The sequence below is a fragment of the Mesoplodon bidens genome (genome assembly GCF_964165515.1).
Source record: "Mesoplodon bidens genome assembly, chromosome: 19".
NCBI classification, from domain to species: Eukaryota; Metazoa; Chordata; class Mammalia; order Artiodactyla; family Ziphiidae; genus Mesoplodon; species Mesoplodon bidens.
In genome coordinates this window covers 2,829,852-2,901,940 of record NC_138179.1, presented here as the reverse complement: position 1 = coordinate 2,901,940, position 72,089 = coordinate 2,829,852, and the positions used below count along the sequence as shown (strand labels likewise).

General features: G+C 40.1%; 1 protein-coding gene across 1 annotated transcript; it reads right to left on the bottom strand.

Annotated features, from left to right (window-relative positions):
• Window positions 1-35,856: 35,856 nt before the first annotated feature.
• PCTP (phosphatidylcholine transfer protein) lies at window positions 35,857-63,712 on the bottom strand. The gene is made up of 6 exons (XM_081219840.1): window positions 63,523-63,712; window positions 50,488-50,605; window positions 42,309-42,388; window positions 39,177-39,348; window positions 38,229-38,296; window positions 35,857-37,097 (listed from the first exon to the last, which is right to left on the bottom strand). The coding sequence occupies exons 1-6, from the start codon at window positions 63,661-63,663 to the stop codon at window positions 37,032-37,034; spliced, it is 645 nt and encodes a 214-aa protein (XP_081075966.1). The 5' UTR covers window positions 63,664-63,712; the 3' UTR covers window positions 35,857-37,031.
• Window positions 63,713-72,089: the final 8,377 nt, after the last annotated feature.

The following is a 72,089-nucleotide window of genomic DNA, read 5'->3' as shown; positions in this document are numbered from 1 at the left end:
AGGTGGAAACTGTAAAGTGGCCAATTATTTCTCAGTCATTGGTTGCATATGATTTTACCCCAAGCTTTGGAAATAAAGACAACATTTAGCAAACATTCTGCTCCAAAGCTAATGTTTTGAAAAGAATAACAACATGTTGGGAATAAATTACATGGTCTTTAGTGCATTTTCATGTTATTGCCTGTTAACAGGCAAAGCGGTGTGCCAGCTCATGAGAGAACGCCAGTCTTCTAAGGAATCGATTTCTGAATTGCTGAGCTTATGGCATCTCTGTTATAAAGCTGAACAGGCTGGGAGCACAAGGGGCCATGTCTGTGGGAGCTGACCTAGGGGAAGATGTGAATCTTAGGCTGTCCTTACATTGTAATGATATACAGACCATTAGCCCACTCTGAGTACGGCATTTGAGGCTTTTTAACTAAGACTATCTAGTTTCCCACACCATGGGTTATAGTAATCCTAAAACCAGGTAATCTAATATACCTAATACAAGTAACTAATTTAACCTTAATCAAACACCTACTGGGTTCAATATCTTTTGCCTGATTCTCTGGAAGAAAAGTGGGAGTTTAAATGATCATTGATTCCATTTCTATGAAATGTTCAGAACAGGCAAATCCATAGAGGCAAAAATTAGATTAGTGGTTTCCTAGAGCTGAGAGGATGGGGGAAACTGGGTAGTGCTGGTTTAAAGGATGTGGGGTTTCTCTGGGCGGTAATAGAATGTTTATACCTGATTGTGGCGAGGGTCGCATGGATACACTAGAAGCCCTTGAACTGTACACGTCAAATGGACAAATTGCATGGTATGTGAATTACACCTCAATAAAGCTGTTAAAGAAAACATAAAACCTTGCCCTCACAAAGGGAGAAAACATGTTAACAATTTCAGGTGGAAGCAGGAAGAACTAAAGTCAGGTACCACAGGGGCTGAGGGAGAGCCACACAGCACAGAGTCCTTCCGGCTTGGGCTTTCCTTTCACCTGGAGCTGTCACTCTCTCTCGGCACATGTTTAGGTCTGGGAGGGTGGGAGAGAGGGACTTACAGGAGCAGGAAGACAGCTTCTAATAACCGACTAGAGATGAAATCCATGAGGAGATGGTGAATGACGTCATGGGAACAGAAATACCAGACCTGAGACTCTGGGCGGGGACGGTGGGTTCCCAATGCAGGTCCTAGCCCCTGGACAGCTGGTCGCAAGTACAGTGTCTTCTTTAAAGGAGGGAGGGTAATTCCTTCAGTTGAGAGGTGTCTCCTGTTACCTTAGCCTATCCATACTAAAGACAAGCTCTCCAGAAAAGCACCATTCCCACCCCCACTCAGGTTCCCATGCTCCTGGGGCAAAGGGCTCTGAAATCAGGGCTGCCCACAAAATAAATCAATAAGAACTAGCCCTGAAGCAACTTATATGTCTAAATATTGCCCCCCCATACAAACAACCAAAACCTATATTTCGGGCCATGCAGGCTGTCATAGAAATTCTTTAGGCAGAAGAAGAAATTGTATTACATGCTTAAGGGATTTATTTTTTATTGGGGTGGGCTTATTTTATTTAAAAAGATCCATCACCATCTTCACCTTCTACATACACCCTCTCGCCACCAGTTTTGTTTGTTCTCCGATTTCCAATATTTAGTCAAAAGCAAAATTAACTGCTGTATTTAATATAAGTAATTCCAAGTAATTTCAAATGTGATAATACTTTTTAACTTTTACACTAATTATAAATATTATAAGTGATAAATTGCTTTTGTGGGTAATATTAAACTGTCAAGCAGTGCTGTGTATAAGCATTTTAAAGAAAAGTTCCATCAACAGATTATACTTCATGAGTGTGACACTGAGTTCCAGGTTTGGTGTACTCTGTACCTGTGGACCTCTGCTTCTTCACTCGGACAATGAGGAACCTCTACCGTTTTGTGCTATTCATGTCCCTACATTCTTGTGGTTGGAAGAAAGGCTGAGCTGAGTGCTGAGTTAAGGAGATGGTGGGGCAGGTAACCCAATATTTCCTCTCTTCTTGGAAATGCCTGCAACTGGGTTATAGTTGTGCAGGTTTCATACTGGAGTTCTTTGGAGTTCATGGGTCAAACTAAGCTGAGTGATGTGGTGTCACTCCTGCTCCTCTGATCCCCGTTTCCCTGGAAGAACAAAGGAGAAAGAGCTTCCTTTTCCAGTGCGTGCCTCCATCCACCTTCCATGACAAGGCAAGCATTGCCTCAGGGAAGCTGCCAAGATTCTGGGGTGGGCCTTGAATGCTTGGACTCCCAGACAAAGGTAGTGATGCTACAAGCTGAGTGACACAGACCTACTTCCCGAGTCAGTGACTAAACACAGACAGAGGAATATGAGGCATTTATTTCCCTCCCCCTTGGCCAGCCTTGGCAAGGCTGCTGGTGCAGCCTGAGGTGCCCTCTCCTGGGAGTAGCTGCTGGGCCACTCCAAGGCTGCAGAGTGCAGAGCTGCTCTTCAGCTTGTTGGTGAGTTTCTTCACCTTTGGTTTTCATAACTTGAATGAAAGCTCATCTTAAAAAGCTCTTTTGACTTTTTTTTTTTTACTTCTCCCATCTTCTTTCTAAGAGCTGTCTTATTTTAAATGGGAATCATGACTATATGACAGAGTAGAAAAAAAACCCCACAGTTAGCAGAAGGAAAGAAATCATAAAGATCAGAACAGAAACAAGTGAAATAGAAACAAAGAAAACAATAGCAAAAATCAATGAAACTAAAAGCTGGTTCTTTGAGAAGATACACAAAATTGATAAACCATTAGCCAGACTCATCAAGAAAAAGAGGGAGAGGACTCAAATCAATAAAATTAGAAATGAAAAAGGAGAAGTTACAACAGACACCGCAGAAATACAAAGCATCCTAAGAGACTACCACAAGCAACTCTATGCCAATAAAATGGACAACCTGGAAGAAATGGACAAATTCTTAGAAAGGTATAACCTTCCAAGACTGAACCAGGAAGGTAAAAAATATGAATAGACCAATCACAAGCACGGAAATTGAAATTGTGATTAAAAATTTTCCAGCAAACAAAAGCCCAGGACCAGATGGCTTCACAGGTGAATTCTATCAAACACTTAGAGAAGAGCTAACACCCATCCTTCTCAAACTCTTCCAAAAAATTGCGGAGGAAGGAACACTCCTAAATTCATTCTATGAGGCCACCATCACCCTGATACCAAATCCAGAAAAGGATACTACAAAAAAAAATGAAAATTACAGACCAATATCACTGATGAATATAGATGCAAAAATCCTCAACAAAATACTAGAAAACAGAATCCAACAACATATTAAAAAGATCATGAACCATGATCAAGTGGGATTTATCCCAGGGATGCAAGGATTCTTCAATATACACAAATCAATCAATGTGAAACACCATATTAACAAATTGAAGAAGAAAATCCATATGATCATCTCAATAGATTCAGAAAAAGCTTTTGACAAAATTCAACACCCATTTATTATAAAAGCTCTCCATAAAGTGGACATAGAGGGAAACTACCTCAACATAATAAAGGACATATATGACAAACCCACGGCAAACATTATTCTCAATGGTGAAAAACTGAAAACATTCATGTAAAATAATGAAATTAGAACACTCCCCAGCACCATACACAAAAATAAACTCAAAATGGATTCGAGACCTAAATGTGAGGCTGGACACTAGAAAACTCTTACAGGAAAACATAGGAAGAAAACTCTTTGACATAAATCACAGCAAGATCCTTTTTGATCCAACTCCTAGAGTAATGGAAATAAAAACAAAAATAAACAAATGAGACCTAATGAAATGTCAAAGCTTTTGCACAGCAAAGGAAACCATAAAGAAGACAAAAAGACCACCCTCAGAATGGGAGAAAATATTTGCGAACAGATCTATGGACAAAGGATTAATTTCCAAAATATATAAACGGCTCATGCAGCTCAATATTAAAAAAAAAACCCAATCCAAAAATGGGCAGAAGACCTAAATAGACACTTCTCCAAAGAAGATATACAGATGGCCAAGAAGCACATGAAAAGCTGATCCACATCACTAATTATTAGAGAAATGCAAATCAAAACTACAATGAGGTATCACCTCACACCAGTTAGAATGGGCATCATCAGAAAATCTACAAACAACAAATGCTGGAGAGGGTGTGGAGAAAAGGGAACCCTCTTGCACTGTTGGTGGGAACGTAAATTGATAAAGCCACTATTGAGAATAGTATGGAGGTTCCTTAAAAAACTAAAAATAGAATTACCATATGATCCAGCAATCCCACTACTGGGCATATACCCAGAGAAAACCATAATTCAAAAAGGCACATGCACCCCAATGTTCAGTGCAGCACTATTTACAATAGACAGGTCATGGAAGCAACCTAAATGCCCATCGAAAGATGAATGGATACATAAAATGTGGTACATATATACAGTGGAATATTATTCAGCCATAAAAAGGAAAGAAACTGGATCATTTGTTGAGATGGATCTAGAGACTGTCATACAGAGTGAGGTAAGTCAGAAAGAGAAAAACAAATATCATATATTAACGCATATATGTGGAACCTAGAAAAATGGCACAGATGAACTAGATTGCAGGGCAGAAATAGAGACATAGAGGTAGAGAACAAACGTATGGACACCAAGGGGGTTAAGTGGCAGGGGTTGGGGGTGGGGGTGTGATGAATTGGGTGATTGGGATTGTCATGTATACACTGATGTGTATAAAATTGATGACTAATAAGAACCTGCTGCATAAAAAATAAATAAAAGTAAAAAAATAAAAAAAAAATTAATATATATATAATCCCCGCCCCCCCAAAATAAAAGCTATTTTGACCTTTTTTTTTTTTTTTACTTCTCCCTTCTCCTTTCTGACAGCTGTCTTATTTTTACTGGGAGTCATGACTATATGACAGAGTAGAAAAATTCATATTTCCCTTGATTTTAAGGCTTCTTGCAGCCTCTGGAGTGGATATGAATAAGCTCTCATTCTAGAATGGAGACACAGACATCAAAGATGTCAATGAAGGGCTTCCCTGGTGGCGCAGTGGTTGAGAGTCCGTCTGCCGATGCAGGGGACACGGATTCATGCCCCGGTCCAGGAGGATCCCACATGCCACGGAGCGGCTGGGCCCGTGAGCCATGGCCGCTGAGCCTGTGCATCCGGAGCCTGTGCTCCGCAATGGGAGAGGCCACAATAGTGAGAGGCCCGTGTACCACCAAAAAAAAAAAAAAGAACAAAAGATATCAATGAAGACTAGACAGAAAGAAGTAATAGGTCTGGGTAATCCACACATTGAGTTATTTTCTAATAAATAAATAAATAAATATATATATATATATATATATATATATATATATATATTTTACATCTTTATTGGAGTATAATTGCTTTACAATGGTGTGTTAGTTTCTGCTTTATAACAAAGTGAATCAGTTATACATATACATATGTTCCCTATCTCTTCCCTCTTGCGTCTCCCTCCCTCCCACCCTCCCTATCCCACCCCTCTAGGTGTTCACAAAGCACCGAGCTGATCTCCCTGTGCTATTCGGCTGCTTCCCACTAGCTATCTATTTTACATTTGGTAGTGTATATATGTCCATGCCATTCTCTCACTTTGTCACAGCTTACCCTTCCCCCTCCCTATATCCTCAAGTCCCTTTTCTAGTAGGTCTGTGTCTTTATTTCTGTCTTACTCCTAGGTCCTTCATGAATTTTTTTCCTTAAATTCCATATATATGTGTTAGCATACGGTATTTGTTTTTCTCTTTCTGACTTACTTCACTGTGTATGACAGACTCTAGGTCCATCCACTTCACTACAAATAACTCAATTTTGGTTTTTTTATGGCTAATATTCAATTGTATATACGTGCCACATCTTCTTTATACATTCATCTGTCGATGGACACTTAGGTTACTTCCATGTCTTGGCTATTGTAAATAGAACTGCAATGAACATTGTGGTACATGACTCTATTTGAATTATGGTTTTCTCAGGGTATATGTCAAGTAGTGAGATTTTTGGGTCGTATGGTAGTTCTATTTTTAGTTTTTTAAGGAACCTCCATACTGTCCTCCATAGCTGTATCAATTTACATTCCCACCAACAGTGCAAGAGGGTTCCCTTTTCTCCACACCCTCTCCAGCATTTATTATTTGTAGATTTTTTGATGATGGCCATTTTGACTGGTGTGAGGTGATACGTCATTGTAGTTTTGATTTGCGTTTCTCTAATGATTAGTGATGTTGAGCATCCTTTCATGTGTTTGTTGGCAATCTGTATATCTTCTTTGGAAAAAATGTCTATTTAGGTCTTCTGCCCATTTTTGGATGGGGTTGTTCGTTTTTTTTTTTTTTTTTTTTGATATTGAGCTGCATGAGCTGCTTGTATATTTTGGAGATTAATCCTTTTTCAGTTACTTCATTTGCAAATATTTTCTCCAATTCTGAGGGTGGTCTTTTGGTCTTGTTTATGGTTTCCTTGCCATGCAAAAACTTTTAAGTTTCATTAGGTGCAATTCGTTTATTTTTGTTTTTATTTCCATTTCTCTAGGAGGTGGGTCAAAAAGGATCTTGCTGTGATTTATGTCACAGAGTGTTCTGCGTATGTTTTCCTCTAAGAGTTTAATAGTGTCTGGCCTTACATTTAGGTCTTTAATCCATTTTGAGTTTATTTTTTTTTTGTATGGTGTTAGGGAGTGTTCTAATTTCATTCTTTTACATGTAGCTGTCCAGTTTTCCCAGAACCACTTATTGAAGATGTTGTCTTTTCTCCATTGTATATTCTTGCCTCCTTTATCAAAAATAAGGTGACCATAGGTGTGTGGGTTTATCTCTGGGCTTTCTATCCTGTTCCATTGATCTATATTTCTGTTTTTGTGCCAGTACCATACTGTCTTGATTACTGCAATTTTGTAATATAGTCTGAAGTCCAGGAGACTGATTCCTCCAGCTCTGTTTTTCTTTCTCAATATTTTTTTGGCTATTCAGGGTCTTTTGTGTTTCCATACAAATTGTGAAATTTTTTGTTCTAGTTTTGTGAAAAATGCTATTGGTTGTTTGATAGGGATGGCATTGAATCTTTAGGTTGCTTTGGGTAATATAGTCAGTTGAACAATATTGATTCTTCCAATCCAAGAACATGGTATATATCTACATCTGTTAATTTCTTTCATCAGTGTCTTATAGTTTTCTGCATACAGGTTTTTTGTCTCCTTAGGTAGGTTTATTCCTAGGTATTTTATTCTTTTTGTTGTAATGGTAAATGGGAGTGTTCCCTTAATTTCTCTTTCAGATATTCATCATTAGTGTATAGAAATGCAACAGCTTTCTGTGCATTAATTTTATATCCTGCTACTTTATCAAATTCATTGATTACTTCTAGTAGTTTTCTGGTAGCATCTTTAGGATTCCCTATGCATAGTATCATGTCATCTGAAAAGAGTGAAAGCTTTACTTCTTCTTTTACATGTTGGATTCCTTTTCTTTCCTTTTCTTCTCTGACTGCTGTGGCTAAAACTTCCAAAACTATGTTGAATAACAATTGTGAGAGTGGTCAACCATGTCTTGTTCCTGATCTTAGTGGAAATGGTTTCAGTTTTTCACCATTGTGGATGATGTTGGCTCTGGGTTTGTCATATACAGTCTTTATTATGTTGAGGTAAGTTCCCTCTATGCCTACTTTCTGCAGGGTTTTTATCATAAATGGGTGTTGAATTTTGTCAAAAGGTTTTTCTGCATCTATTGAGATGATCGTATGTTTTTTCTCCTTCAATTTGTTAATATGGTATATCACATTGATTGATTTGCATATGTTGAAGAATCCTTGAATTCCTGGGATAAACCCCACTTGATCATGGTGTATGATCCTTTTAATGTGCTGTTGGATTCTGTTTGCTAGTATTTTGTTGAGGATTTTTGCGTCTATATTCATCAGTGATACTGGTCTGTAGTTTTGTTTCTTTGTGATATCTTTGCCTGGTTTTGGTATCAGGGTGATGGTGGCCTCGTAGTATGAGTTTGGGAGTGTTTCTCCCCGTGATATATTTTGGAAAGATTGAGAAGGATAGGTATTAGCTCTTCACTAATATATGATAGAATTCGCCTGTGAAGCCATCTGGTACTGGGCTTTTGTTTGTTGGAATATTATTAATCAAAGTCTCAATTTCAGTGATCGTGATTGATCTGTTCATATTTTCTATTTCTTCCTGGTTCAGTCTTGGAACGTTGTGCTTTTCTAAGAATTTGTCCATTTCTTCCAGTTTGTCCATTTTATTGACATAGAGCTGCTTGCAGTAATCCCTCATGATCCTTTGTGTTTCTGCAGTGTCAGTTGTTACTTACCCTTTTTCAATCCTAATTCTATTGATTTGAGTCTTCTCCCTTTTTTGTCTTGATTAGTCTGGCTAGTGGTTTATCAATTTTGTTTATCTTCTCAAGGAACTAGCTTTTAGCTTTATTGATCTTTGCTATCGTTTCCTTCATTTCTTTTTCATTTGTTTCTGATCTGATCTTTATGTTTTCTTTCCTTCTGCTACCTTTGGGGATCTTTTGTTCTTTTTTCTCTAATTGCTTTAGGAGTAAGGTTAGAGTGTTTATTTGAAATGGTTCTTGTTTCTTAAGGTAGGATTGTATTGCTATAAACTTCCCTCTTAGAACTGCTTTTGCTGCATCCCATCGGTTTTGGTCATCGTGTTTTCATTGTCATTTGTTTCTAGGTATTTTTTGATTTCCTCTTTGATTTCTTCAGTGATCTCTTGGTTTTAATGGTGTATTGTTTAGCCTCCATGTGTTTGTATTTTTTACAGATTTTTTCCTCTAATTGATATCTAGTCTCATAGTACTGTGCTTGGAAAAAGATACTTCATACGATTTCAATTGTCTTAAATTTACCAAGGCTTGACTTGTGACCTAAGATATGATCTCTCCTTGAGAATGTCCCATGAGCACTTGAGAAGAAAGTGTATTCTGTCGGTTTTGGATGGAATGTCCTATAAAGATCAATAAAGTCCATCTTGTTTAATGTGCCATTTAAAGCTTGTGTTTCCTTATTTATTTTCATTTTGGATGATCTGTCCATTGGTGAAAGTGGGGTGTTAATGTCCCCTACTATTATTGAGTTACTGTTGATTTCCCCTTTTATGGCTGTTAGCATTTGCCTTATATATTGAGGTGCTTCTATATTGGGTGCATAAATATTTACAATTGTTATATCTTCTTCTTGGATTGATTCCTTGATCATTATGTAGGGTCTTTCTTTGTCTCTTCGAATAGTCTTTATTTTAAGGTCTATTTTGTCTGATATGGAATTGCTACTCCAGCTTTCTTCTGATTTCCATTTGCATGGAGGATCTTTTTCCATCCCCTCACTTTCAGTCTGTTTGTGTCCTAGGTCTGAAGTCATCTCTTTTAGACAGCATATATACGGTTCTTGTTTTTGTATCCCTTCAGCCAGTCTATGCCTTTTGTTTGGAGCATTTAATCCCTTTACAGTTAAGGTAGTTATCTATATGTATGTTCCTATTACAATTTTCTTAATTGTTTGGGTTTGTTATTGTAGGTCTTTTTCTTCTCTTGTGTTTCCTGCCTAGAGAAGTTCCTTTAGCATTTGTTGTAAAGCTGGTTTGGTGGTGCTGAATTATCTTAGCTTAGGCTTGTCTGTAAAGTCTTGAATTCTCTGTCAAATCTGAATGAGATCCTTGCTGGGTAATCTTGGTTGTAAGTTTTTCCCTTTCATCACTGTAAATATGTCCTGCCACTCCCCTCTGGCTTGCAGAGTTTCTGCTGAAAGTTCAGCTTTTAACCTTATGGGGTTTCCCTTGTATGTTATTTGTTGTTTTTCCCTTGCTGCTTTTAATATTTTTTTCTTTGTACTTAATTTTTGATAGTTTGATTAATATGTGTCCTGGCATGTTTCTCCTTGGATTGCTCCTGTATGGGAATCTCTGTATTTCCTTAACTTGATATTTTCTTTCTCATATTAGGGAAGTTTTCAACAATAATGTCTTCAAATGTTTTCTCAGTCCCTTTCTTTTTCTCTTCCTCTTCTGGGACCCCTATAATTCGAATGTTGTTGTGTTTAATGTTGTCCCAGAGGTCTCTGAGACTGTCCTCACACCTTTTCACTCTTTTTTCTTTATTCTGCTCTGTGGTAGTTATTTCCACTCTTTTCTCTTCCAGTTCACTTTCCGTTCTTCTGCCTCAGTTATTCTGCTATTGATTCCTTCTAGAGAATTTTTAATTTCATTTATTGTGTTGTTCATCATTGTTTTCTCTTTAGTTCTTCTAGGTCCTTGTTAAACGTTTCTTATATTTTCTCCATTCTCTTTCCAAGATTTTGGATCACATTTACTATCATTACTCTGAATTGTTTTGCAGGTAGACTGCCTATTTCCTCTTCATTTCTTTGGTCTGGTGTTTTTACCTGGCTCCTTCAACTGCTGTTTCTCTGTCTTCTCATTTTGCTTAGCTTACTGTGTTTTGGGTCTCCTTTTCACAGGCTGCAGGTTCGTAGTTCGCGTTGTTTTTGGTGTCTTCCCCCCGTGGCTATGGTTGGTTCAGTCGGTTGTGTAGGCTTCCTGGTAGAGGGGACTAGTGCCTGTATTCTGGAGGATAAGGCTGGATCTTGTCTTTCTGTTGTGCAGGACTGCATCCGGTGCTCTGTTTTGGCATTTCTGTGACCTTATTATGATTTTAGGCAGACTCTGTGCTAATGGATGGGGTTGTCTTCCTTTCTTGCTAGTTGTTTGGCATAGGGCGTCCAGCACTCTAGCTTGGTGGTTGTTGAGTGGAGCTGGGTCTTACCGTTGAAATGGAGATCTCTGTGAGAGCTTTTGCCATTTGATATTACATGGAGCTTGGAGGTCTCTGGTGGACCAATATCCTGAAGTCGGCTCTCTCACCTCAGAGGCACAGGCCTGACACCCAGCCAGAGCACCAAGACCCTTTCAGCCACATGGAGCAAACCCCAAGTCTACAGTTGCTCCCAAAGTCCACTGCCTCAATTTTGGGATGATTCATTGTCTATTCAGTTATTCCACAGATGCAGGGTACATCAAGTTGATTGTGGAGATTTAATCCGCTGCTGCTGAGGCTGTTGGGTGAAATTTCCCTTTCTCTTCTTTGTTCGCACAGCTCCTGGGGTTCAGCTTTGGATTGACCCCACCTCTGCATGTAGGTCACCTGAGGGCGTCTCTTCCGACCCAGGAAGGATGGGGTTAAAGGAGCAGCTGATTAGGGGGCTCTGGTTCACTCAGGCCAGGGGGAGGGAGGGGTGCGGAATGTGGGTGAGCCTGTGGCGGCCGAGGCCAGAGTGACGTTACAACAGTGTGAGGCGTGCCATGTATTCTCCCAGGGAAGTTGTCCCTAGATCACAGGACCCTGGCTCCCGGGAGGGGAGTTGTGGATAGTGACCTGTGCTTGAACACAGGCTTCTTGGTGGGTGCAGCAGCAGCCTTAGTGTTTCATGCCCGTCTCTGGTGTCCGCGCTGATAGCCACGGCTCATACCCATCTCTGGAGCTCGTTTAGGCGGTACTCTGAATCCCTTCTCTTCATGCACACTGAAACTATGGTCTCTTGCCTCTTAGGCAGTTCCAGACTTTTTCTTGGACTCCCTCCCAGCTAGTTGTGGCAAACTAGCCACCTTCAGGCTGTGTTCATGCAGCCAACCCCAGTAGTCTCCCTGGGATCTGACCTCCGAAGCCAGAGCCTCAGCTCCCAGCCCCCACCCGCCCCACCAGGTGAGCAGACAAGCCTCTCAGGCTGGTAAGTGCTGGTTGGCACCAATCCTCTATGTGGGAATCTCTCCACTTTGCCCTCTACACCCCTGTTGCTGCTCTCTCCACCGTGGCTGCAAAACTTCTCCCCCGCCACCCTGTCTCCACCAGTGAAGGGGCTTCCTAGTGTGTGGAAACTTTTCCTTCTCCACAGCTCCCTCCCAGAGGTGCAGGTCCTGTCCCTATTCTTTTGTCTGTTTTTTTCTTTTTTCTTTTGCCCTACCTGGGTACGTGGGGAGTTTACTGCCTTTTGGGAAGTCTGAGGTCTTCTGCCAGCATTCAGTAGGTGTTATGTAGGAGTTGTCCCACATGTAGATGTATTTCTGATGTATTTGTGGGGAGGAAGGTGATTTCCATATCTTACTCCTCCTCCATCTTGAAGGTCTGTCCCAAGTTTACATCTTATAAATCAAGATCTGAATTTCCTATGGGTCTGCCACTTTTGCCTGTTTTTATTACTGTTTTTTAAGCATTGCATTTTATATCCTTACATACCTAGTAAATTTCTTGGAAGGCATCTTGTCAGAAAAAAATATAGTTAAATATGAGTTTCTAGATGATATTCTTTTCCTACAGAGAGGATAACATTTTACCTCTATCAGGCGACTATAGTAGAGGCAGGTCATGGTACAATTTTGGATGATCTCTTTTAGAACTGGCCTTTGTGAAGGACGAACTAACTCCAGATTTTGTTTACTACTTGTAGATAGCACTTCAAGTGTCCTCAAAGAGTAAGGATGGGGTGAGGCATGCAGCGTACAGGATTTAACAAGTGAGTTCGTCCTAAAACTTTGTACCATACACACCTAATTTTCTTCACTCTAGTCCTGGTCCTGGTACCATCTGAAAATCTGTGGTATTTACGAAGCATCTGTTCCTTAGGAGGTTCTGAATTCTATATTTCGCTTCACGGCCTCCAGAAGACTGCCTGAACTCTGCTTAGCTTCTCAGCTTCTTTGCTTTGACTTATAAGTTAGCAAAAACCTCAAGAGAAAATGTAAAGCCTTAATATCAAGCTCATCTATTTGCACGTATCCCTGGATTTTTTAGCCCCTAAATCATCCCTTTCTCTGTAGGTTTCCCATGTTTTCAACAAGATCGTAAAAATTTTAATCTACCTTTTTCCAGTTATTCTCTGCAGGATAGTTGATGTGCAACAAGCTAGTCCTTCAGGGTCAAAAATAAAAATCCCTTTTGTTTCTCCCTGTGGGTAATAATGAATGGTTGAGAGACAATTACATATTTTTCTCAAGTTGTAAATACTATTTGTGGATGTTTTAAATCATCCACATGGATCTTCCTTGTTTTCTGTCCATTATTTAAATGTTGGTGTTCATCAGGATTCCTTATTGAGAGATAATATCCATGTGGTGCATGAAATGCTGCTCATATTCTGAAGAATCCCAAGATTCTAGAAATAGAATTATATCTCTATTCCAGAACATTCATCTGGGCTTCAACCCCAGACTTCAAACACTTTACTGAGCACCTCTCTCTGGATATCCTCTGTGCACCTAGAAATTATTATGCCCAATAATGAAGTCATCACCTTCCTTTTCACCTCCTTACCACTCTCAACTTACTTTCCTGCTTTTATTTCCTTTCTAATTAATGATGGCTGCTTTTCCCAGGATCCTGTCTTATACTACAAACTTTATAAATTTATCCTCTATTCTTTTATCTTAAAACTCACATGATTCATGAAGTCCTCTATATGTAGGAGTACATAAATATATATATATATATATTTTTTTTTTTTACTTATTTATTTATTTATACTATATATACACATATATATGTGTGTATATATATATTATGTTTATTAGTATGTTTAATGTATTTAGTATATATATAGTATAAAATATTTAAATATGCTCCTGTCATCTCCCACTTACACACTGAGATTGCCATAAATTAGGACTTAGGATTTCTCACCTAGACTTTCCCAACATCCTGCTAATTCAGGGATGGCAAATGCTTAGGTTATGCCTGCTGCCACTTTCTCTTCTTTTCCTTCTTACACTAATGACAAGCATTACTTCTTTATTACTGGAGACTTTCCTGCTGAGTCCAGATACAGTTCTGAAGTCCTTCTCAAAGCAGCATTCCATAGAGACACTAGCAGACTTGAGAAGCAAGTGGAAGCCCATTTGTCCTCTCCGCTCTATCCTTCTCCACCAGATGGTATGTAGATAGTATAGACTGTGCCACCAGAGATATATCACTACAGGAAATCTGATTATGTCACTTCCATGTTTAAGAATCTGTGAGTCTTATCTTGCTTACAGAACAAGTAACAGCTCACTGGTTGAGTGTGTAAGGCCTTTTATAATCCAATTCTAATAGAAAAGTTCAGACTTGTCATTACTGACACAAGTACTCTAATCGCTCATGGCAACACAGCCCATTTATGCAATCTGAAGGTCTCTTATGTTTCTTTTGTTCATGCCATTACTTCCTCCTAAAATTCCCTTCCCCATTCACCACAAGCCTGTTTAACTCCTACAGACTCTTAATCTTTCCTAAACTTCTCTGAGCAGAATTAGTTGATCCTTCCTCTGGATCTCCAGAACACATTTTTAACCTTTAGTAGAGAATATAGCATTTTTCATTATTATGTTTTTAATTATTTACACATACGGCTAGAATATCATTCCAAGTAACAACTGTGTCCTATTCAATGCAAAATGCCTAGCAGGTGCTCAGTTAAGGTATATTAAAATAATACATTCAGCAGGCAACCCTCTATCCCCTTTGTGAACAGTGACAACAATGTTTGCTTATTTCTCTTTACTCATTTACTCAACAAATACGTTTTTGAATAGCTACTATGTGTTAGTCATAAGCAACATCCATGACAGAAATCTGCAGTTTTAGCCAAAGCATCACATTGCATCTAAAGCAATAGAAACCAAGTGAGAACAACTTTAAGTAGGTTTTGTGCAAACATTTCAATTTGTCGTGCTCCCTTCTATGGGTAAAGGAACTATAAAGGTAGTATTTAGAACTCAGAGAGTATGGCACAATTCTTGGCTCACTTTGATAAATATTGATCTTGTATAAATTACTCAGGAGAGGCAGTTGATGGTTCTCTGAGCAACACACACACACACACACACACATACACACACACAACCCCCACTCCCTTTTATGCAAAGACATAAATCATTTATGAATAGAGCTCCACATGCTTTATGAATAAGTCCCTTGGATTCAAAGATGACTGATACTCAAGGATTTTTCTCATTTGAGTGCAGACATAAATTTAAGCAAGCAGTTAGACTACATGAAATTACAACGCCCGTTTGTTCACTGTAAGGCCAGAGATGCATAATACGTTTCCAAGGGTAAACATCGCATGCTTCCAAGTAAACACCATTAAATGCAACTGCACGTTTTTACCTTTAATAAAACCGAAGGCAAGGGAGTAGCTCTTTGGAAACATCACATGTCATGATCATTCAATTTTAAGTTTCAGTTGCTGGTGGAAAGCGGAGTGTTAGTGTGTGTATGTTTGTGGAATTGTGCAGAATTCTTTTTCTTTGACTACAGTTCAATCTAGTTTTTGGTTTCATTTGGAAATTGTGAATAGCACAATGAGGGGTCTGTGTGTGGTGAAGAGTCATTAAGAAAATAGTTGGCTGGTGGGAAGCAGCAGCATAGCACAGGGAGATCAGCTCAGTGCTTTGCAATGACCTAGAGGGATGGGATAGGGAGGACGGAAGGGAGGCTCAAGAGGCAGGGGATATGGGGACACGTGTATGCATATGGCTGATTCGCTTTGTTGTGCAACAGAAACTAACATGGTATTGTGAAGCAATTATATTCCAATAAAGATCTATTTAAAAAAAAACCCAAAGGGCAGAAAACTTTGGTTCTCAGGGAGTCTAGTGGTAAGATTACTAATGAGAATGTTTAATCTCTAGGGAGTTCATCACTGAAAGGACAGGAGGAGGATAAAAAGAGACTGACAAATAGCTTGTGGTCACTTGGAAGGAGCTGGAATTTTTCATTCGAGCTCACACAATGGGTCAAAATGCTGAAACTTCTTGGGAGAAATAAAGGATTGTGATTTAGGCTTCTCGGTACATTTGTTTATGTGACATTCCCCACCTTGAATGTTATTTTGCCCTCCCATTTCCAACTTTTTGCATTCTGTGTATTTTTGTCAGTTTTGTTCACAATTTAAAAGGTTTATAACCCATGACACAAGAAATCCTATTTTTAGGAATTGATGGACAGAAAATCTTTAATGAAAGCTAGGAGATATATATATATATATATATATATATATATATATATATATACTAGAGAATTATTGCAGAAATATTTGTAGAAGAGAAAACAAAAAGCCACTTAAATGCCTACAACAGGAGATTGGTTAAACAAATTATAGATCATTCCTACAAAGAAATGAAATGCAGCAGTTAAAAGTACAGCAGGTAAGTATAAATATACCAGATGGAAGTTGTCCAAGTGGCATTGAAGTTAAAAAGAAAGAGGCTGCAGAACAGTATTTATAGTGTGATTCTTTTTAAAACAAATAAAACAAAACCACCATATCATGTCTATATACACAGATATGGTTTATGATGGCTATATCTTAGGAATGTAATTAAAGCAACAGTAAGGTGAACTTTGACTTTTGCAATAATATGTCTGTATTAGTTGAATTTATTATAACACATAAGGGTTGTTTGATTATGTTTTCGTAATTGAAAATAGTTCTTTTTTAAAAAGCTGATTCATCTTTTAGATTCAAGCTAAAATGTCATCTTATCTAGGAGTGAATTCTCCCATTTATGAAATGAAGTAAAACTTTGTAACACTTGCTTCATATTTTTGCAACTTTATGTAGGGAGCACTTAATTGGCTATCAGAGGACTAGAGTTTAAATCCATTTCTGCCACTTTCTACCTGTAAAGTCATCTTGGGAAGTTATAGAACTTCTAAGCCTAAATTTTCCTTTCTGTAAAAAGAGAAAAACAATGCTAACTCCACAGATTCCTTGGGAATTGTAAAGAAGAGGCACAAATATACTGGTTATTTGTGTGCTTATCCTGTGTATCCTATAACATTTCAATCCCCATGAGAGCAGGGACTCCTACATTCATTAATTCATTCAGTAGATACAGGTGCGACTACTATATGTCAGGCACTGTACTAAGCTTTAGGGATACAACAATAAACAAGAAAGATGGCATCTTCTTCCATATGATCTTACAGGTAAGTGAAGAGAACACACAATAATCAGACAATTGCCAAACAGTGTAGTAAGCGTTATAATAGGAGAATCAGGAGACTCCTGTAGGAGGTGATACTTTCAGCTGAGACTCAGAGGATGAATAAGCTTTAGCAGACAAAAAAGGTAGAGAGGATTTGAAGAGTGTGTGAAGTACAGGGCAAGTATTGAATGACAGGGTAGAGCATTGACGTATTAAATACGTTCAGCATGGCTGGAACTTAAAGCATGAGGAGTGAAGGGTGAAATATGAGGTTTTGCACCTCCCTGACATGCTCCCTCATCCTCCCTGAGTGTTGCTGATCCTCCCCAATAATTAGTGGAGGATCACAATATTATAGGGTAGAATTTCAATGTCTTCCAAGCAACTGGACGCAGCAGCCACTGGAGGATTAAAGCGTCTGAAAGTCTGAAAGCCAGCATCATCTTAACACTTATGTAGAGACCCAGCAGCCTCCAGGATACATGAATCCACTCAAATTTCTTCAGAGTCAGGACAGAAGGGGTGTTCTAAGCCAGGTAATCTGGGATATGGAAGTGAAAGAGATGAAGAGAAGAACTTTTGTTTGTTTGGAGTGGGGGATACGTCAGGAATGACAGATATATCAACTCAGCTATATCCTTGGTGCAATTACAGGCAAAGAGTCAGAGAAAGGGGCTGTATAAGCATCCAAACCCCAGTTGCTTAAAAAATCAAGAAGCTTCTGACCATACAGAAAGCTCTGGCATTAAGATTAATACTTGGAATATATTTTTTAAGTCTACTGCATTTGAGTGGCATAATACAACATCTAAGAATCATAGCATTTTAGTACTCAAATATACTTTTTAAGGCACCTGGCTATCTCTCTCATTTCTTAGAGGATGAACCCTGATGCCCAAGGACAATGAACTCTAGTCACTTATCCACACAGGCTTCCATGAATTACCTCTAACAAGTGCCTGCTGACTGTTCCCAGTCCTGTATGCTGGGAATAGAAAGAGAGAAGAGTGCTTTCCTCTGGCTGCATCGTGCTTACCATCTAGTAGTAAATGATGTAAAATATTTTGAGATATGACTACAGAGGAAATATCATGAGTAAAACCTGGAGGAAGGGATTCAGGAAGATGTTACTGGAGGGCATAGCATTGAACTTGTTCTGAAGAAGTGAAAGGCTTCTGCAGTTTTGTAAAGAAAAGATAACACTGTAGACAGAGAAACTAGGACATACAGACAATAGCATAAACATACTAAATCAAGACAGCCATTGGCAATAAAGCAATTTCAGAACCTTGGTCTGGATATGAGTGGCATTTCCTTAACATCAATCCCATACCTGAACAAAAAAAAAATTTGAGTGTGATGGATGAATTCACTTCTTCTGACTCCATTATTTGCTAGACAAAAACATCTAATAATATGTTATGGATGTGAGTTTCTAAGAATTTTATTCTTCAAAAGTTAAAGAAAGAAAAAAAGATGAACAGGTATTAATCACTTAATTCAGATTTTTAAAGAAGGAAATTATGGTTATGTGCAAGGTGGCTAAGTGAAGAAAGTAGTGGAAGAGGGGCAGATGCATCTTAAATATACTAAGTGATTATGTACATAATTTTATTTACTTTTCACAACAACTTAGGGTGTGAATATTATTATCCCATTTAAGGGATGAGAAAAATCGAGGCTCAGAGACATTAAGTGACTTGTCAGGAGGCACAGAGACAGAAGGTGCTGGGCTCCGAGTTTGAGTCCTAGTCCATCTTCACTGTGAGTGTTCTTTCTATTACGTTACTGTTCCTCCCAGGAACCCTGTGCAATCAAGGCTGTGACATCTGGAAGTTCATAAAAGCAAGTAAAGCTATCTATAGCTATATTTCTATAAAAGAAATACAGATTGTGAAGGATAGGCAAAATTTATCCCAAAACTTTATTATGAAATATTTCAAATATACGGAAATGTAGAAAGAAATGTACAGTGAACATCCATCTATCCACCACCTAGATTCTACAGTTAACATTGTGCATTTTTCCTTTGTCAAGATTGGTACTTTAAAAAGAAATAAACTTCTGACTATATAAAAACTAGCAATAATAATATTAAGTCTACAAACAATTATACAACTGTGAATATTTTACCATAAGTTCCATGAAGTCAAGAACCACGTTTGTTTCTCTCTGTGTAGCCAATGCCCAGTGTGACTCTTGGCACAGAGTTGGCCCTTTATAAATCTTTATTGAATGAATGGATGACACAATCCTAGTGAGTAAAAATGGGATTCAGCTAAAGAAGATAATATAGTATGCTCTCTGAAAAGTTAGTGAGAGGAAAAAATGTTCCATAGATGGAAGGAAACAATTCTCCTGGGATCAATGTATCAGAGGATAGTCAATCTAGTAAAGATAAGAATAAACTGAAGCTACTCTTTCTGCATAGCCTGACACACTTCAAGAGGGTGTGGAGGACTTAAAATGAACATGGTAAAACTCAGTAGAGACTAATGTGAAGTCTTTCATATTAGTTAGTGATCAATTACACAAGTAGAGGAGGGGCAGCTGTTGCTTGGCAGAGTTTATGTATTTAAACTGTGGAAGAGGAATGGATTATGAGGAGCCAGTAGTATAAATGTGTGGTTAAAAAGATAAACCAGACTTAGCAGTACAGAAAAAATATATACATTACAAGAAGTAATAAGCCCATTGTACTATTGTGAGTATTCCTCTCACACTGGGATCCACCTAGTGCTATTGAATGAATCTTACGTGTCTACTGGAATAGAGAAAGGAGTTTATGGTGATAAAATGTCAGAAAATTATTGGAGATTAGAATTGTTAGAGGAACATGATATTTTTAGACTAAGGAGGAGAGAATAAGGGAGAATGTGATAATGATCTTCAAATATTTGAAGGGCTGAAAGAAAGGAAGTAGAGATACTGGTTTCAAAATGGCAGCTAAACTGACTACATATACATATACGTATGTATACATACTAAAATCAATGTCATATTTTATATTTTAAATATGTAAAATATATGAAACATACATAAGAATTAAAGCATAAGGATTTCCACATAAGAATTGTTATACTTTGTGGCCCAGAAACAGACAGCAAACAGATGAGATAAACTTGAGAGAAAGCTAGAGGTCAGGACTCCTGTGGAAGAATGCAGTTGTACAGATGGGAAACAGTACAGATGATCCACGCTCAGAGGTTGTCTATCTCTGGCATCTGTCATAAGAGTAGGAAAGTAGTCGGGCCAATTAACCACCGTAGACCACACACACATACACCAGGGGTAGAGGAATCTGCCTTGAGATCAGAAGAGTGACTGTGGGAGCTTCAGGCAGATACACAAGGCAGTTCCTAGGTCAGGTGATGCAGGGGATGGTCCCTGGAGGCCTGGCTAATGGCACCATGGGCCCGCCTGCTCCCACTGGAAACTGGGGGACAGTGAACTTCAGCAGTAGCTCCCACATCTCCTCTAAGGAAGCATAAAGTTGAATTGGAATCTCAACGGCAAAGGTGAACACCAAATGAGGAAACACCAAACATGCAAGAAAAGTCTACAGTGTAAAAAAGACCATAAATTCAACAAGCAGAACTTACACCCAAAGAAATAGAGTTAATGGAATGATTAGAACTGAGCTGGTGGAAACAGAATAGTTACGCCATTTATTAATTCTGAAAGTAAAGCTAAGGCCAATAGAGGAAAGTACCAGGAAGTTAGACTTCAGCAGAGTGTGAAATAAGAACTTTTCAAATAATTATGATCATCCTATGCTGGACTTCAGTCAAGCATGTACAAGCTCTGGCCTTGACAAAATATTGGCATTTTAATTAAATACTCAGTTAAAGGTATAGAAAGGTGCATTATCAAAACAGAGCAATTTAATAACAAGAAAAAAAAATAATTAGCCAAGAGACTAAATTAATTGACCCAGATACCAGGGAACAGGGATAAATAACCTATGTCACTGGACCTGGTATAAAGTAGCCCTACAATAAGTATTTTTCAAATAAACCTGAGCATCACCAGCGCAAATATATAATCTTTTTTTTTTTTTCACCAGCAAAATGACCTACATGGTGTTCAGTGAATATTCACTCTGGGAGGGAAGCCAGCTAATAAATATATATATAATATAAATGTAAGTGGTGAAAATTTCCAGAATGAAACATTCAGATGGGTAAGGGGAGAGAGGATAATGTGTGATCCGTTTTATGGGATTGGTTGGTTTTGAAGGTGAGTTAGGAGACATTTAAGCAGAGACCTGAGTGAAGTGAGGTAGAGGATTAGTCAACTATCACTCCTGTACCAAATGTACCAACACTTATTATCTCCGGGTTTCAGTGTGTCTGGATCCTAGGTGTGGCTGAGTTGGTCCCGGTGTCTGGCTCAGCGTCTCTCACAAGACTGCAGTCAAGGTGACCTCTGGGACTGCAGTCCTTGCAAAGCCGGAGAGGACAGGGAAGGATCCTCTGCAGTTTTACTCAAGAGGTTGTTGGCAGGACTCAGTTCCTCCCAACCTGTTGGATGGAGGGTCTCAGCTCCTAACTGGCTGTTGGTCAGGTGACTACCCTCTGTTCTTTGTCACATCAGTCTCTGCAGAGAGCAGCTCACAAACGGCAACTCGCTTCATCAGAGCAAGTGAGAAGAGCCACAGAGAGAGAGAATGAGTAAGAATGACGTCAGAGTCCTTCATAACCTAATCTCTGGGTGACATCCCATTGCTTTCACTCTTCTTTATAGCAGGTCTAGTCTTGTCTGGTTTTTTTTTTTTTTTTTTTGGCATTACGCGGGCCTCTCACTGTTGTGGCCTCTCCCGTTGCAGAGCACAGGCTCCGGACACGCAGGCTCAGCGGCCATGGCTCATGGGCCCAGCCGCTCCGCGGCATGTGGGATCTTCCCGGACCGGGGCATGAACCCGTGCCCCCTGCATCAGCAGGAGGGCTCTCAACCACTGCGCCACCAGGGAAGCCCTTGTCTGTTCTTTAGAAGCAAGTCACTAGGTCCAGCTCACACACGAGGGGATCACACAGACATGAATTCCAGGAGGTAGGTCCCTGGGAGTCCAGTCAGAAAGCTGCCCACCACAGGAGGCCACTTTCCACAGATCTGGGTAAAAGCACAGCAGATGTTGGGAACAGCAAATGCAAAGACCCAGGTTTGTTTGAGGGACAGAGAAAAGGCTGGAGAGGAATAAGAGGAGGAGGTGGAGCTTATAAAGTAGGCAGGGGTCAGATCCAAGGTCATATGGCACTTTTCAGGTCTCAGAAGTTTGGATTTGATGAGTGTGAAGAAAATTTCTTGGAGGGATTTGAGTCAAGGAAGTTGAATTAACCTTTCATTTATGAGATCACAATGACAGCAAATGGTACATGTATTCTACTTGTTTATTTATTTGTTTGTTATGATTTACTCTTAATGACCTTTCTAAAGGGAAGCTGGCAATTCCATACCTATATTCCTTATATTAAAAAATTATGTTATTGGGCTTCCCTGGTGGCGCAGTGGTTGAGAGTCCGCCTGCCGATGCAGGGGACACGGGTTCGTGCCCCGGTCCGGGAAGATACCCCATGCGGCAGAGTGGCTGGGCCCGTGAGCCATGGCCGCTGAGCCTGCGCGTCCGGAGCCTGTGCTCCACAACGGGAGAGGCCACAACAGTGAGAGGCCCGCGTACCGCAAAAAAAAAAAAAAAAAAAAAAAAAGTATGTTATTTTATTGGTTCTTAACACCCTGAATCTGACAAGCCAGTGATCTATAGGGAGATGGTTTGAAATCAGATTTTTTAGGATTTGATTTCCCCTATATTTTGGGGGAAGAAGAATTAGTTGATTTATTGTTAATAATTATTATTATTTCATTGCTGTTCTTTGCAATCGGCTGAGCTGGTCCCACATTAACCTCAGGCAAAGTCAGGAAAACAAGAGGCTGGGATGAGAAGCAACGTGGTGAACGTGTGATCCTGACTGTGCATGGGAAGCCATGGGGGAGGGTCTCCTAGCGCCCATGGATAATCAGGGAGTGCAGGGTCTAATTCCTCCCAGAGAATAAACACACTTAATTACTAATTCCTTCTCCCTAGTTATCCGGGTCAGTTAATCCCAGCACAGAGCTGCCAGCTGAGCTCTTCCCTGGCCAAGCTGCTCTGCTTTGAAATTCTCCCGCAGGCTACCTCACCCAGTGATGTCAGAGGGGGTGAGTGCCCGCCAGCCCTCCCCTCTCACGAGATGCTGTGTGTGCTGTCTTTGCTCAGGAAACATCTGGTTGATCTGTTAGTGCTCCATCGGGTCGCTGAGTGTTTCATAAGTTAGTGGAACAGAATAGGATGGGAAGACATGGAGCTTCAGCAATTATTCAACCCCGCCAGCAAGTTACAAACTAAAATGAGATGTGAGGAAACGGACTCCCTGGCAGGCCCTCTCCAGGGACCTGGCACCTTGGCTGCACAGTCACATTTCCTCACTTGTGATAGAAAATGAATGCTGTTTACAAGAGCTTGAAGTGGCTGGAAGGGGACAGGAGCCAAGCAGTGTAGTGGAAGGAGAGCTCCTACTTGGACACTTTCAGCAATCCAGCAGTTATTCAACACCGGCTTAAAAGAAGGCTTCTAATGACAAGTATTATTTACTGTCCCTGGGACAGTGAAACTCCACATTCATTGGTAAACAGAATCCACGACCACTTAGAAAACAGACCCAGCCCTTCCTAAGCTGTTTGACATAGAACATAAGTTTCTGTGTATCTTTCACTGAGTTCTAAGTACCCTTTTCGTCCTGCTTGGTTTCCATTGATTTTTTTCTCAGTTTATGAACCACTAGAGAGGAATCAGGTGAAATAGATAAGAAAAAATGGGTTTGGGGTGCTACCCTCACCCCCGCCAACCTCCATATCTGTCCCTGGGGGAATCAGGTTTTCTTAACTTCCAGGTTCTTGGCCTGCAAATGAAAAGTACTTCTCTTCTTATCCTGCTTTGCCCCCTGACTCTCTCCCCTCCAGCAGCTACCTCAATAATACTTTCCTACTGTGTGGACTTCTAGACAGTCTGTATAAGTCCTCCAAAGGTGTTCAAACAGAATGGAGAGGCAAAAAACATTTTTTAAAATTTGTAAGCAGTAAGATTAAGCAAAAATATAACTGAAAGACAAAACAATTCTAGCTGTTAAAAATTCTAAAAATTCATTTGTCCAAAAGCTCACTCTTTTGTTAAGAAATAGGTGGAACACAAGATAAAGCATAAATTTTTATATCCATCTTTTTGGCACAGGTTCAAATTGAGAGCCTGGAGCTTTAGGAATGCTGCTCCACCGTTGATTCATTCATTCCTTTAGCACAGAGTTTGAATATTGTGTGTGTTTGCTATATTGAGTGTATAGCTGGGAACAAGACAAAGTTCCATGTCCTCTTGGAGTCTTTGTATGTATAGAAGTGTGAGGATGAATCAATCTAATGTGTGTGAAGTGCTCAGACTGTGCCTGGCATTTAGAAAGTGGTCAATAAATCTTTGCTATTGTTAGCTATTACCTCCCTTGTGCTTTGACTCAAGCTATTCCATTTACCTCCCCAAGTTTCAAAGGAAATCCTCCACCCGTTTTGTCAAATTTCTGTCCAAATTCAACATTTAGCACAAGGAATTGGCTCACACAATTATGTACACTGAGAAGTCCCAAAAAGATTTTGGAAACTTTTGTTTGTTTTTTTTTTTTGCAGTATGCGGGCCTCTCACTGTTGTGGCCTCTCCCCTTGCGGAGCACAGGCTCCGGACGCGCAGGCTCAGCGGCCATGGCTCACGGGCCCAGCCGCTCCGCGGCAAGTGGGATCCTCCCAGACCGGGGCACGAACCTGTGTCCCCTGCATCGGCAGGCAGACTCAACCACTGTGCCACCAGGGAAGCCCCCTGGAAACTATTTTTAAGTAGACATAGCACTGAACATAACTGTTGTTGAAAACTTTATTTATATACTTTTATCTTAGTTACATCTATGTAATTTCCTTCTTCATAACAATTATGTTTAGATCACTCATGAAAATTCCTAGAGCTATTAAACAGCTAACCATCAGTTTGTTATCTTTCTTGCTGACAAATTCTGTAATAGAAGTAACATGAACTTATTTGACTTTTAGCAAACACAGGATAAAAGTATTTAATGTTGAAAACTCTAAAGATATGCCTGTTTTAATTAAACTGGCTAAACTAAAACTAGCTTTTCTTTTTTTGATAAGTGGGCATAAACCTTTACTGTGAATCTTGTTTTTCTTTTAGTGCTAGAGCACAATGCAGCACACCATGGCTTACACAAAGTCATACTCCTTTACATGTGTTTTTCAAAATAATCCTCCATTGAAAGGAGAATCGTAGGAATGCAGAAAACCTTGGAGTTGTCTTTGGCCCAACCCTCATGAGACCTTAGGTGCAATGGCTGCATTGAATGACGTAGGATATCAGAGACTGGTGGTAGAGCTGCTTATCAAAAATGAAGACATTTTATTTTAAATTTTTAGTTTGAATGTGTCCACTGAAAATCAATGCACAATGTGAGAGTTGTGAGTTAAGTTTTCTTTGGGGCAAAATGAGGACTATAGCCCAGGAGAAGCGTCTCAGATATCTCTGAGGAACTGCTCTAAAGAGGTGGAGGGAGGTCAGTATATATGTGATTTTAATGAAGGGGGGTACATGCAATCAAGTACACATTTTGGCAGAGGGTTGCTGCCAGTCCCAAGAAGGTTGCTGCTAGTCATGAGGAGCAGATGTCTCCATTAATGATTTTAGTGATTTTCTAGATATTTTCTAGATATAGGAAGAAGCAAGAAATCAGGTTCATAAAATCTTCTCCTGAAAATATCTATCTGAAGACCTGTTCTGCCAGAACTTTCCAGAGCACTGAGTGCCTCATTCCTGATCTCCACCATGAACTCTTTTCAGGATGTGTCGAAAGTCAGTGACTGCATTGGCTAGTGATATCATACTTGTAGTGACAGATGGCAAGTGACAATTTTTAGTTGGCAGTGCCCTCATGGTCATAAATTCGACCATGGTTTGGGAGGCATTTCATGATCATTTTGTCCCAGGCGAAGATCTCACTGATAGGCCACTCAGTGTGCTATTACTGGACTAGGCCCTATTAACTATAGCCAAGTCTCTGGACCACTGATTTACTAGTCTGTTATGGTCCAGGAAATGATTCCCTCTTGATGCTTCTTTCCATATCTAAAGTTACACTATTACCATCATTGATCTTGTATAGAACTATGTATCTGGTCAACAGCCTTAAGTCACCCTCTTATTATTTTATCAGAGGCTCAGTCACATATTTGGTAAGGAAAGAAACAACAATCTTATAAAATAGGTAGAATACAAGTAATATAGCTAGCAGTATTTGTAAGGTTATAAGTAAGAATTTAAGCCAAGAACTTCCATTAGGTTCCACACAGTATACCCCTAGGTCATCTAACTTAATCTGTTCTGCACCAATCCTTACCTTTAAAGGAAATGATATACTGGCATTGTTCATAAGGCACCCAGACACATTTCCTTATATTATTTAGCCTGGCTACCCTTAGTATGGTTTAACTGTTCCCAACATAAGGGGGGGTCTTTTATATTTATGGCAATGGTCAGAGCAACTATGATTGATTGGCCAAGTGAGGGAGTTCCATCCAGTAATATCAATAGTGGTCCAAACAGAACTATAACTTCTTTCTTCTAGAATAATTTCCTAAGGGCCATCCAATTAGAGCCTTGGAGTGGAGAAATCTACCAAGGTAACCAGAAGTACTGGATATAGGTAATTGACCATAAACTCAAAAATTCAATTAACTTTAACTCTGCTTAAGATTGTGAAATACATTTAGTTCATAAGCAAGTATAAGCAATTATCAAAGTAACTGGTATACAGGCCGGGTTTGGCATCTTGGATCAGCTGTCTACTTTAGATGTCTTCTTCTTACCATCGTGGTCTGGTAGTTTCTCCTCTGTTTGAGCATTGTTTTAAGATGATTTTGAGGTCAGCAGTGTTCTGTATAGGCCAGTCCATTTCAGGGGCCCTTTTTAAGTGGAAATATTAATCCAAGAATCAATTCCCTTCAGGTTCACTGTGCATGAGCTAGTGAAGAGGACCTGATAAGGGTCCTACCATCTAGGTTGGAGACAGTCCTTTAAATGATGTCTTTTCCAGTATGCATAATACCCTGGTTGCAGGTCATGGGACATATGATCTTCATCCAAAGATAGATTAATGAGAAAAACTTCAGAAACAAACTAGAGTGTCCTTTTAATGATTCAGCTAAAATTTACAAGAATATAATAATAAGGAGCTATTTGGGAAGTGACTCTTAGTAAATATAGAGCTCAATTAACAAAACTTGAATTTACTCTCCACAGAAACATGATCTTTTTCTCTCTAAAATTACTCTCATTTCTACCAAATATAGCCAAATTAAGACTAATTTGTTTGCTAAATAATTCTGGCTTCAAAAATCTTGGCCTGATGATTTACAGAAGTGTAATTAATCATACAGGCTCTTTTGAAATTGGCTTTGCTGGAACCTATTATTTGGCACCTCGGATTGGATTTTTAAAAGGCCTCTCAAGGCCAGGAAAGCCATGGCAAAGGCTTGTCAGTGATTTCATCTGAGTTATCTACAGATTTGGGTGAATTCCTCCCTTTTCAAGGTCCCCAAAATACCTTGAGATTTCTGCACCTGCTAGGAGATGGCTTTCCTAATTTACCTGATTTTTAAAGTTTCTAGCAACCTAAGAGTTTCCAGTCTCTGGAGGAATCAAGTAAAGAGAAAAGAAAAATATTTCAATTCTGCTTACAAACATATAATTTACCAAGTTGCTGTAACTCATAATTAGCTTGAGGGGAAGGGTTTCCTTATATCTGGAAAACACAGATTAAAAGCTAGTAATATTTTAGACAGAAACCATAAAAATTATAAACATATTCACCAGTTCACATAGTCCTATATAACTAATCCTTTTCATTAATAGTTTTATGACCTTACGCCATAAGGTTTACCATTAGAATTCTTAATTTCTTACCCAGTTCAGCAGTATGATCTAAAAGTTTTCAGAAACCTGTACGTGTCAAAAAGTCCTTGCTAAGGAGCTTCTCGAAGAGGAAGCATTTTTGCAAAGCATCAGAGTAAAACAATAACTGTCTATGAATGATGAAAGACCACAGAAGGCATGGTTAAAGTTCTGCTTACAGAGACTTCCCTGTTGGCGCAGTGGTTAAGACTCCGTGCTCCCAATGCAGGGCGCCTGGGTTCAATCCCTGGCCAGGGAACTAGATCCCACATGCATGCCGCACCTAAGACTTCACATGCCATGTATAAGGAGCCCACCTGCCACAACTAAGGAGCCAGCGAGCCGCAACTAAAGGAGCCCTCAAGCTGCAACTAAAGGAGCCTGCCTGCCACAACTAAGACCTGGTGCAACCAAAAAGAAAAAAAAAAGACCTGCTTACAATGCAATTGACAAAGAAACTTGGTTACTGCTCTGACATACAATATTTTAAAATAATGACTAAAATTATGACTGATAACATTTTATCAGGACATACCCTAATTTTAGGAATTCCATATAATTTCTAGAATATTAATGTTCTAGAATATTAATTATTAATAGATTAACAACATTTACTCATACAGTATAACCTAAGAAGATTTATAACTCATTTGACAATGCTTCCCATGTAATTTAACATACCAAATAAACCTAATTAGTTTATAGCTCTCTTTGGGATGTTTCAAGGGTCCTTTGAAACATCAAAGGAACTACATTAAAATGTGTCAAAGGAACTACATTAAAATTTGATTTGGGAAATTTGTTATCAAAAAGTTTCAAAACACTTGGTCAAATAGGATCATAGGGCACTGTGAATCAATAGTTATTCACTTAACCAAAGTGATAACAAAAGATTTCAAAGGCAAAAACAGAAAGTTATAACAGATTACTTGTTAAAGGTAAAATAAACTTTACAATCTGTTATCAAAAGCAGATCAATATGTTAAGAAAACTGACCTCTTAAAAGAGAAAAAAAAAAAAACAAATTCTGGTTTTGCACCAGCTTACTTTTTAAGATTTACTCAGTTAAATTTATTCTAAACTTAGCCAATCCTGACCAGGCACAAAACTCTTTTCTCAGGGTTCCTTTTCCATAAACTTTCCATAACTTTCTGCATCCATATTAGTATCCATATTAGTTTGTTCTTTTTTTCCATCCAGAAACAACTATCTCTAAGACAAAATTACTTTCTTTTCCCTTAACAAAATGCAATTCCATTCCTCATACCTTCTTTTACTGAAAACACACATCCTACTTTGCTACTGTATACTGAAATTTTTCCCTTATTATTTCGAGTAGCTTTAATTACATGTTTAAATTCAAATACTCAACTCTTAAAAACCTTAATTTCTAGTGAAAACTAAGAACTAAGCAATTATGAACTTTTACATTAGCATTCTGTAGGTTGGCAAACATAAATAACAGTAATAATTTCTAAAAACATGTGCTTTCTTATAGAAAATATCTCAGTGTGGAACCAAACATTTATTGATAGTCCTAAATCCCTTTAGTTTCTTTGTAAAAGGAAGCCAATGATCAGTAATTAATGTTTCAGTATCTTGTTTTATTTGGGAATGACCTAACTATTCAATAAACTTTCATCTTTTAACTTAATTTAGCACAAATCTAAACTTCAAGTTACCAGAATCTGGAGAGATTTTTTAAATTTTTTATTGAAATGCAGTTGATTTATAATGTGCTAGTTTCAGGTGTACAGCAAAGTGATTCAGTTATATATGTCTATATATAATACGTACAGATATGTATATGTATATATATAAAATATATACATACACATCTATATACGTATTATATATATATGTATATGTATATATTCTTTCTTTACCTTCTCTTCCATTATAGGTTATTACAAGGTATTGAGTATAGTTCTCTGTGCTATATAGTAGGTCCTTGTGGTCGGAGGGATTATTTTTAAGTAGATATTCTTAAAATATAATTATTCCTAAGGAGTTCACCCAAAAGCTCTTATCTCATTCACACTTAACTTACTTATAAAAATGTCATCATAGCAAGTTATTTTTCTTGTTGAAAAATTTACAATAGATATAATAAGATCTTATTTGACTTCTATTAAACCTGTTTATACTAAAAGTATTAGTATACCAAGTATTATCTTAGATCTCTTGAATGTGGGAAAACATATGGATTAGTCTATATTTCTGATAGTATACATGATTTATATAATGCTTATTCATCTTTAAGCCAATTAACTAGAGCTTTAAAAATAATTTTGGAAATACCATTCAGAGGTACAAAAAAATTACTATCTATAGCATAAACATATAGAGATATACAAAAACATAAAGAGGCAAACAGAGATCTTCTAGCTTTCATTTAAAAATTTTAGCCATGAAACAGATATGATAATATGAAACTCACTAGTTTATAAAAGAACAGTTGGGTCCATTGTGTTTCTGGCAGATGGAATAAATTAAGTCTACCTGATCAGATAGCTTTTTACTAATATTTGTAAAAGAGACTTTTAAGTTTTTTCATAGTTCTAATTTTAAAAATAGTCTTTTCTCTTTTTTTTCCTCCTTCTGATAAGAATTCCCTTGCTTCCTAGAGAAGACTATGTAGAATATTTATATCTCAAAGGCACAAAGAAAGGATGGAAGCTGCACTAAGGACTTTTGTTCCTTAAGTCCAGAACGTTTACAGTATCTGCAAACCTTCTGAGATCAAAAGGGTACATTTGGGCATTGGTAGAAAGGAAAAGAGGGCTTTGAATTATTTCTATATCTTCACTTTTGTTCTTACAAAGACTTGATTTGTAAAACAAGTACAGTTGTCTTTAATTCCTCAAAGAATTGGGTAGCAACCTGAATGATACGGAGGCCGTCCCACCCATCCAACAATACTATCCTCACTTCCCTTCTTTACATCAGGAGAAGATCTTCAACTAAGATGGAAATCAGAAGATCCTATGTTCTAGATTTAGAGCTGTGTGTCTGCGGAGTGTTTTAGTAAATCCTTCCACAAAGCCTTCAGAATATTTCTTTCCCTCTGGCTACATAGTTTCATTTTAGCTTAGAGGAGAAAGCCTAAAAAAAGATCCCATCAGGCTGTGAATGTCAACTGCCAATTTGGCCAATTTCCTACCATAGAGCTACAAAAAAAAAAAAAATTCCTTTTGAATATCTTATCAGGTTTCAGCTGGACAAACACTACATATTCCTAGTAGTACTGAACAACCCCATGAGGATAAGAGGCATTCCCAAAGAGTGCAAAAAATATTATCCTCCCAAGATCCAGAGACACTCCCAAAGATAACCAAAAGAAAGAAAGCCTCAGACAATTCCCATGAAAGCAGACAACAGGGGTAGGACCCTGGCCGCACATGGAGTGCAACCTACATTTCTTCCCAGGCAAAATTTTTGGGGACCCCAACTTGGCTGTTGCCAAGCCAAGTTCTCAGGACAAAAGGTAGACAAACAAGAAGGCAATGGCTGTCCTTGGGAAAGAAGGGATCTACAACCAATGTGTACTCAAAAGCAAATTCACAATTTAAAGATCTAATTCTTATAAGTGTTTTCTGCCTGCCAATCCGAATTTGGAAAGGAAGAGAGAAAGTGGAATTTTACCTTCCTCTGTTAACCAGGCACCACAGATGGAGATAGAGATGAGAGAGCTGACTTTGGTAAGAATTCTTACCTTTGCTGGCTTCTGCCAGTTCTCCTAGGATCCTGTCTGCAGTGAGTAGGGTGTCCCAGCAGGTCCCATCCTGGTCACCAAAAATTTGAGGGGAGGAAAAATCATTTTCCCTCTACCCTTTATGATGAATATTTGGCTGAGACCCCTTTTTTTCTAGATCACGTCATAAATGATAAGATTATCTAGGTTAAAAGTTCTCCACTGTGGCCACTGTGATTCAAGATTATCTTTGGTAAGGTGACCCTACTTGTGCAGCCCTAAAACAATATTTTATTCACCTGAGGCCTCAAGCGGACTCAGTACAACTTAAGTCAGACCCAGTCTGACTCTAGACTCAGTCCAGTTTCTAAGCTGGACCCAGTCAAATTGTAGACCAAGTCTGGTTTCTAAGTCAGACCCAATCTGATTTTGGTGAGTTTCTGAACCCAGTCAAGAAGAAAAAAAAAATGCTCTAATAAAATCTGGAAACTCAAGGAAAAGCTGCAGAGCTACAATCTGAGAGAGACTTACTCACCACCTCCAAAGGCACTGGGAAAGCAGAGTTCAAGGGCTCAGCAGATAACCCAGTCTGGTTGCTTTTGGTTCTTGGGGTCTTTGGGGGGTCTCCTTAAGTTCCCTTTCCTCACACCAGAGCTGTTAAAAGATAAACTGAGGCATATTAAAATTTTTAAGAGCTTGTTTAAGCAAAAGTCAATTCGATTGGACAGCATCCCTACTAGGAGATAGAAAGGAGCTTGAAGGGAATGTACAAAACGAGAGAATTTTGCAGGCAGATGGAAGCAGAAGCAAGGAAGTTATATTAGGTAAAAAGAAGGTTGGTTATTGCAACATTACTTTTGTTTAGGGGAGGACAGGGGTCTATCAGGCAGATTAACTAGTGCTGATCAGGCAATTCCTGATAGACTGGTTTGAGATTCCATTTTGGGGAGAGCCAAAACTGTAATTGTCTTGGTTTGGGATGTGGGGCTTAGCATAAGTGACTCCATTTGGGGCCTGTTGTCCTGTTTTTAAGAGCAGTTAGCCACAGACTCTGAAAATATTACATATTTTCCTTACATAAAGTGGTGATCTCATTCTCATAAACTGTGCACATATTCCATGTCCTCTGTAGTCTGCTAATTACCTAAGGGAAGAATTTGTTCACCTTTATGAACTCCACTGCCTAGCACTGAGCCTGGCACATCATATAGAGAACTTGCAAAGCCACTCACATAACATGCTGCCTACTTGTTGTTCCATTATCATACCTTATGAAATGGAGCACATATTATATGTGTCCAAGCAGACACACACAAAAATACATATAAATAGATTAGCAATATAATTTTTCTGAAGTCCTTCCATTATGCTGGTTCTAAACTCTGAGAACCTAAACAAATAAAGTGTTTCTATATTCTCAAGAAAAAAAAAATATTCTTCCTTTTAGTTGGGGAGCAGTATAGTAAAATAAACTTTGGGGAAGGCAGACCTGCTTACATTTTGTATGCCTTTTCTTTTTCTCTGACATTTCTGGCTCCTGTAGTGGCTCTGTTCTGATGGGCTGCATGGTTCAGTCACACAGGAGGGCATGTTGACAACAGTGTGGGCAAGAAAAGAAGGGGGCTGTGCCCATGGGTGTTCCCTGCACCTCTTTTACTCCCCTTAAACTTCAGAGGCTGATGCTCAACCTTAGAAACTAGGTTTGGGTGTGGGCTACTCAGCATGCAGCCTGACAGAGGGGATGATTCAGAGCCACGAGGCATACAGCACCTTGGAGACCACCCCCATGATGGTGCTGGAGGGATACTGGAGATGGTGAAGAACCATGGGGGAATGAGCAGCTGTTAGGAATGAATATGTCTTATCTGGTCACTGCTCAGCCTAAAATCCTTCATAGCTTACTGCTGTTCTGGGTATAAAGTCCAAAATCCTTGCCATACCTCTCAGGATCTCCCATGACCTGATGGCCTCCTTCCTCAGCCACATGTGAGATGCCTTCTTCCACTTTCATTGCTCAGACCTACTGGCCTCTGGTAGTTCCTCCAACATGACTGGCTTTCCTGCTTGAGGGATTTTATGGAAACGGTTCCTTCCATGTGGAATAATTTTCTTCTCCAACCTTCATCCAGCCAACTCCAACATGTTTTCCCCTGACCCCTCAAAGTTGGTTAGTGCCCCCAGGTTTAGATTCTAGCCCCCTCTACTTGCCCTTTCTCACAACTCATCACCTTTCCAACAGCTTGTCCATTGTGTCTTCTTCACTGGATAAGCTCCATGAGGGCAAACACCAAGTCTGTCTCACTCATCCCAGGAACTGCCATGCCTGTCCCCTTGCCAGATGGACACCAGACCATTAAGAAATATCTGTGAACACACATCTTAAAACTTTTAAAGATAATTCTCTGAGCCGACTGGGTGGTGCTACCAGAAACATGAGAACCAAATGGGCTCTGCCTGCTTTCTCTCTCTTTCAAACCCAGCTGGGAAGCAGGAGGATTGAAGGGCGGGCAGTAGAGGTGGGGATTCTGGGTGAGGAATCTCAGCCAGGGAGCCAGGCCAGGACCCGCACTGTGAAATAGGAATGTTTTCAAGGAAGTGACCCTCTGCTGGAATCCCTCAGTTCCAAGGTTTTCATTAACTTTGAACTGTTATGCAACGTGAATAATTTGCCTGTGGAGAAAATTTAGCACTAACAGTAGTGCTACTTTCGTCATGAGAATCCTGAAATCCTGACTAATCTCAGCTGGACTGTCCAGACTGCGCCATTTCCATAACATTAAAGTATAACCCACAGCCACACCAGCAAAGCCGCCCCTTAACAAACAAAGGACCTGAGTGCTTTCAAGGAAAAAACAATGAGATCCTCAAGAATCGGGAAACCCTAAAATGATGACTTGGGGAAGTCATTTGGCTAGAACTAAATTATTAAATATTAAAGCAGTGTTTAATGTAATCAAATTAAACTTCTGTATCTGGATAAGTTTTGCCTTCTGGGTGTGTGTCATTTGGTCAGTCTTCCCCAAATCATTATATTCACTCATTTAGTTATCATTTGAGGGCCAGAAGTCAAAGTGAAAGAAGGGTTTCTATCCAAAAAGATCTTATTGTCTATTCAGAAAGACAGACATGAGAAAATAAGTGAAACAAAGAGCTAGAGGAATGATAATACACTTATAACTTTCAAATTCCAAATGATACTTTCAGCCCCTGCACAGAGACAGACCTTGAAGAATCCAGTGCAGCTTCCACAGCACCAGTTCTACATATTTTGGGCCCCTTGCATTTAATATTGGCTCAGGGGTTCTCAGTTTCCCACATAACCTGTATCAATGCTGTATAGGACTGTCTTCTCTGAATAAGCAAGCATGAATGCCAAAGGGTCTTAACTCTACTAATTATAGCAAGCTTAGTGACTTTTCTTAAACTGCCTTACCTAGAAACTCAGTATTCTTAGTATACTCAGTGTTCTTAGCAGATTATCAAACACTGTAAAAGATACGGTTTGCCTGACACCATTTCTTGCAGATTCTCTGCTCAAAGACTATAATCCTAGTGTTTGTCTTTCAATGACTTTACACATAAAATGTCAACTTGACCTCTATTACATGAGACATTTAGATTTACTTTACCAAAAATTAAATTCCAGCTACATTACTAATAGTGATATTTTAATGACACATTTATGAAGTAATTGCTAATTTGCATAATTCTAACCATATGACCACAGTGACTGGGGCAGGGATTGACACATGGTTTAGAGGGAATCATGGGATGGTTCAGGATCTACTGGAAAGAAATGCTGTCTTTTTTTTGACTCAGCAGGAACCTGAGAAGATGCAGGCCTACCATTTGCTATTAGCAGCGATCCTGTCACCAAACACGGCCCCAAATCAAAGAAACCTTAAAGAAGAACAGAGCTGATTCCTAACGCCAGTTTGAGCACCCATATCAACCCCTACTTGAGACCACTCTACACCTGGCCTTGCATGTAAGTGAGCCTAAAATTCCTTCAAGTCCATAAGTTAGGTTGGATGTGACTTGCAAACCAAGGAGACCTAACAGACTTATTCTCACAGAAGGAACAAGGCAGGAAGGAGACTGGAGACAGGACAAGTATAAGTCACTCTGTATTTATTTGGTGTTCAATGTACTTCCCTTTCCAGAGAGAAATTACAGAGCCTGGAGTATCACATTTTAATAAATCCCCTGCCTCCGGCTTTGCATCCCGAATTTTTATGCCCCTTAATCAATGTTTGGTACCGTCACATACAGTGGTTAAACCTTTTCCCTGAGATTATAAGGCTGTGCCTTTGTCCACAGAATATCTTTCCCTCCAAAATTCAAGAGAAAAGTAGGAAACGGAAAGTCTTGTGGTGGTGGGAGAGGTGGAAAACTTAGGTAGAATTCCTGAGAAAAAGATGTAGAGTCAACCACACCACTAATTAATATTTCCCTGGCTGTGAACTCTTATCCTTTCAACATCTCCAAACATTCTAGAAGGGAAATTGCATAAAAAGACACTTTATCTCAATGCTGTGTGCAAAGTAGCTTGGCTTCTGGTAACTGCCAGAGCTGTCTTGATGCCTCAGTGTCCAGTAAAATGCAGAGCTAGTGAGGTACAGACAGCCTTCTCCAGTGGCATATGGGAAAGAGAGAAACCCAGACATGGGTGATGAGAAAAAATTGTTATCACACTACACACTTAGTCAGTCCTGCAACGTTTTCCAAAATGGTTTAAAATCAAAACAGCTCATGATCCTCCACAAGCAGGAATGGGGAGAGGCTTAGTGGATTATCCTCAAATCAAGGCAGCAAAGCATAAGGCAAATGGACATGAATCTTCCAGTCTTGGTGCACTGAGCATCAGTTCTGAAGAAAATGCAACTTCAGCAGGAAATCACCCCCCTGGGTTGCAAGAAATCACATGTGGAAAGGAGCCAGCTTGCCAGGATCAGTCACTCTTAGATGGTTGTCAGTCCTCCACCCAAGATCTCCCTAGAATGGCACAATGGATTGACTGTGTTCCTTACTGAGGACTCCCCTTTTTAAAAATAAACAAGCAAAAGTTTCCCTAATCTGACCCACATTCAACAGTGGAAGAAGGCAGTGGGTCCTGGGGAAGGAAGAGTGGGAAAGGAAGCCGGGCGTCAGGCAAACACACTTGGGGACAACATGCTGGAGAGCGTGCAAGTCTCTGAGGACAAAAAAGTGAAAGGCAGGCTGAGCGCTGGCGGTTGTGGCACTTCTGGAGACATCATTCCATGGACACAAGGCTCCCAATTCCCTCCCTTAGGTTTTCTTGTGATAGTTCTGACAGGCTCTCGTCATGTCTTTCAAGAAGTTAGGAGCTCCTTTCTGCAAAGGAAGGGAGACTGTCACTCCTATGTCCTCACAGGGATTATCCCTAATTCTTCGGGATGTGGCAAAGGTAAAGGGAGATGGCTTTGGGAGTAATAAATATGACAATAGGGCCCACGAGCAGATTTCCACAGAGCGTTCCAACAGATGATGACAAAAGGTGAGATGCAGGGCACAGGTAAGGCTGAATCGCAGGGGCCACTGTTACAAGACCTTGTTGTATATTTTAACTTCTGCTAATAAAAAGCTAAGATATTTCTAAGACACCATTTTTTCAAAAGAAAAAGAAAACCCAAAAATGAGATTGGGTTAGGCTGTGGGATTCTTCCAAAGAAGTGAGAGAAAGGACTTGCTTTACAGAATTAGAAAATGGTAAGGACTGGGGGCAAGAGGCAGGATATGTCAGTCTTTAGTTAGTGTTGAACGTTGTTCAAGACTTTCTCCAAACATTGTTCTATTTACTCCTTCTCCACAGGGTGGGAATATCCATCTCTATTTTTAAGAGGGAAGAAATTGATGGCTTTCCTAGATTACACAGTCAGAAACAAGGCCAGGATTCAAAATATCATGTGTTTGACTCAAAACCTATGTGCTTTTTCACTCTCCCAGGGAATTGGTGAGCCTTCCAGCCAGTAAGTAGGGCCTTATAAAGCAGACTGAATGGTTGGCATGATTCCAGGTCCTAGGCAGTTTCTAGTCATCTGGGTACCACTGTGGTTCCCTCTCCTTACAGAAAAACAAAATAACCATTAAAAAAACTGAAGGCTTCCCCAGGCTTGGACATGGCGGGTGTCTCCTGGGCCAGATTGGCCTGTCTAACTCCTCCATACGCAGATAGAGGATCCACAGGCACCATTGTCCCTACAAGGGGTAGGCTATTGTGATCCTGGTGTGGGGTCTCAGAGCAAAGCAGGGAGGGCTGACATTCCAGGTAAAGGTTATTTGTCTTTTGTCCCAGCCTCTGTGCTGGGTATTGGCAACCCCAGTCCTAACCACAGTCACTCAACAGAGCCGTCTCATAAGAGAGCATCATGAGGCCTGAGACAGCAATCTCCCCAGCCTGACAGCTCCACGGGCTGAGTCAACATGTGTCACACACACTTCCCCCCCTGCCTCCTGGCATCTCACCTTGGCAGCCCAGTTAACGAGCCAGGACGGAATCTGGCCACCTGGATTATCGAAGTAATACATGAAAACTAGAGAGGCAAAGAAAGGACAATTCAAAAGGAAGAAACATGTTAGAAAGATACAATAACAAACCTTGCAAACATTCCACCTTCATATCCAGGTCCCGAAAGTAAGGAGGGAGGTGACATGGAATTCAAGTGGACTCGCCCCTCTGCCTTGCCTTACGGGAGACTTACATGTAAACATTTTGGAAAACAGTCAAGGCACATTCTGCTGATATTTATTAAATGCCTGGCAAGTGCTAGACTTGGATAGTCTCTCATTTTATTATTTCTCTCACTAATCATCTCAATCCTAAGGAGTTGATAAAATTGAACCCCAGTTTATAAATGATAAAATGGTGACGCAGAAGAGTGGGGTGACATGCCCAAGGTGGCAGATCTAACACACGTCACAACTAAGTTCAGATTTTGCCACAGCCTCAAGGCCACACTGATTCCAGTCCAGCAGGTGGCCGCATGGACCCCTCCCAGCCTCTCTCCAGAGGCTGGAACTCAAGGCAGGCAGGTCTTGAGTCCCTGGGTCTTTGCTGAGCAGGAGCTGCCTCCTCAGAGATGGTCCCACCAGCCCTCCTGCCCTGCCTTGGCCAGTGTGTGCATGGACAGGACCAGCCTGAACTGAGTTTCTAAACGTTTTGATTCCCTTGGATGTTCTGATTTCATCTGGACGATGCAAGAGTCAGTAAAGAATGAATTGATCAGATTTAAACATCCACGCTGCATTGTAGACAAGCTTCTGTGGTGAACTGAGTCTCCCTTGTTTCTTTTGCACCCGTGCCCAGTCTCTGACCTCAGGGAATAAGCATCCTGCATTTTATGTGCATTGCAGTCAGCCTGGCCTTCACGTGGGTGGTCCCGGCTGGTGCGCCAACACGTGCCCCCTTTTTACCTTTGCTCTTCCTCTTGCCATCGCTCTGGATCGCCAGGCTCTGCTTGTACTGCGTCACCCGAATCACACCCGACTTCTCTGGAAACTGTGGCACGGAGGTGCTCTGGGCCAGGATCACGTGGATCTTCTGTCCTTCATGGTCCAGCTCTCGCCGCTGCCGCACATAGACGTACCACACCACCAGTCAAGGCACGACACCAAGGCCAGCACCTCAGATGAGCAGAAGAAAAGCCCGCAAGCCAGAAGCAAAGGGAGATAATTCTGTTCCTCCACTTGGTATTTGCTCCCTTGCACTGTTACTTCACTTCCTGCCCTGTCTGCCTACCTGCCCTGCAAAACCATAGCTCCTTCCGACTGGTGTTCTTATTTGAGAGCGTGTATTACCCACCTGTGAATGGTTCCCTGCTGCTTTTAGTTATGTGGGGAACCCACTCCTTATTTCTCCAAGAAGGCAATGAGATCTCAGAGGATTGGTCACTTATCAGCTGTGTGATCCTGGTTTGGTTACTCAACTTTTCTGAGATTGGTTTCCCTCTGAAAGAAAAGACGGTACCACTGCCCTGCAGGCAGACTTGGTGGGGGCTCTAGAGAGAGACTAGAGCAGAAGCAGCCCTCAGTAAACAATGGGGCCATTGCTCTTTGTCCTCTCCCTAAGCCCTCATCACTGACCTCTATGCACAGAGGATGGTCAGGAAGGGTGACTTACACCTGGAGATCATAGGAAGACACATGAATACCTGAATATTTAGTAGGCAGATGCCCTTGCTGGTTCTGGTTCACCAAGAATCACGAAGCCATTTCAACTTAATAAACACTTATAGAATAACCACTATGTCTGTGGCACTATTATAGGGAAGATGATTTGATTTTAAGAAACAAGAGTCACCACTTATTGAGCCCTTACCACATACATGCATCGTGTGCTTTACAGTTAGCATCAATTTTGATCCTGAGAAAGTCCCTGTAAGTTCAACATAAGTATCCCCATCTTACAAATGACCAAACTGAGTCTCAGAGAAGTAAAGAAACTTGCTGAAGATCCCATAGCCCAGCTGAAGTGATGGAACCTGAATTTGAACCACGATTAGGCTCCAAAACCTGGTGAGATTTTCATAGCTACAGAGGGCTCAGCTCTTTAATGTGTTCATTAGACTTTCCAATAGTAGAATTTTAGGTTTCACAGGAGAAGGAATTAAAGCCTAAAATAATCCAAACAATCACTGTAAGTACAACACACTTACACTTACTGCAACAGCCGTGACCACAGCCCCAGACCAGCTCGGAGGCTCTACAGCACCCACGGTGGGCTGCCCCTCCCCCAGGCACCTTGCAGGATGGTCTATTGCCCCCACTCTCTATGCACTGATGAGTAAAACTCTTAAATGTTTTAGGGAAGGAATGAAGTTGCTTTAGCTCTGGATTTCTCTCCCAAGTCTTTTATTTTTTCCTCACAGCAAATATGGTCCCACACCTTGCTTAGCTCATGTGATAGACATCACCTGACACTCCACTGAGGAAAAATTAACTTGATATATTGACTGCCATTTCACAGAGTTCTTTGAAGGGTTGGAAGGTCCAGCATGGCACACAGTCTATGAGTGGGGAACCACTAGTTTACTGAGGCCCATTTGAAGGGCATTTTCCAAGGTCACAGAGCAAACCAGGAAATGAGCGCACACTTAACCTGGGATCCTTCCCTCCAAAACTAATGTTCTTTTTCATTACACTGTTCTCTAATCTAAAAATTGAATAGCCCTTGTTGGAGAGACATATGTGTATATACAAGGACTAAGAAACTCATTACGGGACTGTGTGACACTGGAAAGCAAATGAAACCAAACTTCAAGGAGCACCAAGCATCCACTCCTGAGAATAGCCCCCAGCAGTATCCACATGAGGTCAGAAAGTGGTGTTGCCCTGGTCCAGATCACCTTCTCTGGTCACAGCTGGACCTGGGCCCAGGCCTGCCTCTGCCACCCACTAGTGGTGAGAAACTGATGAGAACCTGAGCAGGGTTCTGAACCTCCCTTTCCCTCAGTTTCCTTCCCTGACTGATGGGGATGATGGCTCCTACCCTGCACAGTTGTTGGAAGGAGGAGAGAGAACAACATAAAATCTAAGGGATTAAGTAACCACAATTTCTTGAAATACCTACCACCTGTATCTAGCAGTCTGTGGGAATTGTGCCAGAAATAATCCCTTATGGAGTCTGTAATCTAGCTGGGCCAGGGTAGACACATACACACAAAACACACAGAAACAATACCCACAAACCACCCCCATGCCCCCTTTCTTTCTAAAGAACAATTGTTTAGGAACATACAGACTTACAGAATATTAGAGCTAAAAAACATTCCAGTGATCATCCAGTTCAGTGGTTTCCAAGTTTTGTTTTCTTTTACCTCCACAGACCCTTTGTTAAAAGGATCCTTTATGGAAATTCAGTGGGTAAAACACTCAGCTGCTATGACTGAGGAGAACAGTGCAGTGGAAATCTCACCTGTCCCCACCTATAAACTACCCCATCTGCCCATCCAGCAAATGTCCATCAAAGCCCCCCAGGCTGGCCCTAAGGGGCTTCATAGAGCCTTGGAGTGTCAGCTAAGACTCCTCACATCCATTCAACTGCTTCATACTGTAATCAAGGAAACTGAGGGGAAGAAACATACACACAGTGTCCAGATCCAATATTCGCGGAGGAAGGGAGGTGGAGGGAGCTGGAAATGTGGGGCCTGAGTCCCAGCCCCTAGTCTGCTGCTAACCACCTGAGTGTGGGCCTCTGTCACATTGCCTCTCTGGGTCCCTACTTCCTTTCGTATAGATTGAGAGAGTGTATTGAATACTCTTTATGAAAAGTTGTTTTCAGGTCCCCAATTCTCTGGCACAAGGATTTCCTAGAAAACTTTTCAGGAAGTTATGAGCTGCCCTCCCGTGACCACAATTACAGATGCTCCACGTGGTCAGGCCCGGAAATCTGAAAGCCACACAGGAAGCAACAGCTGTAGCAGATGTCTGTGCAAGAGTCAAAGACAATATTGTCCACACCTGCTGGACATACCACCATTGGGTGATGGCCATGGGGCACAGAAACACTTCAAAAGCTGAGTAATGGTGTGCTTTTGGAAAGGATACATCTCTGTTGGACATGGGAAAAGGGTACTTGACTTGCCAGTACACCACTGCTTCTCCATTGCATTCTTTTTCATAAAGTTCTAAAAATAATAATAAAAAAAGAAGTTATTGCATCTAGAAGCCTCTTTGGTGTCTATTAACAAGAAGCTTTGCTTCCCATCAGGAAACTTGCACAAGCCTCTTAGATAGCCTCATCCACCAGAGGTCAGACAGAAGAAACAAGAAGAAATACAATACTGCAGCCTGTGGAACAAAAAACACATTCACAGAAAGATAGACAAGATGAAAAGGCAGAGGACTATGTACCAGATGAAGGGACAAGATAAAACCCCAGAAAAACAACTAAATGAAGTGGAGATAGGAAATCTTCCAGAAAAAGAATTCAGAATAATGATAGTGAAGATGATCCAGGACCTTGGAAAAAGAATGGAGGCAAAGATCTAGAAGATGCAAGAAATGTTTAACAAAGACCTAGAAGAATTAAAGAACAAACACCTTGAAGAATTAAAGAACAAACTAACAGAGATGAACAATACAATAACTGAAATGAAAAATACTCTAGAAGGAGTCAATAGTAGAATAACTGAGGCAGAAGAACGGATAAGTGACCAGGAAGACAGAATGGTGGAATTCACTGCCATGGAACAGAATAAAGAAAAAAAATGAAAAGAAATGAAGACAGCCTAAGAGACCTGTAGGACAACATTAAACACAACAACATTACATTATAGTGGTCCCAGAAGGAGAAAAGACAGAGAAAGGAGCCAAGAAAATATATGAAGAGATTACAGTCAAAAACTCCCCTAATGTGGGAAAGGAAATAGCCACCCAAGTCCAGGAAGCACAGAGAGTCCCAGGCAGGATAAGCCCAAGGACAAACACGTAGAGACACATAGTAATCAAATTGAAAAAAATTAAAGACAAAGAAAAATTATTGAAAGCAACAAGGGAAAAATGACAAATAACATACAAGGGAACACCCATAAGGTTAACAGCTGATTTCTCAGCAGAAACTCTACAAGCCAGAAGGAAGTGGCATGATATATTTAAAGTGATGAAAAGGAGGAAGCTACAACCAAGATTACTCTACCCAGCAAGGATCTCATTCACATTTGACGGAGAAATCAAAAGCTTTACAAACAAGTGAAAGCTAAGAGAATTCAGCACCACCAAACCAGCTCTTCAACAACTGCTAAAGGAACTTCTCTAAGAGGGAAACACAAGAGAAGAAAAGGACCTACAAAAACAAACCCATAACAATTAAGAAAATGGTAATAGGAACATACATATCGATAATTACCTTAAATGTGAATGGATTAAATGCTCCAATCAGAAGAAACAGGCTTGCTGAATGGATACAAAAACAAGACCCATATATATGCTGTCTGTAAGAGACCCACTTCAGACCTGGGGACACATACAGACTGAAAGTGAGGGGATGGAAAAAGATATTCCATGCAAATGGAAATTAAAAGAAAGCTTGAGTAGCAATACTCATATCAGACAAAATAGACTTTAAAATAAAGACTATTAGAAGAGACAAAGGACACTACATAATGATCAAGGGATCGATCCAAGAAGAAGATATAACAATTATAAATATATATGCACCAAACATAGGAGCACCTCAATACATAAGGCAACTGCTAATGGCTATAAAAGAGGATATCGACAGTAACACAATAGTGGGGGACTTTAACACCTCACTTACACCAGTGGACAGATCATCCAAACAGAAAATTAATAAGGAAACACAAGCTTTAAATGACCAGATAGATTTAATTGATATTTATAGGACATCCCATCCAAAAACAGCAGATTACACTTTTGTCTCATGTGCACATGGAACATTTTCCAGGATAGATCACATCTTGGGTCACAAATAAAGCCTCAGTAAATGTAAGAAAATTGAAATCATATCAAGCATCTTTTCTGACAACAACGTTATGAGATTAGAAATCAATTACAGGAAAAAAACATAAAAAACACAAACACATGGAAGTTAAACAATACGCTACTAAATAACCAAGAGATCACTGAGGAAATCAAAGAGGAAATCAAAAAATATCTGGAAACAAATTACAACAAAAAAAATGACGATCCAAAACCTATGGGATGCAGCAAAAGCAGTTCTAAGATGGAAATTTTTAGCAATACAAACCTACCTCAGGAAACAAGAAAAATCTCAAATAAACAATCTAACCTTACACCTAAAGGAACTTGAGAAAGAAGAACAAACAAACCCCAAAGTTAGCAGAAGGAAAGAAATTATAAAGATCAGAGCAGATATAAATGAAATAGAAACAAAGGAAACAATAGTAAAGATCAATAAAATTAAAAGCTGGTTCTTTGAGAAGATAAACAAAATTGATAAACCATTAGCCAGACTCATCAAGAAAAAGAGGGGGAGGACTCAAATCAATAAAATTAGAAATGAAAAAGGAGAAGTTACAACAGACACCACAGAAATACAAAGCATCCTAAGAGACTACCACAAGCAACTCTATGCCAATAAAATGGACAACCTGGAAGAAATGGACAAATTCTTAGAGAGGTATAACCTTCTAAGACTGAACCAGGAAGAAATAGAAAATATGAACAGACCAATCACAAGTAATGAAATTGAAACTGTGATTAAAAATCTTGCAACAAACAAAAGTCCAGGACCAGATGGCTTCACAGGTGAATTCTATCAAATATTTACAGAAGAGATAACACCTATCCTTCTCAAACTCTTACAAAATATAACAGAGGGAGGAACACTCCCAAAATCATTCTAGGAGGCCACCATCAGCCTGATACCAATACCAGACAAAGATACTGCAAAAAAAGAAAATTACACACCAATATCACTGATGAACATAGATGCAAAAATCCTCAACAAATTTCTAGCAAACAGAATCCAAAAACACATTCAAAGGATCACACACCATGGTCAAGTGGGATTTATCTCAGGGATGCAAGGATTCTTCAATATATGCAAAGCAATCAATGTGATACACCATATTAACAAACTCAAGAATAAAAACCATATGATCATCTCAATAGATGCAGAAAAAGTTTTTGACAAACTTCAATGCCCATTTATGATAAAAACTCTCCAGAAAGTGGGCAAACAGCAAACCTAGCTCAAAATAATAAATGCCATATACGACAAACAAACAAACATCATTCTCAATGGTGAAAAACTGAAAGCATTTCCTCTAAGAACAGGAACAAGACAAGGATGTCCACTCTCACCACTATGATTCAACATAGTTTTGGAAGTCCTAGCCATGGCAATCAGAGAAGAAAAAGAAATAAAATGAATCCAAATCGGAAAAGAAGTAAAACTGTCACTGTTTGCAGATGACATGATACGATATGTAGAGAATCCTAAAGATGCCACCAGAAAACTACAAGAGCTAATCAATGAATTTGGTAAAGTTGCAGGATACAAAATTAATGCACAGAAGTCTCTTGCATTCCTATATACTAATGATGAAAAATCTGAAAGAGAAATTAAGGAACACTCCAATTTACCATTGCAACAAAAAGAATAAAATACCTAGGAATAACCTACCTAGGGAGACAAAAGACCTGTATGCAGAAAACTACAAGACATTGATGAAAGAAATTAAAGATGATACAAAGAGATGGAGAGATATACCATGTTCTTGGATTGGAAGAATGAATATTGTGAAAATGACTATACTACCCAAAGCAATCTGCAGATTCAATGCAATCCCTATCAATCCCTATCAAATTACCAATGGCATTTTTTACAGACCTAGAACAGAAAATCTTAAAATTTGTATGGAGACACAAAATACCCCAAATAGCCAAAGCATTCTTGAGGGAAAAAAACAGAGGTGGAGGAATCAGACTCCCTGACTTCAGACTACACTACAAAGCTACAGTCATCAAGACAATATGGTACTGGCACAAAAACAGAAATACAGATCAATGGAACAGTATAGAAAGCCCAGAGATAAACCCATGCACGTATAGTCACCTAATCTATGACAAAGGAGGCAAGGCTATACGGTGGAGAAAAGACAGTCTCTTCAATAAGTCGTGCCGGGGAAACTGGACAGCTACATATAAAAGAATGAAATTAGAATACTCCCTAACACCATACACAAAAATAAACTCAAAATGGATTAGAGACCTAAATGTAAGACCAGATGCTTTAAAACTCTTAGAGGAAAACATAGGAAGAACACTCTTTGACATAAATCACAGGAAGATCTTTTTTTTTTTTTTTTTTGCTGTACGCGGGCCTCTCACTGCTGTGGCCTCTCCCGTTGCGGAGCACAGGCTCCGGACACACAGGCTCCGCGGCCATGGCTCGCGGGCCCAGCCGCTCCGCGGCATGTGGGATCTTCCGGGATAGGGGCACGAACCCGCGTCCCCTGCATCGGCAGGCGGACTCTCAACCACTGCGCCACCAGGGAAGCCCGCAAGATCTTTTTTGATCCACCTCCTAGAGTAATGGGAATAAAAACAAAAATAAAAAAATGGGTCCTAATGAAACTTAAAAGCTTTTGCACAGCAAAGGAAACTACAAACAAAATGAAAAGACAACCCTCAGAATGGGAGAAAATATTTGCAAATGAATCAACAGACACAGGATTAATCTCCAAAATATATAAACAGATCATGAAGCTAAATATCAGAAAAACAAACAACCCAATCAAAAAATGGGCAGAAGACCTAAATAGACATTTATCCAAAGAAGACATACAGATGGCCAAGAAGCACATGAAAAGCTGCTCAACATCACTAATTATTAGAGCAATGCAAATCAAAACTACAATGAGGTATCACCTCACACCAGTTAGAATGGGCATCATCAGAAAATCTACAAACAACAAATGCTGGAGAGGGTGTGGAGAAAAGGGAACCCTCTTGCACTATTGGTGGGATTGTAAATTGATACAGCCACTATGGAGAACAGTATGGAGGTTCCCTTAAAAATTAATAATAGAATTACCATATGACCCAGCAATCCCACTACTGGGCATATACCCAGAGAAAACCATAATTCAAAAAGACACATGCACCCCAATGTTCACTGCAGCACTATTTACAATAGCCAGGTCATGGAAGCAACCTAAATGTCCATCGACAGGCGAATGGATACGGAAGATGTGGTACATATATACAATGGAATATTACTCAGCCATAAAAAGGAACGAAATTGGGTCATTTGTAGAGACATGGGTGGATCTAGAGACTGTCATACAGAGTGAAGTAAGAAAGAGAAAAACAAATATCGTATATTAACACATATATGTGGAACCTAGAAAAATGGTACATATGAACCGGTTTGCAGTGCAGAAATAGAGACACAGATGGAGAGAACAAATGTGTGGGCACCAAGGGGGGAAAGTGGTGGTGGGGGGATGGCAGTGTGATGAACTGGGAGATTGGGATTGACATGTATACACTAATATGTATAAAATGGATAAGTAGTAAGAACCTGCTGTTCAAAAAAATAAATAAAATAAAATTCAAAAATTCAGGAAAAAAAAAAAAAAACAAGAAGCTTTGATATGATGATCCTGTAGGGATGATAAACCACTCACTCATAAGGCACAGAATTCTAGACAAATCAGATTTACTACCACTGAAAGTTTGCTGCCCAGGGGCAGAGTTTAGTAGATAAAAAACAGAGTAAAAATTAAGGAACCCAGCAAAAATTGTTCATCATATAGCACAAACAACACTCTCAAACAAATGCAGTGAAATAAAATTAGGCATTAAAAAATAAATTTTCAGGTTTAAAAATCAGGGAAACCGGGTTTCCCTGGTGGCGCAGTGGTTGAGAGTCCGCCTGCCGATGCAGGGGACACGGGTTCGTGCCCTGGTCTGAGAAGATCCCACATGCCACGGAGCGGCTGGGCCCATGAGCCATGGCCGCTGAGCCTGCGCGTCCGGAGCCTGTCCGCAGTGGGAGAGGCCGCAACAGTGAGAGGCCCGCGTACCGCAAAAAAAAAAAAAAAAAAAAAGAAAATTCAGGGAAACCACCAGATGTCACTAGAGTATCAAATGTTTTACTGTTGTGTCCTTACGCCCCCCCTTTAGATTTCTTGACATATTACAGGTGTCCTGGGACTGAGCGACCCAGTCTAGTGTGTTCAATTGGGAAACGAAGTTTCCAGAGAGGGCAGTGTCCTTTCTAAACAGCTAGAAAGTTGCTTAACTGTGCTAACCCTAACTTTCTTTCCCCTCTCCTATGTTGCTTTATACCACAGCTACAGGGACCAAATCTCCTTAATATCCACCATGCATATAGTGCATAGAGCATCAGCTCTTGTAGGGAGATAGCAAAGGAATGCCATGAAGTGTGCAGCCTCTGCCCCCAAGCTGTGCAGGAAGCTTCTAACTAACCATTTAGAGAAGGCGCTACACCAAGGCTGCTGAAGGAACCAAGAGAGTCCCTTGAGGAGATACTAACTGTGGCAATGTGTTAATTAATTTAGCTTTTGAAAAAATGAAATCTATTAGAAGCAGACCATGGGGTAAAGAGCTTGCCAGCCCACTGGTACAGGAGGCTGAAGATGCCCTTGAGAGGAAGGGAAGGAGCAGACATCTGTTGCTTTGCCTGCTCGGCTGTGGCTCTCCGCTTCTTGGACCAGCATCTCCTTTTTCTCCTTCACTATGTGGTTTAAGCAGGACTGACTTGGCATTAATTATAGGGGTGGGATATTGGGCCAGACATGGTCAAGGTGATTAGTTTAGGGAAGGCATGTGTGGACGGAGTCTTGGCTTGCAACTCTAGCAAGTTTAGGCCAACGAGTGTTTTTTTAAAGGCTCTCGTGCAGTTTACAGAAGATCTAGGAGGACCAGAGTTAGGTTAGAACCTCAGGATGGCTCCAGAGAAGCCAAACTACTGCTGTCTCTGGACCATACTCCATAGTGTGGAACGCTGATGCCAAGTACCACACATCAGAGGCTCTGCCAATGTCTACAGCACACGAGTGAACGATGTCTGCTAGAGAGATGGACAGAGAACTCGTGGCTTCTCCCTTGAATAGGTGGCATCACAATTCCCCCTAGATAGGAAGGCTATTTGATAGCACTAAGTGACCCAAAACCATGATAAATGTCCCCAGGAAGTAAGTATATGATCCATATTTAGTCTATGAGAGCCAACCCTGGGACTCTGGCTGCATCAGTAGGAAAGCTCCTACTCCTCTGGGGTTATGTACATGGTTAGAATGTAAGCCTGCACCCTCTGGTGGCAACTTTGCCATGACATAACAATCTGCCTGAGAATGAGGTCAACACAGAAGAAAACACAGTCAAGCTGGAGATATAAAGTATTGGATGTAGCTGACCTGGAAGCCAGACATCTATGCACTTTTCAATTCCATGAACAGCAACAACAAAAAAACGCTTTCTCCTTTTCTTACACTGACATTTGTTAGTGCTTGGTTACTTGCAACTAAGATTCCTGACCACAGCAAGGGTATGTCAGGGTTTCTGTGTCCCTGGGCTAGCTGCTGCGTGTCTATCCCGCTGTGACTGGGATGGCAGAGGCCACTCCCCACTCTAAGCGGCAGGAAGAGCCCTATCTAATGCTTCTCATAACTCTACCTCACTTCTAGCGAAAACCTAAGAAGTGTAGCCAGGTGGCCAGCCTAGGCCCTTGGGGCTCTGGACCCTCCTCCCACCCTAGTTCCAGGTTCTGCTACCCCAGCAACTCAATAGCACCCGACTGCTCACAGTTTTTTAATATTTCTTGTTGTTTCATGCCTTCCTCACTTTACTCATGCTATTCCCTAGACCTCAAATGCCCTTTATCCACTCACCCCCTCACCCTCTCACCTCTTCACATATAGGTATTCTTGCCATTTATAAAAGTCTGATTCAACCTCTGAAACAAAGCTTGGGTATCACCTCCTCCACGAAGCCTTCCATGACCACCTAGGTTTATGAGATGACAACAAACTTATAATAAGAACAAAGCAGCCCTCAGAGCAAACTGGAGAGTGACTCTAATAATACGCAAGGAGCAAATCCTAAGATTAGCAAAGTCACATTTTAACCTAGAACTTTAAGACATATATGCCAAAGTTAAAAATGGAACATAATATAGTAAAAATTAAACCTTTTGCTTACTGCTGGCTAGAATAAATAACATTAGATTCTACTTTCTAACTGGTTTTGTTAAATTGTAAGTGTCACTCACCTTTAACATATTGGTCCCACTGTTTTCTATAGTCTAAGTCCATATAGACATCTGCAAGTAGATCCGGTGAGCAATCCTCCAGAACGCCAAAGACCTTATACTCATACACTCCAGTCTGCTATAAAAACAGAACAGATAGAAACAACCTATTGATTCTCAGGTTGAGATTACACAGCATATGAAAAACAGCTGTTCATGCAGCACCATTATTAAGCACCTCCTCTTGGTCTTAGTGAAACAATAGTGAAAAACCAGATGAGGAGCCTGCTCTCATGGGTCTTATATTTGGCCTTAGGCATTGGAGGTGGTGACAGCTATACGCTATCCAGGTAATTTAAGTAGGATAAAAGAGGGTTATGTGATAAATGGTGTCTAGTTTTGGTGGGCTGGTGGTGCGTCCTATATCATCGGGTGTTCAGGAAATGTCTCTATGAGGGATTTATCAGAACGGTTTCTTCTAAATATTAGAAGGATCCAGCCATGGGAAGATGGGGAAAGCCCACTTCTGGTTGGGAGGGGGCCCGATGGTTTGCCTTACTCACAGAACAGAAAGTCAGGGGGTCCAGAGAACTGTGATGGGGGAGAGTGGTAGGGGCTGAGGTCACAGAGGTAGCAGAGGCCATGCCCAAAGGGCTTTGTAAACCGGGATAAAGCGGTGAACATATTTTTATAACTGCTATGGAAAACCAACAAATAATTTTAAATATGGGAATGACTTTAAATAGGGGATGACTTTTAAAAGATGATTCTTGCTGCTTGGTAGAAAATAGATCATAAGGCAGCAAGGAGATGGGTTAGAACAGCGGTCCCCAACTTTTTTGGCACTAGGGACCGGTTTCGTGGAAGAGAGTTTTTCCACGGACCAGGGTGGAGGATGGTTTCGGGATGATTCAAGTGCATTACATTTATTGTGTACTTTATTTCTATTATGATTACATTGCAATATTTAATGGAATAATTATGTAACTCACCCTAATGCAGAATCAGTGGGAGCCATGAGCTTGTTTTCACTTGCCACTCACTGATAGGGTTTTGAAATGAGTGTGCAAGCAGTTGACTTATTTTGGTCTCTGTGCAGTCAGACCTCTCTGCTGATGATCATCTGTGTTTGCAGCCGCTCCCCAGCGCTAGCATCACGGCCTCAGCTCCACCTCAGATCATCAGGCGTTAGATTCTCATACAGAGCAGGCAACCTAGATCCCTCGCGTACGCAGTTCGCAGTAGGGTTTGTCCTCCTGTGAGAATCTAATGCCGCCACTGATCTGACAGGAGGCGGAGCTCAGGCGGTAACGCGAGCGATGGGGAGCGGCTGTAAATACAGGTGAAGCGTCGCTCGTTCATCTGCCACTCACCTCCTGCTGTGCAGTGAGGTGCCTAACAGGCCACGGACCAGCACCAGTCCGTGGCCCGGGGATTGGGGACCCCTGAGTTAGAAGACCAGTGCAATGGTCCAGAAAAGAGATGACGGTGATTAGACAGGAAGGTAACAACAGTGATGGGGAGGAGTCGGTGATGTAGGGACACATTTTGGAAGTAATGTCAACAGGAATTGCCGACAGACTGGCCGCAGGGACAGAGAAAACAAAGAGTTGAGGATAATTCTTATAACATTTGCTTAAACAACCAGGTAGATGGGAGATCCATTTTCTAAAACAGAGAAAACTTGCAGAGGAGGTATTTGTGGGCTGCAGGGTAACCAAGAGTTCTACCTTAGGCAAGTTGAGTTTGAGATGCTTATTAAACATCCATGTAGGGGTATCATAGAGGTAGCTAGCATTCAGGGTTCAGACTACTGTTTTAGATATCCATGGGGCGTAATGAAACCCAACACATTGTTTTACCAATTCCAAGACAGAAGTTTTCTATAAGTGACTTTATTTTTTTTAAGTCTTTATTGAATTTGTTACAATATTGCTTCCGTTTTATGTTTTGGGGGTTTTGCCATGAGGCATGTGGGATCTTAGCTCCCCGACCAGGGATTGAACCCTCACCCACTGCATTGGAAGGTGAAGTCTTGACCACTGGACTGCTAGGGAAGTCCCTATAAAAGACTTGTGTATAAAGGAATGAAAAGGGGGCAACACACCAGCCTCAAATCATACTAGTCCCTTTTATTCAGCAAAAGACCATATCTAGATTCCTAAGTACAAGAGATTTTCCTTGTTTTCATGTTAAGCCATATTCTGTGAGGGTTCTGGGCTGGAGTTGGTGACACTACAAGCTTCACTCTCCGTACAATGGCAGCTAACAATTCCTGAACCTCACCTTGTCTAAAGGCTCTATTGTTAAAATTAAATCAATGTCTCTTAATTTCAGTGCAAAAGCAAACAAACAAACAAAAACGAAGCTTTTATATGTATTCATATTTCCACGTGCTAACGCAATCTGATTGGCTAATCAAACATGAATGAACCCATCTTCTTAAACACCGTTCCAGGGACTTATCTGAGGTCAAGGGACAAACATGGGGACTCTTTCTAGAGATCCTGAGGCTTCAAGTGTCTCCTGACTCAGGTGGCATAACCCAGGGATAAGCATATCCCAGTTTAGGAATCTCAGATATATATGAAAGTACCTGGCAGGATATGGAAGGTAAAATTGAAACTGAATTCATAAGGATGTTTCAGTTCCAAAGGTATGTGGCTTTATACCAAGGGTTTCCAACCAGCAAATGACAAACTGGTAGGTCTGACCTCCTTATATGCTGTACCATGGATGCCCCATAGGAAAGGCAGGACTCAAGAGAAACAACTCCCTCCATTCCTGTCCCCTCCCCTCAAGCTCACAGACGGAAAGTTAGTGACGGGTTGTACACACCACACATCTACACCCACACACATTTTAATGTCTTAGGAGAAGGACAATTAGCTTCTGTTCAGGAGTACTGGTTCCCCATTTTCTACACATACTAAGCAAAAGGGATAATTATGGATAGAGATAATGATCTCCTCAACTCCACATGAGTTACCTTTGGTTATCTGGATGAATTAAGACAGCTTTCTAGAATTGGTTCCCTCTGAATATAGTTTCAGCCCTAGTAACCTCAGTCTTGTACATATCACAGAAAAGAAAAACAGAAAGCTCTCTAGGAAGAGAAAAATAGAAAGATGCGATTAACCTGAATACCAAAGAATGAACTATTGTGACAACTTCCTTTAAACACTTCCTTCGTGGCAGAACTGAGAAATGCCAGAACTCCAGAGGACAAAATGCTTTGTGACATCTTTTCTAGTCTATCAATAAAATGTTCTTTTCAGGCTCTGAGCAACCCCACCCAAATTCTTGGATCAAAGCACTTTTTCACCCCTTATTTCTTTCAAAACAGGGTCTCAGCAAACATACTCACGTTTTCATTATATCTTTTACAAAATAAAGTGAATTTTTTATAATTATAGAAATAATTCATATTCATTAAGGAAAATTAGAAAATGCCAAAAATAATAAAGAAAATTAAAATGATGTGAAATTCCATAATCCACAAGTACCCACTGGAAATATTTGACATGTTTTTTGAGTAAATAAATACTTCTACGTGTTATAAAATGGGAGTAAGATGGTATAAACAGCTTGTATTCCTATTTTTAACTATATTATTTTGAAACTATGGAGCAATAACAACTAATTTAATTATTCTTGTAAGTTATTTCTGTTTCCATATATTTTCACAATTATGAACATTGCTGGAAAAATGATTCTGTATGGACAAACTTGGTTCATAATTCTAACATTTTCACAAGGAAAGCAAATTCTTCCTTAGAGATAAATTTTAGGGCAAAGGACATTAACATTTTAATGCTCTTTTTACTTTTTCTAAGCCTTTAAGAAAAATGTTTACCTATTTATACTCTCACCAGTAGCAAAGGAGTATCTTCCCAGGATTAGGTACCATTGTTTGTACAAACAATTTAATAGAAAAAGAACATAAACCTTAGTTTTATTTGGGCAATGTTTCTAGTATTGCCCACATAAAACTTCAGTATTTAGTCTCTTTCAAATTAGAGATATAATTCCTGTACAACATTTGTTGCAGATATGTTTCCAAACATACTACCATTTCAATAAATGACTCCAAACAAGTTTACTGAAGAGGTTTTTGGCTTTTCCTGAAGGTCCTCCAGAAAACCACTTCTAAGAATGGCTCAATTTTTTTTTTTATCTAAAGTAAAACACACTGCATGATTTTCTAATGCTCCATTTATAGGATATTTAATTTCCTATACTTGACATGGTAAAGGAATTATTCAATGGTAGAGAATCAGTCAATATCATGTGTAGAATATAATTCTCAGAAGAAACAGAAGATTCGTTATAGCATATACTCTCTTTCTTACTAAGAAAACCCCTATGGCCATGTGCACAGCTAAAAACTTTCCTCGTCTCCTATACAAGTAGAGGTAATAGCCATAAGACACCTCCCTCTTGTTTTGAATATGTATATGATTCTGGAGCTGCAGCAGCTATTTTGTGACTAAAAGACAACAAACATGAGAAAGCAGAGTGAAAATATTCAGAGTTTTATTAACATCGTTGATCAGCTAAACCAATGCCAGCAACTGCTGACCTCTGAACTACTTGTTAGGTGAGAAAAATAAACCCCTCTTTGTTCAAGTCATTGTTAATCCAGTTTTCTGTTACTTGCAGCTAAAAGCAATCCTAATTATTACAAGTAGTTCTTACTGAGAATTGTACTTGAGCTCTGTCATCCCAGAAAAACAGTAGAGGTTAAGAAAATCTCCCACCCTTTGGGTTCCAGAAAACAGCTTATCACAAAAGAACCACCTTTCCCCTCATGACTTAGATGAGACTCACACACACGCCCCTTGTTTACCTGTCACAAGGCCAGACATAGAGCCTCTAAATTCCCTTTCATTGCCCTGTAAATGATTAGCTAAACTGCTTATTCCACTGATCAATTGGAACAAAATACTTGTTAACCAAGCTAGTTAAGCACCTCTCCTTCCTCCAGACCCTAAAATTTGGCCCAGCCTCAGCCTGAGTCAGCATCCAGCACCTCCTGAGAACGGACTGGCCTCAGGGTAAGATATTCTCTGTTCTATTCTCCAGTCAGGCCACCTTCATCTCACTTGCCCACACGTGGCTTCTAGCCTTGCTGACTTCTCTCTATAAAAGAAAGACCTTTCTGCCTCACTTCTGAGATACTCGTGGATCTTATGGTCAAAGTATTCTCCCTACTACAATAACCCCCAACCCTAAGTCCAGGTTTGTTTTTTCTTTAACATTATTTTAAGGAGAAAAGTAGACTGACAAAACAGCAAGCAAATATGACTATGTGTAAAACATTAAAATAGTACAGAAATACATAAGCATTACTAAAATGAATTGTCAAGGAAGAGAAGAGATAATGGACACTATTAATGGACATTAAATTGAAGCATATTTAATTTTGCACAGATATCTGAAACTTCACACTCACTATCATAGAAAGTTCCACCTCCTCCCACTAGGTAACTCAGAAAAAATTTATGGACCCACTATGTTCTTGGCCCTGAGAAAACAATCAAGCATAGTCTTATACTTGGTTGTTCAGCTTGGAATGTATTTCCTTCGGTGATCTGTCGGCAGTCACTGCCACAATCATGTATTATGCATTTGAAGTCTTCCAATCACTCGGACCTACTGTAAGTTCTTTCAATAACACTAGCATTTGTTTCTCTGAACACAGTGCAGTTTTCAGTTTTATATTCATTATGTCATATAATCTCAACATAGCCCTGTGGTATCAATAGAGGCATTGGTATCATCTCCACCTTTACATGAGGAAATGAAGCTCAAAGACGCTACATTAGTTGCCTGAGTCCTACAGTTAACACTTGGGACAGCCAGAAGGAGGGTGACACCGGCCCCTTCTTCTTCCCACAAAGTCTTCTAATTTAGCTCTATTATCTCTGCACATTTGCTCCAAGCCACTGTTCCAAGTGACAAGCTAATAATTTCAGTAAAGACAACACAAGCTCTTAGAGCTGGAAGGGGTCTTAGACCCTTATGGAAAAGGTGACAGTGACTCGCCAAGAGTCAGCTGATGACTCTTGGTGGCAAAGCCAGTGTTCCTGCACCAGACCACCTAGGATGGACCTCCCACTGAGATGCTCCCATGAGTCCTTCAGCCCGGTGCGTTTGTCCAATAGGCCTCCAACAGCCAGAAGAGGTATTTTTTAGATGTTGCTTCTGGGGGATTGAGACAAGGAAAAAGGAAAAGGCAGGAATGGAGAAAGGATAAATATTATCACTTTCAATGAGCTAGGGCTGTGGTATTTTTCCATATATTATTTCAGAGTCATCTCAAAACTCCCATGCCAGGAAATACAGTGTGGTATTTATAGAATGGGCTTGGAGTCACAACCCAGGTATAGTCTAAGCTCTTCCACCTACTAGCCTTGCTTTCCTCAGCTGCAAAGTGGGTCTAATAAGGGTTTCTACCTAGGGGAATGATTATGAGGATTAAATTAGATAATCCATCTAAAGCTCTTACTGTGCTGCCCAGTATGTAATAAGTACTTAGTAAGGACTAATAAGGTAGGTGTAATAATGATCTCCTTCTTCCAGATTAAAGAACTGATAAATCAGAACTGTAATGTAATGCACATTTTACAGGAACTAACATCTATGCAGCACCTGCTCTAAGCTGGGCACTGTACTTGGAGATTAATACTCATAAAAACCCTATGAAAAAGCATCTCATTATCTCCACTTTATCAGTGAAGAAACGGAAGGGGTGTGGAGGCACACTTTAGCAATTTGCTACTGGCATCACTAATTTTTGAGATGTTCTGTTATTCTGGCTTTACTAGTCTAAAAATCAAGCTGTTACATTTCTTACCAATTGTAATCCAAATGCATTTTTTAAAGATTTCAATTTTTTAAATTGCATTCATAGAGTTAAAATATTTTGAGAAACATTGCTGCCAATAGTTCACTTATTTGTCCTAAGCAGAATAAATTCTGTAGCGCTAATGTGTTTACACCTGAGAAATGTCAAAAGGTCATAATGTTTGTGTTTGACATTTGCAATTCCCACACAGGAGTTATCCCACAGAGGAGTAATCCCCACTGTCCCTAAACACTGACACTTCACCTGCAGAAAGGCATCATTCATTCTCTTGACTTATGGTGTTTATGCGCATTTACATCACTAACTACAAGACAGCCTTGGTGAATCACATCTCTCTAATCCTATAAATGCACCCTCGGAGTGTGCACTGAATTTTCTTTGCCTCTCATAGAAGAGCTCATTTCCATTACCTCAGGCCCCAGGACACCTCTCCAATCTACCACTGTGGAAACTGTCCAACTCCAGCCCTCTGTGGCAAGTAACAGGCTCAGAAGGTATGAAAAGTAAGCATTTTTCACCAATAAGAATCACTCCTAGTGGCAGATGTCAAAGCTGTAGCTGCCACTGGGCAGTGTGTATGAAGAAGACTGTAGGAAGAAAGACAGCTGACTAAATCAGATTCAATATTTGAGGTCTCTCCAAGAACACATGGCATGTTTAATCCTGAAGGACTGCAGATAGCTAGGTAAGATAACACTGATAGCTAATGCTTGTTGAGTACTTACCGAATACCAGGCCCTGGGCTGAGTGCATGACAGGGGTCGTCCCGTTTAAGCTACGCAATGAAAATATGAGGTGTGGACCATTGGTAAACTCATTTTACAGACAACAAAACTGAGGTTTAAAGAAGTTCTGAGAAATTCCTGGGAAAGTTAAGTCTGTAGAGACAGGAAGTAGCTTGGTGGTTGTCTGAGATTGGGAATGGGACCAGCGGAAGACTGCAAATGGGCAGGAGGTTTCTTTGGGGGTAACACACGTGTTCTAAAATTAGACTTGGGGAAGGCTGCATGATTCCATAAATTTACTAAAAATCAGTGAACGGTACACTTAAAATGAGTAAATTTTGTGGTACTTAAATGATACCTCAAAAAAGCTATTAAAATAAAAATAAAAGGTTCTGAAACCCACCCAAGGTCACACAACTAACGAACTTGAAGTTCATTAGTTGCAACAGAATCTGGACTTGAAGCCAGTGACGTGACCGTAGAGTTCCACGTCTATGATCCCTGGCCTCTCCCAACATGTCATTAGATAAATTAATAAGCCCTCCGGGTGCATATAGCATTAGGGTGACCATATAATTTATCATTCCAACCAGAACACTTTTGAGTGAGAGAGGTGTTGCAAAATGTTTCACCAGGACAAGTGTAAACCAGGCCTGTGGTGGGTACATGGGGACATAGATCACCCTTGCTATATCTCACCACCAAGCACCATTCAATTTACAAGGTGCTTCAAAATGTATCCTCTCATTGGATCCCTGTACAAATTTGGCAGGACAGGAATTATCTCCAGCTTGTAGACTGGGAAGCAGAGACCCAGCTAGGGTCTTCGGTTCATAAATCCTAAAGCGACAGAGCTATTAGGCATCAAAACTGTACGTTAGACCAGGGTTGCTAAATCTGTCATGCTGGCCATTTTTTCACAGTCCACAAGCTAAAAATGTTTTTTACATTTTTAAGTGGTTATATAAGTCAATACATAATTACCTCCATTTCGCCTCTTAGCCTATAAAACCTAAAATATTTTCTATTTGGCTCTTTACATAAAAAAATTCACAGTCCCTGCTTTAGACCATTGCCACCACCACTTCTAAAACATACACCCCAGGAAAACTCTGAATTACTAGAGTTGTTCTGCAATTCCACATGCAAGAGAGAAATCTCTGTGTCATAAGCCCCAAATACACTATATTTTATTTTGAATCACATGGCGGTTTACCATCTAAGCTCAGACCACCCTTCAAAGTAAATCTGCCAATCTTGAGCACACCATACAAAAGAAACACCAAAAGGTCTTAAATCAACCATATTCAAACTCAGAAAACCAAAGAGAAAAAGAAAATCTTGAAAGATGCTGTAGCAGGAGGGATGGGGGAGCACTTTACCTACAGAGGAATACAGATGAGAATTACAACAGACATCTCCTGAGAATCTACCCTGCAAAAAGAGGGTGGAGTGAAATATATAATATTTTGAAAGAAATAAGTTACTGACTAGAATTCTATATCCAATGAAACTGTCCTTCAAGAGTGAAGAAGGAATAAAAACTTTTTCAGACAAATAAAAACTGAGGGAGTTCATCAGTAGCAGACCTCCTCTGGAAGGAATGTTAAAAGAAGCTTTTCAGGCAGAAGAAAAATGGTATAGGTAAGGTGCTCAGATCTACATAGCAAAAAAAGTGCCTGTTTTATTGTCTTAAAGCTTCTGGAAGACATGAACTTTGTCTTCTTCATCAGGCATCACCAGGGCTTAGCAAAATGCAAGCACACAATAGGTCCTGAAAGACTGCTTGAATGGGTCATGAACCAATATTTTGGAGGTTTCTTCTCACTAGGACACATTCACACAGCCCAAAGGCAGCTGTGGAGCACAAAGTTCGACTTATACCTGCAGACAGAAGAGGGGGATCCTACTCACCCCTACCCCGTAAGTCCCCCAAATCTAAATCTTGGGACCAGCATCTTCATACTGCCTCATACCACACCCTCATCCTGAGAGACAAGTGAGGAGAGGGAGAACTGAGGCTCTGACATGTCCATCCAGCTGTATGCTCAGGAAAGATGAAATAGGAGAGAGACAGAGACAGAGAAAGAGACCGACAGAGAGGCAGAGACAGAGAGACAGAGAGAGAGAGAGAGAGTCAGCCTCGATCCGCGGCAGGAAGTAGAGGGAGGCAACACATGGTGTTCGGCTTTAAGACATGGTGGCCCTACCCATGAGTAAATATGGCTCTGTAAGTGTCCTGGGTGCAACAATTGTTCCATCAATCACACTGGTACCTACTCCTCCCTTAAGAGAGAGGCAGAAGGGTGGGAGAAGGGAGCAGAAGGGTCCTATCATCCGGAAGTAAAGACGCCCATGATGCAAACTGGATTATGATCCCACCTGGGGAATGGGAGTGGAAGCTTCTCACCCATCGAGGTAAATCTGTTCTCATGGCAGTTACGTCTCTGCTTCCCTCCAAAAGGCCAAACTTTCTCTCAGTCCAGCCTGGCTAACCACAGAGTTTTACCAGTAAATCCAGGCTCTCAGTATTTTAGAAGGTCAACAATATAGGAAAGAAGAGTCCCTAGGAAGGTACTGTCTGCTCCTCACCAAACTCATTGATTACAAGACCTATGAGAGGACAGAGGCAGTCCCTTCTCACAGTGCCAGACACTTGGTTTAAAAACAGAAGTCAAGCGCTCAGCCAGATCTTTTCAGTCCAACACTTTCTTGGTCTAAATCAATGATGTGAGCCTCTGCACTCCAGTTTCACACCATCTATTGGCAGTTCACAATGTCTACAGGCATGGTAACCAGCCTAAAGCTCCAGCGAGATCGGACTGCAGATCCCTGGGAAAGCTTCTGGAAGTAACCCACGGCCTTTCTCTCCAGGGGAACTTCTCAACACTGTTCAGGGGAACACATTCACTCCCAAGGGACCACTAATTTAAAAATCAGGGAGAGTGAGTCTTAAAGTGGGCATTGCTTTTGTCTTAAGATACTCTTTTTTCTCACCCTTACCTTTCAGTTCCCACTGCTTCTCATCTCTAGGGCCCTCTCCTGCCTCTCAATGTCAGAACCCCCTCGAGCACCATATATGAGAACCATATATCAATGGTTCTCAAAGTATGGTCTGTGGACCAGGAGCTTCAGCATCACTTGGCAACTGGTTAAAAAGAAAGAAGGAAAGAGAGAGAAAAGAAGAAAGAAAGAAAAGAAAGAAAGAAAGAAAGAAAGAAAGAAAGAAAGAAAGAAAGAAAGAAAGAAAGAAAGAAAGAAAGAAAGAAAGAAAGAAAGAAAGAAAGAAAGAAAGAAAGAAAGAAAGAAAGAAGGAAAGAAAGAAAGAAAGAGAAAGAAAGAAAGAAAGAAAGAAAGAAAGAAAGAGAAAGAAAGAAAGGAAGGAAGGAAGGAAGGAAGGAAGGAAGGAAGGGAGGAAGGAAGGAAAGGAAAGGAAAGGAAAGGGAAGGAAGAAAGAAAGAGGAAGGGCTTGTACCCAACACAACAGGGCCTCTTGACATTTAATACAGATGGAGATCAAGGTGGCCCTCCATCCTAGCTATTGAGGCTCAAGGGCACACCTCTGGGAATCGTACAGCCTCCAACTTACGAAAGTTATCTGGAAAGACTTGTCAATGTACCATGACTGCCCTCACACCCAGAACGGGTGGAAATAAGACTTACAGTTGGTAGGGATAGGAACTATTGTGAATACCACTCACATCCTCCCCACAGGAGGGAGATGGGCCCTGCTACATAACAATACACAATGGAAACAATACATAATACAATGCCAGTCACTGTCTCAGCTCAGGCAGTGGATGTTGTGCGATAAAAGGCACAAAACCAAAAGAGCACAAGCCCGTGGGGGGGAGGTGAGGGGAGCAGTCAGGGTTGACTGGAGGACAGGAGGGGTATGGACAAGTCATGGGAGGTAAAGCTGGAAATGTGAGTTGGGACCAGCCTAGTACCACATGCATAGCCCACCTGGCAGCACTTGCCCTCTTTCAGAGTCAGTGTAGGAGCATATTTACAGCACAGGTCTGGAGCTAGATAGCTGAGTTCCAATCCCAGTCTGAGTCTTGAGCAATCAACTTAACCTTTCCAGATATCCATTACCAAATTGATAAAAAGGTGATAGTCCTAGTACCTGACATATACATACATAGTAACTTACAACCTGGGGTTGATGTGAGGATTAAGTCAATGCCTGCAAAGCACTTAAACAGTGCCTGGAGCCTAAGAAAGCATGCAATGTGTTAGCTATTACTGTAGGTATTATTATTATTAATTCTGCAATCAACAGGGCCACTGGGAGGAGACTGATAAGATCACAACCTCTCCTTCAGGTGCTTGATTGGACTGTAGTGTGTAGGATGGAAGGGATCAGAGAGGTGGAAGGCCAAGAAGCTAGTTTGGAGGTCACTGCAATTCTAGGTAAGAGGTGCCACTCAGAGTAGCACAGGTAAAGGAAAGAAAGGGAAGGGAAGTGGACCAGACGTCAGATACATCTGAGCAGTGAACTGACAACTCTTGCCAAATGACTGGGCGTAGCTGGTGTGGAAAACGAATGGTCAGAAGATAAAAGGACGTCGTCTGAAAACACGTCCATTTCTGCACCAAGGTAACTGCTGAAATGACACTAAGAAATTAATTCTGCCTGCTCTTTACTGAGCTTCGTGTTCATCCTCTTGTACCCAGGGACCCTGGTACTCACAGACACTCAGAGCTTCTCCCTTCTCTAACACTCTAATCTTCTGATCCTCTGCGAGGAAACCTCAACTTCACTTTCCTTGCCTAAAGGGGACTTTTATGCTTCTTGCCATGCAGCTACCCACACACAGAGCAACTGATGACTGGCCATCATTCCACCTGGTTCCAAAAGCCACCAGGCAGGCCCCCAAAGCCATTCCTCCTACCCTTTTAAACTTTCTCCCGGGAAGCTTCAGACAAGTTATTAAGTCCAATTTACAAGGAAGCGGGGAGCAGCCAAACGAAGCAAGTCAGTAAAATGACTAGAGATGAGAGTAGGTCCCTTCTCAGCAACACTCCTGTCCCCACACGTAGCCCCCTGCACATCCACTCTCTGAAAAGTCCAGTCTCTTTTCTACCTATTCAATCCTAAAATACTTCCCACCACACAGACACCACTGGCATCCAGCCGGGAGCGGGGCTCCACGTCCCTTGCAGGCAAGTGCATGGAGCTAAGGATCAGCAGACCCACCTTTTAACTCTATCAGTCAGTTGTAACAAACGACTTGCCCTGTGGGGCCTCAGACCTGAGCCTAAATTCTGATGACCTCCCCACTCCCCGCGACCAGCAGGGGGCAAAGTCAGCGGGAGGCACCCCCAGGACTATAGCTCCTCTGAGCTCCAGAAGACACGCGAGGTCCGCACTTCCGGCTACAGCCCCGCACTCCCCGCGGGCAGGGGAACCCCGTATGCTGTCGCCCCGTGGTCCTCCAGCGGGCCTACAGCTACCTGGTCCAGCAGCCGGTAGATGCTGATACCGAAGGTCTCCACCAGCAGCTCCCAGTCGGCCCCGGAAAGTGCGGGCTGCTGAAGCTCAGCGCAGGCTTCCCGGAACTGCTCCTCGGAGAAGCCGCCGGCCCCAAGGTCCATCCTTCCGCAGTAGCTGCTTCTCAGGCCGCAGGGAAAGCCAAGGACAGGCTAGGTTCGTGTTCGGGGGCGGGGCGAGAGGGTGGCCCAGCGTGATTGGCAGGGAACCGAAAAGTGATTGGGAGAAGGCGCGACTTGGGAGAAAGAGGGTAAGGGGAGGCGGGGCCAGTGAGGGGCGGGCCTAGAGAAGGTTTCCGCAGAGCGAGAGCTGCGGAAGTTCGGGAAAGAAAGAAGACTAGAGAAACTTTGGACTTGATCTGCGGAAAGCTGGAGAGGCTAGGAAATGGGGAGGCTTCTAGACAGAAGAGAAAAGGAAGACACTAATGTCATCTCAGAAGCATCTCTTCCCCAACACCATACCCACCAAACCTGCTTGGCTGTCTCTCCTTTACCTTCTCTGAAGAAGGCTAGGAAAGGTCTCTGAGTGGTTCGGTAGACATGGAGGTAAGATGGACAGAGGAGAAATGCTTGAAAATCTCAAGGGTCAGGTGCTAGAACAATATTACATTCGTTCTGTTATGCACTTTAAAACATTTTTCTGAGACGCGGTCCATGGGATTCCCCAGAAGGCCAAAGGGTCCATCTCACAAAAAGGATTAAGAAACCTAATCCATAATGGTATTTTGCCCCCTGGATGGTGGAAGATGATCTAAAAAGGTATCATGCTGGTTGCATAATTTTCATCTTTTGCAACTCAAAGATCTTTTTGTTCCCTCAAGTCCCTTTGATGTTGCTATATTTCTTACCACCAGGCTGCATTTTGGTTTGGATAAAGTAGACAGTTTAAACAGCAATCACTGTAACAGTACATGGCTGCCAGTAAACTCAGGTAACCCATATATCCTAATCTGTAAAATGGGGTAAAATTTTGCAACCAGTTAGAATTGAGGAGGTGCCTACATAAAATAAACATAGAACATGTTTGCGCAGTGCCTATCAAAGTAAATGTTCATTAAAATGTCCACTTGTTTTACATTATATATTGAAATGTTTCTCCTTCTGTACTTGAAAGAAAGCCTTGAAGTTGATGGCAAAGTCTGCATTTATGCCAGTTTCCAAGAAGAGAAAATGATCAGACTTGGCAGCGTAGATAAATTACTGCTGTATTCAGTTCAAGGCTGGTTCTGTTCTGTTTTATGAGGATGGGAGGAGGGATGGGGTAGTTCCCTACACTAAATGCACAAGAGGTTAGAGACTCTTAAGTTTGGTCCTCTTTATAAAAAAATATTTAAACTAAAGTTTAATTGCTTAAAAAAAGGAATTTCTTCAAAAACCATTGACTATGAAGTATTTTCACATATCGTCAAGGAATTGCTTTTTAAAGGTGGGCTTTGATGAGGCTGCAGCTTTATCACTTATAGCAATTGATTAATGAGGACAAGCATGAGAGGATAAATGCCATTATGAAAGATATAAGGCAGGAAGTTTAAATTGTGTTTATTACATGTGTTTAAACGTGTGCTTATCTACTAAACTCAGAAGGTAAAATGTATATACATTTGGGTATTTTGATATTTACAACCATGCTTATTTTATTAGAGCTAATGAAGGAAGGAGTCATATTAGGAAATAATCTATACTTTGTGGCAAAAATCTGGAAAAGGGTTGGAAGGGGGTCCAGAAAGACCTGGTCTCTTTTAGGACTTGTCTATTATAATAGGCCAGCCTCTTTCCTTTGTGTAAAACACTCTTTAGAGGAACTTCCAGCAACATGGCAGGTGAGGAATAATATATTTGGGGCTTCCTAAAATCCCAACAGACAAACGTTCTAAGGGCTGGGGTTGGGGTTCTAGTACTCACACGTGGACTAAAGATGTGGTGCTGGGCCATAGCTGGTGGGAAGCTGGACCGAGGACTTCTTCATGGAGCCTGGATCCCCTAAGAGCTGCCCCTTCTATTCCAATGAAACCAGAAAATCCCCAGCCTGTAGACCATGGAGCCCTCAAGGAAACTCATGATTTTCCCGAAGCCTTAGGTAGAAAGAAACAAAAAGGCAACTGGAAGAAACCACACCCCAAGCCTATGCCAGAGCTGGAATTTAAATGTACATGACCTGCAACTGAATGGGAGACATAAGGAGATAAATTAACACAAAGGACCATTGAAACGCCTGGGACCCTGCCAGAATCAAAACCAGTGACACTTTCACAGCTAGGACATCCAAGAGAAAACAACACCCACAAGAAGATTCATGTACAAAAGGTGAGTTACAAAGACCTGAGGGAACAACTCTCCATGTCAGAGAGTTAGCAGATGTGCAAACAGGACTCTCAGAACCAAAGAACCACAGATAACGGACCAATATGAGAGTAATTATTCAACATGTATTTGTGATAATATAAGAGGTAAAAGAAGGTCTAGAAAATAGAACACTAAGAAAAAGATAAATGAATGTGAAAAAAAAACCAAAAGAAGCAAACCACCTTTTACAACTAAAAACTATTAACAGTCACTACAATTAGAAATGTAAAAGAGGAGGTAAAGTAGTTGTCCTACCACAGTTCAAGAGGGAAATAAGAAGGTGGCTATGAGGAAATTCTCCAGAAAGCAACACAGAGATATAAAGAAATGGAAAACATGAAAGATTAACTAAGAGACATGAAGGACACATTGAAAAGGTAAAACATTTATGACTGGAGTTCCACAAGAAGAGAACAGAGAGGTTAAGAGGTGAGGTGGATGGGTGGGGAGATAGATAGATAAATGGACATATGGAAACAAAGAGAAACTAAAATTCTAAACATAAACAGGGGAGGACAAAGTCAGAGTTTTCTTTAGAAGGTGGGTAAGAGATATTGATTAATTGTCTTCTGTGCATGTTAAAATTTAATGGAATAAATTCTCAAAAGGCAACAATAAGAAATCAAGCAAATAAATAAAAATGGGCAAAAGATTTAAACAGACATTTCACCAAGAATATATACTGATGGCAAATAAGAACATGTAAAGATAGGCAAAGAAGAACATGAAAAGATATTCAACATCAGTCATCATCAGGGTAATATAAATTAAAATCAAATATGAGATATAAATATGCACCTTTTAGAGAGCTGAAATTAAAATGATTGACCAAAGTAAGTGTTGGCAAGGATGTGGAAGAAATAGAACTCTCCTGCATTGCTGATGGGAATGGAAATGGGACAAACACTGTGGAAAACTGACAATTTCTTTAAACGTTAAATATACACGGGAGGGGGAAGGGTAAGCTGGGACGAAGTGAGAGAGTAGAATTGGAATATATACACTACCAAATGTAAAATAGATAGCTAGTGGGAAGCAGCTGCATAGCACAGGGAGATCAGCTTGGTGCTTTGTGACCACCTAGAGGGGTGGGATAGGGAGGGTGGGAGGGAGATGCAAGAGGGAGGGGCTATTGGGATATATATATACATATAGCTGATTCACTTTGTTGTACAGCAGAAACTAACACAACATTGTAAAGCAATTATATTCCAATAAAGATGTTAAAAAAAAATACACCTACCATACAATCTAGCCATTCCATTCCTAGGTATTTATCCAAGAGAAAAAAAAAATAGCATTGTTCATATAGACACAAATGTTCATAGCATCTTAATTTGTAATAGCCAAAAACTGGAAACAACTCAAATGTCCTTCAATGGGTGAATTGATAAAACAAATTGTGATATATCCACCAACCAAGTACTACTCAGCAATACACTTTTAAATGATTAACATATGTGAGTATGAACTTGTGTGCATCTGTATGTGATATATATATATATGTATATATATATATATATATACAATGTAATTTATGCAATTTTGTATAAATCATTCAATTCAGGAGTGAAGTAGCATGATACCTGCAATTTACATTCAAATTGGTCACTTAAAAATTGTGTAATCTATATAGAAATGCAAAAGTGACAAAATATAAACAACTGATAAATTTAGGTAAGGGTAGCAATATTTTCTATTCTATCCCTTCAAATTTTCTTCATATTTGAAATTATTCAAAATAGAAATTTTGAGAAAACCCAGCTATATGTGTTTATATGAGACATAACTAACATACAATTACACAGAAAATGTAGAGGTAAATGTATGCAAAATATACACAAATAAGCCTTAAACAAAAGAAAGCTGATGTGGCTGTAAAATATCAGACAAAACAGACTTTAAGGCAAGAAAACAATTAGTAGAAAGAAGTTCATGAGTTAAAGGACAAAAGACACAACTCTTCAGGAGTTCTGAATGCCTAAATTTATATTCATTTCACAACATGGTCTCAAATACATAAGGCAAAAGATGTTACCTGTGCAGTCTTCCCTCAGTATTTGGGGGGATTGATTCCAGGACCCCTGAGGACACCAAAATCCGCAGATACTCACATCCCTTATATGAATTGGTAAAATATTTGTATATAACCTATGCACATTCTCACATATACTTTAAATCAGCTCTAGATTACTTATAATACCTAATACAATGTAAATGCTTCATAAAGAGTTGCCTGTGTGTAGCATTTTCAAGCTTTGCTTTTGGGAACTTTCTGGAATTTTTTTATGTTTTCAATTTGTGGTTGGTTAAATCGAGGGAACCCATGGATGTGAAAGGCTCACCGTACAAGGAAAAATCATCAAATTTACAATCAGTGGACGATTTTAAGGCTCTTTTCTAGGAAATGGATTGATCAAGTAGACAAAAAATTGGTAAAGATATGAAAGATTTGAGCATATAATTCATATGTCTGATATAAAGGGCATTTATAAAACCCAATTACAAACTCTCACAAAACATTTATTAAAATTGATGATTCCATAAACCACAAAGGATATTTTCAACCAACAGGAAAGAATCTATATCATTCTCTGATGACTATGTAAAAGATAAAAGAAAGGAATAAAAAGGAAACAAAAATAGCCAATCCCTGCCCCCCCATATATTTGAAAACAAAACAAAACAAATACACACTTATTCTAGGAACTTAGCCAGCAATTAATTCCCTGCATCAAATTCCTTTCTGCTTGAAGTACCTAGAGTGTTCTTTTCTGCACTTACTCTTGACTGATTGTTGTCTACATTAAAAAGCAAGAACTCCTGTTCAGCTACATACTATAAATAAATTAAAATCCAACACATAGATTTGTAGAAGACACTTGTTACTCACAAAGCCAACCAAGGATCAATATTGGTGATATACACAGAACTAGGAATCAGTGAGAAAAACCCAGATAACGAAATTGAAAATATGAACAGTGAGAAAACCCAAATAGCATAAGAACACATGAAAAGTTGCTTAACTTCCAGAGTAACTGGAGAAGTGCAAAATAAATTACATCATTTCATTTATGTTAAATTGGCAAAAACTTAAAAATTAGGTGTTGGTGAATATAGAGGGAAATGATAGCTCTGACAAAGTATTCTGGTTAAAATTTAAATGATAGTTTGAAAAACAACTTGAAAAGACCTATTAAATTTGAGGATACACATACTGTCTGGCCCAGCAGTTCCACATCTATTAGTACACCTGAGACAACTGCTAATATTGCGTAAGGATGCACATTGTTTTAGTGACAAAATTTTTTTTGATAAAACATAATAATCTACCAAACATAAAATAAATAAGTATCAATAAATTTTGGGTTATTCATTGTATAGCTTTTGAAATTAAAAAATAATCTACTTGTAAATTATATATAAATCTTGAAAACACTGATGAATAAAGACAGCAAGTTGTAGAAGGACGGACAGAGTAAGATACTATATAGTGTTTACAGACAATACATATGCCCTGAAAACTGTGAATGTGAATGGGAAGAATCCCCGTTAACTTCAACAGTAACTGTAACATTTTATTTCTTTAAAAAAGTATGAGGCAAATAAGGCAAAATAGTAATGTATACACTGGGTGGTGGGTTCATGAATGTTATTCTCTACACTTTTCTGTATATTTGAAATTTGTGTAAACAAATAAAGGAAATAATTCTAATAAAGGTGTAATAGTATAATTGCCATTAACAATAGCAGAAGAAAAACAGCATTCTGAGATACTATGAAAAATGAATGAATAATGAATGTTCACAAATGCCTAACTTTGCACAGGGAACAAATTCTTTTTTAAATTTATTTATGTACTCATTTGTTTGATAGGTATTTATTGAATATTAATCAATATTTATCAAACAAGTGACTATATAAATAGGTAAAATAATAAAGACAATACCTGAATTCTCCTTAAGTATAAAATTTTTTTTAAATGCAGCTTTATGCAGCTATGAAGCAGCTTTATTTGTTTTTTGTTGTTGTTGTTGTTGTTTTTATTTTTTTTATTAGTTTCTGCTTTATAATAAAGTGAATCAGTCATACATATACATCTGTTCCCACATCCCTTCCCTCATGCATCTCCCTCCCTCCCACCCTCCCCATCCCACCCCTCCAGGCGGTCACAAAGCACCGAGCTGATCTCCCTGTGCTCTGCGGCTGCTTCCCACTATCTATCTACCTTACGTTTGGTAGTGTATATATGTCCATGCCTCTCTTTCGCTTTGTCACAGCTTACCCTTCCCCCTCCCCATATCCTCAAGTCCATTCTCAAGTAGGTCTGTGTCTTTATTCCCGTTTTACCCCTAGGTTCTTCATGACATTTTTTTTTAATTCCATATATATGTGTTAGCATACGGTATTTGTCTTTCTCTTTCTGACTTACTTCACTCTGTATGACAGACTCTAGGTCTATCCACCTCATTACAAATAGCTCAGTTTCGTTTCTTTTTATGGCTGAGTAATATTCCATTGTATATATGTGCCACATCTTCTTTATCCATTCATCCGATGATGGACACTTAGGTTGTTTCCAGCTCCGGGCTATTGTGAATAGAGCTGCAATGAACATTTTGGTACATGTCTCTTTTTGAATTCTGGTTTTCTCAGGGTATATGCCTAGTAGTGGGATTGCTGGGTCATATGGTAGTTCTATTTTTAGTTTTTTAAGGAACCTCCATACTGTTCTCCATAGAGGCTGTACCAATTCACATTCCCACCAGCAGTGCAAGAGTGTTCCCTTTTCTCCACACCCTCTCCAGCATTTATTGTTTCTAGATTTCTTGATGATGGCCATTCTGACTGGTGTGAGATGATATCTCATTGTAGTTTTGATTTGCATTTCTCTAATGATTAATGATGTTGAGCATTCTTTCATGTGTTTGTTGGCAGTCTGTATATCTTCTTTGGAGAAATGCCTATTTAAGTCTTCTGCCCATTTTTGGATTGGGTTGTTTGTTTTTTTGCTATTGAGCTGCATGAGCTGTTTATAAATTTTGGAGATTAATCCTTTGTCAGTTGCTTCATTTGCAAATATTTTCTCCCATTCTGAGGGTTGTCTTTTGGTCTTGTTTATGGTTTCCTTTGCTGTGCAAAAGCTTTGAAGTTTCATTAGGTCCCATTTGTTTATCTTTGTTTTTATTTCCATTTCTCTAGGAGGTGGGTCCAAAAGGATCTTGCTGTGATTTATGTCATAGAGTGTTCTGCCTATGTTTTCCTCTAAGAGTTTGATAGTTTCTGGCCTTACATTTAGGTCTTTAATCCATTTTGAGCTTATTTTTGTGTATGGTGTTAGGGAATGATCTAATCTCAAACTTTTACATGTCCCTGTCCAGTTTTCCCAGCACCACTTATTGAAGAGGCTGTCCTTTCTCCACTGTACATTCCTGCCTCCTTTATCAAAGATAAGTTGGCCATATGTGCGTGGGTTTATCTCTGGGCTTTCTATCCTGATCCACTGATCTATCTTTCTGTTTTTATGCCAGTACCACACTGTCTTAATTACTGTAGCTTTGTAGTATAGTCTGAAGTCAGGGAGCCTGATGCCTCCCGCTCCGTTTTTCGTTCTCAGGATTGCTTTGGCTATTCGGGGTCTTTTGTGTTTCCAAACAAATTTTGAAATTTTTTGTTCTAGTTCTGTGAAAAATGCCAGTGGTAGTTTGATAGGGATTGCATTGAATCTGTAGATTGCTTTGGGTAGTAGAGTCATTTTCACAATATTGATTCTTCCAATCCAGGAGCATGGTATATCTCTCCATCTATTTGTATCATCTTTAATTTCTTTCATCAGTGTCTTATAATTTTCTGCATACAGGTCTTTTGTCTCCTTAGGTAGGTTTATTCCTAGATACTTTATTCTTTTTGTTGCAATGGTAAATGGGAGTGTTTTCTTGATTTCATTTTCAGATTTTTCATCATTAGTGTACAGGAATGCCAGAGATTTCTGTACATTAATTTTGTATTCTGCTACTTTACCAAATTCATTGATTAGCTCTAGTAGTTTTTCGGTAGCATCTTTAGGATTCTCTATGTATAGTATCATGTCATCTGCAAACAGTGACAGCTTTACTTCTTCTTTTCCAATTTGGATTCCTTTTATTTCCTTTTCTTCTCTGATTGCTGTGGCTAAAACTTCCAAAACT

Bases quoted from the DNA above. Each gene is read 5' to 3' on its own strand.
- PCTP (XM_081219840.1), bottom strand. From the start codon at position 63,663: ATGGACCTTGGGGCCGGCGGCTTCTCCGAGGAGCAGTTCCGGGAAGCC. The intron at 39,349-42,308 runs GTATCCTTTCCA...CTGGTGGTGTGG, and splicing joins TTCCCATGTCCAACAGAGAT to TACGTCTATGTGCGGCAGCG. The intron at 38,297-39,176 runs GTAAAAAGGGGG...TTGCCTCTCTAG, and splicing joins TGGCAAGAGGAAGAGCAAAG to TTTTCATGTATTACTTCGAT.